This window comes from Quercus robur, chromosome 12, assembly GCF_932294415.1.
Source record: "Quercus robur chromosome 12, dhQueRobu3.1, whole genome shotgun sequence".
Taxonomy (NCBI): Eukaryota; Viridiplantae; Streptophyta; class Magnoliopsida; order Fagales; family Fagaceae; genus Quercus; species Quercus robur.
In genome coordinates, this window is record NC_065545.1 from 42,144,896 (window position 1) to 42,216,984 (window position 72,089).

At 33.3% G+C, this 72,089-nt stretch overlaps 3 protein-coding genes and 1 pseudogene across 5 annotated transcripts; 2 read left to right on the top strand and 2 right to left on the bottom strand.

The window, feature by feature from the left end:
* Positions 1-894: 894 nt before the first annotated feature.
* LOC126708532 (uncharacterized) lies at positions 895-4,932 on the top strand (annotated as a pseudogene).
* A 16,035-nt stretch (positions 4,933-20,967) lies between these two features.
* LOC126707993 (lysine-specific demethylase JMJ13) lies at positions 20,968-30,254 on the bottom strand. Of its 2 annotated transcripts, none has more exons than XM_050407781.1 (11): positions 29,764-30,254; positions 28,023-28,368; positions 26,332-26,488; positions 26,033-26,252; positions 25,319-25,372; positions 25,151-25,230; positions 24,758-25,035; positions 24,258-24,638; positions 23,423-23,844; positions 22,992-23,273; positions 20,968-21,807 (listed from the first exon to the last, which is right to left on the bottom strand). In XM_050407781.1, exons 1-11 carry the CDS (start codon positions 29,764-29,766, stop codon positions 21,433-21,435), a joined length of 2,598 nt encoding a protein of 865 aa, XP_050263738.1. In that variant the 5' UTR covers positions 29,767-30,254; the 3' UTR covers positions 20,968-21,432. The 2 variants fall into 2 exon arrangements, with proteins under 2 accessions (XP_050263738.1, XP_050263739.1); XM_050407782.1 differs by having other exon boundaries at positions 22,992-23,270; positions 29,764-30,252.
* Positions 30,255-59,692: 29,438 nt separating this feature from the next.
* Positions 59,693-60,283, top strand: LOC126708533 (uncharacterized). Its single transcript, XM_050408321.1, has one exon. The coding sequence runs from the start codon at positions 59,693-59,695 to the stop codon at positions 60,281-60,283; it is 591 nt and encodes a 196-aa protein (XP_050264278.1).
* Positions 60,284-63,639: 3,356 nt separating this feature from the next.
* On the bottom strand, positions 63,640-71,824 carry LOC126709352 (homeobox-leucine zipper protein HDG5-like). 2 transcript variants are annotated; one of them, XM_050409564.1, is made up of 12 exons: positions 71,735-71,824; positions 70,945-71,192; positions 70,664-70,824; positions 70,358-70,475; positions 69,673-69,864; positions 68,808-69,281; positions 68,407-68,508; positions 68,043-68,255; positions 67,722-67,890; positions 66,196-66,464; positions 65,982-66,077; positions 63,640-64,562 (listed from the first exon to the last, which is right to left on the bottom strand). In XM_050409564.1, the coding sequence occupies exons 2-12, from the start codon at positions 71,086-71,088 to the stop codon at positions 64,071-64,073; spliced, it is 2,430 nt and encodes an 809-aa protein (XP_050265521.1). In that variant the 5' UTR covers positions 71,089-71,192; positions 71,735-71,824; the 3' UTR covers positions 63,640-64,070. The 2 variants fall into 2 exon arrangements, with proteins under 2 accessions (XP_050265521.1, XP_050265520.1); XM_050409563.1 differs by having other exon boundaries at positions 71,622-71,786.
* Between the last annotated feature and the right edge of the window lie 265 nt (positions 71,825-72,089).

Below are 72,089 nucleotides of genomic sequence, written 5' to 3' on the forward strand. Positions count from 1 at the left end.
TGCTTCCAAAATTCCAAAACTGTCATATTCCTTCTAATTCTAATCTGAAAATTTTCATATTCCTTACGCTCAAATCTGAGATTCCTTGATTAGTTCTTGGTGAATTGTTGCTAGAAATTTTGAGTTGTTTGTTTAGTTTCAAAAGAACTGAAAGAGAATTATTGAGTGGAAAAAGGCAAGAGTGGTGAGAACATCAGAGGGTAAAAGCCATATTATTTTGAGTGAAACACGAGTGGAGAGTGATCCACATTCTTGAGTGTAAACACGTAAGGGAGTGATTCGTGAGGTTCCTTTTTTTTTCTTTCTTCTAACCTTTGTTTTGCAACAATCATGTCTCACGATAGTGGTAAGAGCATTGCCGAAGATGATACAAAATTGGCTGATCCGAAAATGTTTTTGGAGGCCATGATGAGTGAGATGAGGCGTGTGATGAAGATGGAGATGGCACAGGTTCACGAACGGATAGATCAGATGGAGAATAGACGTGAGGAGCAGCCACAAAACGGTCGTAATTTGCGTAGAAGGGAAAGAGTTCCACCGAGGGAGGAGGATGAAGAGCGTTATGGGTCTGGTTTTGATGAAGAAGAAGATCGGGATTCCATTGTTAGCAATAGGAGACCTGGAGGGAGATTTAGAGAAACTAGGAATCGCGAAGATAACAACTTGAGTGGTATTAAGATGAAGATTCCATCCTTTCAAGGTAGGTCTGATCCTGAGGCATATCTTGAGTGGGAGAAGAAGATGGAGTTCGTGTTTGATTGCCACAATTACTCCGAGACAAAGAAGGTAAAATTAGTCCTAATTGAATTTTCTGAATATGCTATTACTTGGTGGGATTAGCTTGTGATAAACAAGAGGCGGAATAGAGAACACCCAATAGACACATGGGAGGAGATGAAAGTAGTGATGAGAAAGCGATTCGTTCCAAGTTACTACTACCGAGAGTTGTACAAAAAGCTACAAGGTCTTAGACAAGGGAGTCGAAGCGTAGAGGACTATTACAAGGAGATGGAGATTGCTATGATCCGCGCTAATGTAGAGGAGGATCGGGAGGCTACAATGGCTAGATTTTTGCTTGGCTTAAACCGAGAGATCCATGATAAGGTAGAGATGCAGCATTATGTGGAATTGGAAGATATGATGCATATGGCTATCAAAGTGGAACAACAACTCAAGAGTGGGAATGGGACACGTGCAGGCCATAACTCTAGTTCTACCTCTTGGAAATCGAGTCATGCTAAGCCGCTGGACAAGTCACAAACGCCTAAACCCGAGCCCAAGTTCGCGACCACCAGCCACGTTCCTCAAGGTAAAACCGAAGTCTCTACCTCTAGGAATCGTGATATTAAATGTTTTAGATGTCAAGGCAGGGGCCACATAGCAAGTCAATGTCCAAACAAGCAAGTCATGGTGTTGCAAGCCAATGGTGAAATTGTGACCGATGATGAAGATTCCGACACCGATGACATGCCGCCATTAGAGGATGTTTTCGAAGAGGAGTATTTAGCCCCTGGCACATTGACATTGGTGGCGAGGAGAGCATTGAGCTTGCAAGTAAAAGGAGTTGATGAAATACAGCGGGAGAACATCTTTCACACTAGGTGCTACGTTAAAGACAAGGTATGTAGTGTGATTATTGATGGTGGTAGTTGTACTCATGTTGCAAGCACAGTTATGGTGGAGAAATTGGGATTGCCTATGGTAAAGCACCCTAGACCGTACAAGTTGCAATGGCTAAATGATAGTGGTGAGATTAGGGTGAACAAGCAAGTGTTAGTTGCATTTCGAATCGGTAAATATGAAGATGAAGTGTTGTGTGATGTAGTACTGATGCAAGCGGGACACTTATTGCTAGGGCGTCCATGGCAGTTCGACAGGCAAGTGAAGCATGATGGCTTTACGAACAAATACTCTTTTGTACTTAATCAACGATCAATCACTCTTGTACCATTGACACCGCAGCAAGTATACGAGGATCAAGTAAGATTACAATAGAAGAGTGATCAAAAGAAAGAGAGTGAGCAAAAGAAAAAGAGTGAAAATCAGAGAAAGGCCGAGAAAAATGAGGGAGAAAAAGAAAATCAAAGTTCGGCCCTTGAGAGAAAATAGAAGAATTTCTATGCAAAAGTGAGTGAGATCAAGCGAGCAATGTTTTCAAATAAGCCGATGATTGTACTTTTGTACAAAGAGGCACTTTTAAACACTAACGAACTTGACCTTGCTTTGCCTAGTTCTATTGTTTCTCTTTTGCAGGAGTACGAGGATGTCTTCCCCGAGGAAACACCACATGGGTTACCTCCAAACTGAGGGATTGAACATCAAATTGATTTTGTTCCCGGTGCAACCATTCCAAACCGACCAGCTTATAGGAGCAATCCTGAGGAGACAAAGGAGCTTCAACGGCAGGTAAGTGAATTGTTGGAGAAAGGGCATGTGAGGGAGAGCATGAGCCCATGTGCAGTTCCAGTCTTACTTGTACCTAAGAAGGATGGGACGTGGAGAATGTGCCTTGATTGCCGAGCCATCAACAACATAACGGTAAAGTATCGTCATCCTATCCCACGCTTAGATGATATGTTAGATGAGCTGCATGGTTCTTGCATATTTTCTAAGATTGATTTAAAAAGTGGTTATCATCAAATTAGGATAAAAGAAGGAGATGAATGGAAAATCGCCTTTAAAACAAAATATGGTTTGTATGAATGGTTAGTTATGCCTTTTGGTTTGACTAATGCTCCGAGTACCTTTATGAGACTTATGAACCATGTTTTGTGTGCATTTATAGGCAGATTTGTTGTTATCTATTTTGATGATATACTCATTTATAGTAAAAACATAGACGATCATGTAGTACATTTGAAATCCGTTTTAGATGTGCTAAGGAAAGAAAGGTTGTTTGCTAATTTAAAGAAGTGCACTTTTTTAACCGATAAGCTTGTATTTTTGGGATTTGTTGTTAGTGCACAAGGTATACAAGTTGATGAAGAGAATGTACATGCAATCCAAGATTGGCCGAGTCCCACAAGTGTAGGTAATGTTCATAGTTTTCATGGACTTGCTAGTTTCTACCGACGGTTCGTGAAGGACTTCAATAGCTTAGCCGCATCACTTACCGAAGTGATCAAGAAGAACGTTGGATTTCAGTGGGGAGAAGAACAAGATAAGGCATTTCAATTAATCAAAGAGGAGCTGACTAACACACCTTTGTTGTCTTTGCCTAACTTTTCTAAAACGTTTGAAATTGAATGTGATATTTCAAGTATTGGTATAGGAGCCGTTCTTATGCAAGAAGGACGACCAATTGCTTACTTCAGCGAGAAACTCAGCGGGGCAGCCTTAAACTACTCAACTTATGACAAGGAGTTGTATGCATTGGTTCGAGCTTTAGAGACGTGGTAGCACTACCTATGGCCTAAGGAGTTCGTGATTCACACCTATCATAAGTCCTTGAAACACTTGAAGGGCCAACACAAGCTAAACAAAAGGCATGCGCAATGGGTGGAGTTCATAGAGACGTTTCCATACGTCATTCGGTACAAGCAAGGTAAGGAGAATGTAGTCGCCGATGCACTTTCTCACAGGTATGCCTTAATCTCCACACTTGATGCAAAATTGCTTGGTTTTGAACATATTAAAGAATTATATGCTGAAGACCACGAGTTTTGTGAGGAATATCGAGCTTGTGAGAAAATCGCCTCTGGTAAGTTCTTTAAGCTTGATGGATTCCTATTTCGAGAAAATAAGCTATGCGTGCCTAATTGTTCTATGAGGGAGTTATTAGTGCAGGAATCACATGGTGGGGGATTAATGGGACATTTTGGAGTTGCAAAGACTTTAGCTATTTTGTAGGAACACTTCTATTGGCCTCACATGAAACGAGATGTCGAACGGATTTGTGGTAGATGTGTCACATGTAGGCAAGCTAAATCCAAAGTGCATACCAACGGTTTGTATACTCCTTTACCAATTCCGAGTGAGCCTTGGATTGATATTTCAATGGATTTTGTGTTAGGATTGCCTAGGACTAAACGTGGAAGAGATTCAATTTTTGTGGTCGTGGATAGATTTTCTAAAATGGCACATTTTATTCCATGTCACAAAACGGATAACGCTTCGCATGTTGCTGATTTGTTCTTTAGAGAGATTGTGAGATTACATGGCATGCCTAGGAAAATTGTTTCGGACAGAGATGCTAAGTTCTTGAGCTATTTTTGGAAGACTTTGTAGTGTAAGCTAGGTACTAAGCTATTGTTTTCCACTACTTGTCATCCACAAACTGATGGTCAAACTGAAATAGTAAATAGGACTTTGTCTACTCTATTCAAGGCAATCATTAGAAAGAACATCAAAATATGGGAAGAATGTTTACCACATGTTGAGTTTGCATATAATAGAGCTGTTCATTCTGCTACCAAATTTTCGCCATTTGAAATTGTGTATGGGTTTAATCCTTTAACTCCATTGGATTTATCTCCTTTACCTTTGACGGAGCACGTTAATTTAGATGGCAAAAAGAAAGCTGACTTTGTGTAGCAGATTCATGAGAAAGCAAGACTCAACATTGAGCGAAGAACGGAGCAATATGCCACACAAGCCAACAAGGGATGTTGCAAACTGGTTTTTGAACCCGAAGATTGGGTTTAGCTGCATATGAGAAAAGAAAGATTCCCTGCGAAAAGATGTTCCAAATTGCTCCCAAGAGGAGATGGTTCCTTCCAAGTCCTCGAGCGTATCAATGACAATGCTTACAAGCTAGATTTACCTGGTAAGTACGATGTAAGTGCCACTTTTAATGTTACCGATTTGAGTCCTTTTGATGTAGGTGATGATTTGAGGGCAAATCCTTTTCAAGAAGAGGGGAATGATGGAGATCAAGGCACCGCTTCGAAGGATCTCGTTCAAGTACCAATTGGGCCGGTTACAAGAGCATGAGCAAAGAAGTTCAAGGATGTACTCAACGGACTCATCCAAGAGTTATGGGCTAAAGCAAACTCGTGGAGGCCCATTGAGCATGATCCACGTGGGCAACAAAAAATCGTCACCTTGATTCAAGTTCTAGAAGGATCCGATCAAGGCTAAGAATTGGCATGAAATATTTTGAGTCTATGTAAAAAACGTTATTCTAGGTTTAGGTGATTTATTTCCTTGTTTTTAGGTGCATTTAATGCTTTTTAGGTCAAACTTTATTCCTAATATGGTTAGGTATCAATTAGGAGTTATTTTAGAATATATTTTCTTGTCTGTCAAGTTTTCAGGAGCCCTTAAATAGTCATCTAAGTCTGTAAATGTTTTTCAGACATTATTGATAAAACTTTTGAGGTTTATTCTCTTTGGTTCTTTGAAGAACTACTCAAACTTATCGGGAATTCCCGTGCCGTTTATCTCAACTTATCAAACGGAGTTTCCACCACCGTTTGTGGTGTCTTCCTTATACCGAGGTTCTTGTTTGTCATAAACAACGGGTTGAGGTCTCCCATTTGAATCTGTCCATAGAACGATCTTGGGTTCCCTTTCATTGTTGGGTCTCGTTATTCTTGACGGGGTTCACATCAGTTTGACACCATGTTTTAAAACATATTTCACCCTTCACAAATGGTTCTTTGTGACTTTTGGATGTTTGCCTCTTAAAATTTAATAATCAACAACATACAGAATAAGCACAATAATCTCTGTATACAATGAACAAAACTCTCTCTCTCTCTCTCTCTCTCTCTCATGAATGGAAAAATTAACTGAAATGAAATTAGAGATGCATATTTATAGACAAACTCACACCAATTCAAAAAATGTGTAATAGTGAACAAACATACTATTTTGAAATAATAATAAAAAAATGCACATGGAAAAACACTGGAATAAAAAATTATTGAATATTGGATGGATAGGGCCTAGCCCATGCTAGACTCGACTTGATGCAAATGGTGTGCGTGTGTGGTAGAAGGTCCACTTGGGTAAGACCTCCTACTAAAAGTGGGGTGCCCCTTAAGAAAAAAATATCTCATGATACAGTCTCATCAGATACTTCCTCACTCCTTAGGGCCCAACCCAATTGCAAATTACCTTGTATATAAATACATCCTAAGTCTTTATAATAATAATAATAATATAATAAAAAAACATTCAAAATCTAATTCATGTAGGATTCAATGATTTCATAACTTCGAACCATATTCAAGTGAGAACTTTAGAAGTCAATTTCTCATCCATTCCTTAATTTTTTTGGTAAGTGAACATATGACGTTAATATCCTCATGGAGGGAACACGTCCCAACTCAGGCCCGCCACAAAGAACATGTGAGTCTCACTTTAATTTTGGCTCTAATTTAAACCACCTAACCACTTGCAAAAACCCTTTTTTTTTTTCCAACAACATTTTCCATGAATAGCTTAAGCGCATGAATGGAAAATTTGAAAAAAAAAAAAAAAAAAAAAAAAAGTAGCAACCAAATTGTTATAGGTTTTGTTTGGAAGAGAGGAATAGGAATGAATGGAATGGATGTAAACTAAATTTTAAAGAATATTCTTTTCATTATTTTGTTTAGAAGTTCAATAGCAAGAAAAAAAATGGATTTTTTTTTTTTTAATAATTTGAAGTTAGGTGAGGGGAGATCTCCATTGTTAACTCAACAAGTGTTAGTTAAGATATAAAACTCTTGACTTTTTGTAAAAGGAAGTTGTATCATAGCCTTTGATTAGACTATTTTACTTCTTGCCTATGAGACTCTTTCAAAATCCCGTGGACCAATAGTTTGATGGATTGAACTTAAGACTTCTAAGTTTACATTACGTCTTAAGCCAAGAAGTCCACCACCCTAGTATATCCCGTGAGTAAAAAGAAATGAAATACTAAATATCTATTCCCTTATTTTTATTTAAGGCAAGCATAATAAAAATGTTATTAAATTGATTCATTTACATTTCTTTCCATTCAACTTGTAAGGTTACTGATTCTAAAATAAATAAATAAATAACCTGAAAGGTTACTTTCCATGCTATTACTTTCTCTTTGGACATTCAAATTAACAATAAAGACATAAATATTTAATTCATTTTTATTCTATTCGTTCCACTTCTTTATAAAATCCCGTAAGTAATCAATTGTTCCGCTCTTAAACTTAAAAGTCTAAAACAGCAATTTGTTGGACAGAAAGATCGAAACAGTAGCCAAAGATTAGTTCCATATTTTACTGTGCGAAACAAGGTTTAATTTCTTTTTCCCCCTTTTCATGAAAAAAGTAGAATCAATTATCTTGGGCATATAGAAAGATGATGCAAAGCTTTTAATACCTTTAAGGCTTTAACCTTGCCTATAAGCATCGGTAAGCGTTACCTTTGTTTTGTAACTTTGCTTTTGGTGCCTCATCTCTGAGTCACTCATCCATGACTCTTTTCTGGATAAACTGGGTCCACATTCCATTTCATTAACAGACAGTCAAAACTCTCAACCAACACCTTCATCAGTCAAGGTAGCCCAATGAGGCTGGTTACTAAGGAAGTTATGGGCCATGCACCACTATACTCTATACAGGAAGGTCTTGGGTTCTACTGCTCCAATGACTGAGATATATATAGCACTTAAGCAAAAGGTTTTGTAATGAAATCTTAGAACACACATAAATTTGGTATATATTGATTGGTTTTGGTACTCAAGACCTAACCTAAGTTCAACCCGTTAATACTTGAGCTCACATTTTTACTTGAGCTTGAAAATCGAACTTATTTGTGTTAGTGAAGTGTTCACAAAATGGCCAACCCAACTAGATTCCTAGAAGTGCTTCATGGGTCAGGATTCAGGCTCGTTTAGTAAATTACATTAGGAATTATTAAAAAAATATTGTAGAAGAATTGTAAAAGCAATATACATTATGCTATTACAAAAAAGTAATGTTATAGGCACAAATTATTTTACAATATTTTTACAAAATGTTGATGTAGCCAATTTTTTATTGATTTTCATCTAAGCCTACTATTAATATCATTTTTTCATTTATTAATAATCATTTACTACATCAGCAGTTTATAAAAATTTTGTAAAATAATTTGTATATTTCTAAGAAAAACTTTTTCAATGGTATAAGGTATGGATTTGGTCGCAAGCTACCCAGTATATTAATGCTTCATTTAAGAAAAACTTTTTCAATGGTATAAGTTATGGATTTGGTCGCAAGCTACCCAGTATATTAATGCTTCATTTAATAAGTGCAGATTAATTAGCTAGGCTGGTCAATGGCCATGCCACTAATATGGGTTTCCCTATGCCCCTATCTACTAAAAATTAGAGTCGAGTGCCCTAGAAATTTGACCTTATCTCTTGAATAAAACTAAAATTTCAACATTGAGGCCTCACATTTATATTGGCCCTAGTGAGTACATTGGAAACACCATGGGGATCTTCGTGGAAAGGACTTCTAATTTAAAACAACCCCTACCCAGAACAGACACACATTCACATGCACGCAAAACAGTTAAAAACAATTTTATTATAAAATTCAGGCTGCTCTTGGAATAATACTATGGAGCCCCATGCATCTAGCACCTCCTCTATACACTAGAACTAGATCACGAAACTACAATTTCCATTCCTTGACTTTCAATTCAAACAAAGCAATTCGGAGTAGTTCATTTTAATAAATGTATAGTATAATAGTAATAAGAAATGGAACGAATCTGTTTGGTCACATGCAGCAGTAATTTATTTTTCCTAGGGTTCCCGACAACATTGGAAGCAATTTGCTAAACATATAATAGTATGTAATTTGTATGTGTGCTTATATTCAGATGTATGTTTCTGGCATATATAAAATTGCAAAACTTTGTCGTGGCTACCAATACGGAACACAGTTGTACTAGAAGACTGACATTTTTTGTTTTCTGTACCAATTAACTTCATTACATCATTAAGGCTAGGATTATTATAAATTAAGAAATCGGATCAGTGTCAACCATTCCTTGGTAACAAAAATTAGGGTTCAGAGCATACATGTTTGAGGGTTTTTTTAAAAAGAAGATTTGTTGCGTAGAAGCATCTAAATTTGTCAGTACAAGAATATCATACCATTTTACTACTCTTGGTCTCAGTTTCCCAATGCTGTGGTTATAATGAGGAAGGTCAAGTGGAATCTTACATTAATACCCGACTTTATAAGATACTAATTTATCTCATCTTTTCCAAGAGTGCTGATTACACTATGGTGTTCTCAATATTCCTTATTAAAATATATGATTTTTTATTCTAAAATTTTTGCTTATATTAAGAGTGACTAATCAGATGCTTCAAGTGCAATCTCAAACAATCCTCCCTCCAAAAAAACAGACTAAGAAAAATAAAAAATAAAAGTCACCCTTTATGGATGATGATGCTATGATTGACATACCACGGTACCACCACATCTCGATTTGTTACATAGGTATATATCTTAAGATCTACCTAGCTTATGATCCATGGCTAATATTGACTTATGAATATGAGCTAAATTCATGTATCATATGTTTAACTATGTAGTATGTACAGAATGTGAATTGATTGCGATGTATGTGACTTTAAGATCAATTGGCTAATTTAATTATAGTGAAAATCAATCACTGATACCGACATTAAAATGTCACCATCTTATGGACATTGTTTGTCATCTTTAGTTGGATATGGGTCAGCATGTTTTCTATTTACTCTGCAATCTTTCTGAACCACACAATTATATGTAGAAATTTAACCAAATTGCAATTGAATATCGATGACCTATGTTGTCAAAATAATTGCTATGGCATGTTTCCTCAAGTTCTTAAGTTGGTTGTGTGAATCAAAAAAGAGGAATGAACCTTAAACTCATCCTAAAGAGAATTTTCTACCAAAATGTATGATTAAAATGCTTCCCTTGAAAGAAGCTGAGGTGATGAGCAGTAGGGTGGCTTGTCAAAAAAAAAAAAAAACTACATTACGGTAACTGTTTTTGTAAAGATCCTACTTGAGCTTATGCACTTGATAGGCTTCAACTATATCTTCCAAGGAATGAAACAACACAAACCCGACCTCAAATTATCATATTTCGTATTTTCTGGGGAAATCAACCAAGGGTAAGGGATAGTTGGCTCGTTGAGAAACTAAAGAGTACACGTCATGTAACTTAATTTTATTATATATGGGGGGCTCATGAAATGAAACTAGTGTTTGAACAAGACAAGCAATAGTAGCACTTGTTTTTCATTCTTGGCTGTTAGGTATCAATCTAAGCTTGACTCCGATTGTGCTTCTTTAAATGCAAGCTTTAAGTAATGTCTTGCCGACTCTTGCCACAGGCCTCCGTACAAGGTGAATGATATTGATCATATATAGGTACAATTATATATACATGGTAAATTTGTATAGAAAGGGTAATGGTAAATTTTTAAATTTTGGCAAAGAAATGAGGAGGAATAATGTTAAATTATTAATTATACAAACTTTTCTGGTGGGAGATTTAACTATGAAATAAGACTTCAAAGGCTACATATTGAACCAACAGGCTAGGCTAGCTTGACGGAAAGTGCAACAAATTAAATTTTAATTACCACTGCTCCAACCCTTCTGTACAAATTGTCCAGCACAATGCTTTATGGACACTGCATTCTCATTTATGAAAATTATTGTTATTGCCACTTGTTCGACATATTGTCTCTCCATGTTAATTTATACCCTTATACCGGTGTATAGTTTATAACGTTTTAATTATGTACTTATTAAAAAATTCTTTTGGTCTGAGGATGCGAGGTTGCAAGCTTACACACGTAATGGTTGAGAGGTTTATGTACTTATTCTTCTTTTTTTTTTGGTCTGAGCTTCTGAGAGGTTGCAACTATTACATTCAAGGCCATAATGTGCAATCTGCTTTGGACTGACGTCAGCCTGCGAGTTTATGTGCATCACTTTTCTTTTCTTTTTTGAGATAAGAGATATAAATTTTATTAAAGTAAAGAACTATAAACACATGGCATTACACAGTTTGGCCGTGAGAAACAGACCAAGAAAACAGTGCACAATCAGGCATACACAGATGACTAGAGAATGATACAAAAGCTAAAAATTATTGTGTGTAGAAAGAAATCCTACTTTGAAATTTAAATTTTAGGCAAATTACAACTTACTCACGTGTGGTTTGGTCAAAATTTAAGTTGCCTACTTGTTTTTTAAAATTTGACACTTTACCTATCTGAGATTAACTCAGTTAAGGTTCTATAACCCAACTTTGTTAAAAACATAACTAAATATGTAATTTTGCTCTACTTTTATATCTCCCTCCTCAAAAACACAAAAAGCATAAAGATTCAAGAGAAAATAAGATCAAAAGGTGGTTGGTAAAAAGTTTTATTCAATGTCTTAACATTTCAAACTTGCATTATAAATCAACAAAGAAATTCGTATACAGGAGAATACTTAGCACAAAAAGCATGAGTCAAAGGAAAAAAAACACCCAGGTACACTACCACTGGGGAAACCAAAAAAGCAAAGCAAAATTTGTACCTGGCATTCCAAATTGCCCATGCCGTGATTGACTACCTTTCTAACTCCAGCAAAGACAGCTTTTACGGTTTTACCTCATTTGTTTGAAGCTTCTTCTTTTATCTTTACTAACATCTTTTTTATCTTATTTTATCTTCTTTTTTTTTTTTATGTTTTTTGTGTTTTTGGAGGAGAGACATAAAAGTTTAGCAAAAGTACATATATATATAGTGGAGTTATTTTCTTTTTTTAATTGTTATATTCACAATATTTTTACAACAATTCTGAAGTGATAGGTTGCTATTGGCTGTTACGCATGGATAAAAAAGTTATTTAAGTTGTGGATTAAAATTAGAACCAATAACAATTTATCACTTAGGATTCGTTGTGAAATTATTGTAAAAATATTTTGGACATAGCACTTCTCAAGCAATTATCCTCCTCCACTAGATAACCACGTGTGTGGTTAAAATTCTTACTACAAAAGCAAGTGTGTAGCCGTGTAGGCTAATCCCACTTTATCATGTAATTATATTTTATTTTCATTTTGTTTGATATGACTTTTCTCTTTTTTTTTTGTTTTGGATAAATCTTTCCTCATATGTTTATTCGTTTTTCAAATATTAAAATAAATAATATATCATAACATTATAAATGTATATGATTTAAAATATATTATTTTTATCATTTAATTTATATATAAAATAATATAACATGTATTTGGTTGTAGTAATTAGATTTTTTTTTTATTGAGATTTGAATGATTGTTTATCTTTTATTAAGAAATCTTTAAATTATTAGTATTTTTTTAAAATTTTAGTCATTATATTTAATGGATGATAATTTAATTTGAAAAATCTAGGTTCATGGACAAGTTTAGGAGACGGTAATTCAAAAATAATATACCTTCGGATTCTGATTATTAAATTGTATGTACATTATTATTAGTATAGATATAATTAATATATGCACAGTGAAAAAATTAATTGTCTAATTTTATGTTTAACCACCCAAATATAAATTCTTGGCTTCACCATTGTCTCGATATAAATTAAATGGTATGAAAGATATATAATTTTATATAAATATAAAATAAAATAAGATATAAGTTTAGAATGATATTACAGGTTAGAAAAAACTAGACATAGTTATAATATAATGACAAAAAATATAAGAAATTATAAAGAATGTGTAAAGTTGTGATTTACAACTATGTTTTTATATTGGCTTTAATTTCGTGTCAAATTTAATTGTATTTCTGTTTAATCATTTCCCTATATTTTTGTGGAATTTAATGTAAGAGTTGTGTGTGAGAGATTGGTGAAGATTCTGTTAAAATGAAGAATTCACGACTAGAATGCCACGTGAGAAGCATATGCTGGAATTTGAAGAGTCTTTGCCAGGCTAGATTTCGCGACTCAGGCCAAGTCATGAGTGACCCGCGAAACTTTCTGCTTGGATGATTTTGATTGTGCATTTTCACATACCTTTACCAATAGTATATAATTAAGCCCTCATTACCCACGAAAATTGTAAGAACAAGGAGTTTTTCCAAGAAACTTTTGAGAGAGAAAACCCTAACCAAATACTTGAGAGTTAGAGATTGTATACCCACAATCATCTACACCATTTTCTCTAAAGTTTCATTTACTCCTACCTCTCCATCTACACATTCTTAAGAGGTTCTTAACTCAAACACTTACCTCACCCAATCTGTGTGTTGAGAGAAGTTTTGGTGCATATGGGAAGCATTAAAAAAAGCCATTGAGTAGCAGATGCAATTTGGAGCTAATTACGGGATCCGAACAACTAGTGAAGACATGGCTCTATGAAACCCGTTGTTAGCAGGAACTTAGAGGGTTCAAGTACATTCGGTAGATTAGGCTTGGAGGGTCTCTTCGTTATTAATGTACTCCAACTTTATTCACTAACGGATTGATTTCGGTTTGGAGGGCTACAGAGAGGTTTTTCGCCGAATACTTCGGTTTCCTCTTCGATAACACATCGCCATGTTATTTTGTATTTGCATCTCTCTTCCCTACCCTTTAAGCTTTACATTTATTGTTTATTGTACTTGCTTATGACGTAAAGTAGTGTTCCGATTTTATTGCGTATCATTTACTCTTATTCTGCACTTAATTAAGTTAGAGTAAAAGCAATTAAGCTGTAATTTAAAATTGAGGGTCTAAATTGACTATAGTGCTTCACACTATTTGAGATTTTAGAATGCAATAAAGAAGAGAGAGAGAGAGATTAATGTGTTTCTGAATTAAAGGCATACATCCATAGTAGAAAGCTCTTAACGTTTACATCTTTACTACTAAGATTCCCTCCTGCAAACTTAAACTTCAGCCCTTGCCCCCTCCCCCATACCCCACAATTATTTTGTACTTATAGAATGATCATCACGTTAAAAGTATGCAGTTGTAGAATTACATAATTAAGATTACTTCTCTTGCACTCAAATTAAGACTATGATTTACTTTTCTTATTGATGTAAGACAGAATCTAAAGTTTAATTTTTTTTTGTAATCCATTAATTTTGTAAGATTACTTCTCTTGCACTCAAATGGTCTTCATTGACTTAATATTGTTGTGACTAAATCTTTCCCTTTTTTCCCTTTAGATGGATGGTTTACTGGGGTTAAAAATATTAGGCTGAACAAATTTTTGAACATTTTTCTTCAAAAAATAAATCACTCTGAATTTTTGTGTAATTCAACCAGGTACATTTATCCTACTAAATACATTTAGGCAATTTACTGTAGTTATTTCTTAGAATGATGTGTTTGAAGTTTCAAGTAAGTTGAGGCTAGTTAGCAATTTTTGTGGACCACCTTATTGGATAAAATCTAAAGTATAATTAGTGGGAGACGTCAATAATATTCCCTAATGTGTGTACCTTAAAGGAGAAATTATGCCAGATGGCCTTTTCCTTATATGAAACAAAATATACCGAAGAAACTTGACCACAATATAAATAAATAAATAAAAGTAGATTTTTTTTTGGTAATCAAGCTTACATAACAAGACTTAAAGTAGCAATTGATCCTGTTCTTTAGCCTCAAATACAAAATAACAAAAAGATGAAACATTTTGAATCTTTGCCAACGACTTATAGCAAAGGGAAGCTTGGAGAAGTGCCCTACAAATCTATAGAAACTAGTGACTGAAAGATATATGCAAGATTTTGACAAGAACCCATTAACATAATTTTTGCTTTGTTCCTTTCTCATTCTACGTTTTCTTGCTTCACTTTCCACCATTCCATACATTTATTCTCTTCAAGTAAAGGTGGAAATGATTATTGTGAAGAACTGGTCCCACAATCCTTTAGAAACAATCAATCAAATTGGAAATTAGTGCCTTTGTCAAGCAGCCAGGTCAAGGTACAGAGGGATGTAGGTTCCCACCTAATTGGAGCACTTTGCCCCCACAGGATTTGATTTCTCATTACTAATCAAATGACTGAGCAGCAACTTGGGCTGCTTGGATTCCCTAATTCACAGCTGCGATTGAATTAAAGCAAATCATTTTTAGTTTGGTTTTTTTGGTCCAAATATATCCCAACTTAACTAAACCTATACCTGAACTTTTTTTCTAGTATAAAACCCATGCGTTGTGACATTCTAAACACTAACGATTAAACTCGGAAAAAAATCCGTCCCTTTTTCTTTTTTGGATGGTAAAACTGAAATCAATCTATTTTTCTTGATTTCTTTTCTTCATGTTCAATCATACATCTAAAAATTCTGTTTTATTACCCTCGAGGGATAGCACAATAAACTGAAAATTACACATTAGAAATTGAAGGTTGCTGGTTTAAATCTTCTCTTTCCCCTTTCATTGAGTCCAACACTCTTTTTCAAAAAACAGTAAATAAATAAAAACAAAAACAAAAGGGGTAATTGCCTAATAAAACTGTACACTTTTAAAAAACAGTTCAATTCAAAACATACACTCATTTAAAGTGGAAGTAGTCAACAAAACATGCTTTAAAAAACCATGCCATGTTAGTATGTGTATTGGGACAATTTTCAAGTAATATCTAGTGTAATTTTATATAATATTAAAGCACTTTATATCTTTTCATTTTGACAAATTATTTATTAGATAGCATTATCTTCTTATACTTTTCATAATTGCAAAATGGGATTTACTAATGTATGCCCTTGGGACATATATTAGTAAACCATTTTAGGAAATTTTTTATGGAAAAACGAAAAAGTAATTAAGGGGGTGTTTGGATGGACTGTTTCCATAACTCATAACTCAAAAATGGTGGGACCCATAGTGAGAAGTCCGTTTGGCACCACCATCACTCTGTTTCCATAACTCTATTTCCATCACTCAATTTTCTGATTTTTGAGTGATGAGTTATGAAAACTGAAAACACATTTTAGCTGTTTTCAATTTCTATAACTCATAACTCAATGACATTTTTGTAATTAAACACACATGGAAGACCCACTAGTCATAACTCAGCCGCACCTTTTGACCAATCTACTTTTTTTTTTCTTTCTTCTCTTAGGTTCGGTCTCAGGTGTCTTCTTTTTTTTCCTTTCTTCTCCTGGGTTTGGTCTCAGGTGTCTTCCTTTTTTTCCTTTCTTCTCCTGGGTTTGGTCTCGGGTTTTCTTGCTTTTTTTTTTTTTTTTCCTTTCTTCTCCTGGGTTCGGTCTTGGGTGTTCTTCCTTTTTTTTTTTTTCCTTCTACTTTCACTGGGTTCAAGTTTCTGGGTTCTTTTTTTTTTTTTTTCTTCTTCTTCTTCTTTCATTGGGTTCGGTGATCTGGGTTTTTTTTTTTTTTCTTTCTTCTTTCACTGGGTTCGAGTGATCTGGGTTTCTTTTTTTTTTTTTTTTTCCTTTCTGGTTCGAGTTTCTGGATACTAAAAAAAAAACTGCACCGAGTGACAGGTATGGGGCCCACAAATAGTGTGAAAAATATTGAGTGGTGGTAACTAAGTGATAGTGCCAAACGGGTGTGGTATTTGAAAGTGATGAATGATGAGTAATGAGTGATGAGTGACGGAAATTGAGTGATGAAAAATATGCATCCAAACATGGCCTAACTGTTTTGGCAGCTTTTTCAATTTCCCATAAAAACTTTTCCAAGTGGATGGTTAACCAAACCCTTGCAAAATATAAAAATATCAAGATGATTGAAAATTAATAACAATCTCATCATAAAATATTTAAATTTCAAGTTTTTTTTAACTTTACAGTCATACACAAAACATAAGTTTATGGATTAGATAGTAATTACATTTGGTTAACACAATTTGACATGCCGTAGTATAAGTAATGAAAATATGTCATCTAAATGTCAGAATTTTCAAAATATTAATCCTAAAAAAATTATGATTTTTTTTTTTTTTTTTTGAGGTGTCCCTCAAAGTTCAAACCCATCAAGTGAGGTTGGCTTTTCTTGCCTATTCAACTTTGGGCCTAGGATTGAAACCAACCTGACCTATCCAGCCCAAGTTGCAACCTCATTCAGAGCGTACATAATACATATGGCTATAATTTTAAATTAGATAGTGGTTTTACAAGAAAACACAAAGTAAAATTGAGGCGAAAATATCACTTCAATCCCTACGTCTTGGTGTCATTGGCAACTTGCAGTCAATTTTTGTTAGTGAGTTGACAATAAGGAATAAATTGACTGCAAGTTAAAAAAAAATAAAAAATCAAATTAACTGCTACTAAAATGTAGGTATCAGAATAGTATTTTCAACAAAAAAATAATATATTTTTGAACTCAGCAAAAAGCCAAAAGCCAAAAGCTTAGACATAATTGCAAACCAATTGAAACGAAGAGCAGTTTGTTAATGGTTAGGAGCCCAAGTGGTGAAAACTGGAAAAATAATTGGATAACAACAAGAGTTAATTAAGGTGGACACACACATACACATACAATTTACTACAAATATTGTCTAAAGTATTAAATTGTAAACGGGAGAACTTTATTCACTAAAATGATTTGGAGTTAAAATTAGCTCACATTGTTGTTGGATTCTTGATTTTCTTTTTCTTTTTCAATAGATATATTCAATTTTAAAGTAATATTTATTAAAAAAAAAGTATCTCTTATGTCCGTTTCATGAAGCGGACCTCTCATAATAAAATGGAATTTGACTCAATGATAGGAATAATATACTTTTTAGCTTTTCCACTAGGACTTTGGAAAAATGAGTAGTAAAGAAATAAAATCTACCCACATGATGCATTAAAATTCCAACGAGCATACCCCACACAATTTGTACCTTTTAAGTAACTTAGATTTGACCATATACAGCTAAGTAGTAAATACTAAAATAGGTAAGATGTGATGGTTTCTAATGGAGTGCAAGAAAGATGAATGTGTAGGTTTCATATGGGGGAGCATGATTTTGGTTAAAGGCTTAAAGCAATTATGAAAAAAGAAGAAAGTTCTGTTAACCATGTATAACTCAAAATTTTCAGTGATGGAAGGAATGTAGAAAATACAATCTTGTGCGAATTTGTGGCATAATGAGATTTTTTTTTTTTTTTTTTTTTCGTAATAATAAGAACAAACTTAATAGAAAAATATAGAAATCAAGGAAGAGGAAGGAGCGCCTTTTCCATCAGTAGGCTTCAAAACATAAGCTAGGATAGTAGAGATGGAAATCCTTTCTCTTACATTACAAAAAGAATTCCCACTAACTATAACATGGGAAGGGAATTACCCAATCTCTTAACATGCGTAACAATTTAAAAATATTTATTTTCTTTCTTATTGGTGGACATATAGTGGTGTATAAATAATTCTTTTTAGTTCCCCAAGTTTGTATGTGTGTGAATCCCAAAACTGACTGGAAACTATCAATATGGGGTCTTTTAATTTTTTTTTTTATGATGAATAATCAAATTTAAAATTGCCAAAGTTTGGCTTTAAACTAATTTAGTGCTATCTCTTCTAACCCATTACTAGGTGATTTATAAATTGTTGATTTGTATTATTTAAACAAGTTATGTGACTAAAATTATACATAGATAGTCTCTTTAATTGTCACATTATGAATTAAAATAAGATAGTTTCAAACCAGTTTGAAACCAAAATGTTTTCCTTCAAGGATTCCTCTCATAAATAGAAAAGGAGTAAATGAATCACAATTCTTTTTTTTTTTTTAATTAGACATTTGCAATTAAAAATAACTTATAAATAAAAGATACACAACATACAATATTAAATTATAATATAACGAGACTAATTAAATATTAAAGTGTAGAATAATAGAAATTAATTTATCAAAAGAACTATTGCAATTTGCAAGTTTACTGTTTACTTAATAATATATTCATTTAATAGTCTCAAGTTGCCTAAGAAAGATGGATTCAACACATAATCAATGAATGAATACTAACTAATATAAGATTAATTTTATATAGAGAATCAAATATCATGGATCATGTATAAAATTTAACAAAAACAAATTAACTTTATTATTTTCTTAAGAAATTAATTTTACTTTATTGGGTAAGGTGATATATATTGAGGAAAAGTTGAAATATAATTTCTAATTTTGATTTTGATTTTGATGTTGAGAGAGAGAGAGAGAGAGATTGTTGAGTAGAGAACTGTGTAGATAGAAGGATGAAACAAACAACCCATTTGTTTGGATCAGAACAATTGAAGAAAGAAAAGGAAGGGTGACTCGTTTCACCTAGGGGCATTGTTAAAGAACATATCAAGACATAGGGCGAGAACCTTTCGTTGGTTATGCCCTTTTAGTGTTGGTTCTTTCTTATTTAGATATGGAGATAGATCTGATAAGACTACTCAAGGATATAAATCAAGAAACAAATGTCGAGCATATAATGATGTTGCCCATGTGATCATGTGGGAAGTTTGGTGACTAATATTTACAATCTACCATATGAAAGACTAGCTTACAAAAACTGAAGTCTCAAGCCGTAAGGGGAATTTAATCGTCAATAATGATCCAACACTTCAGTTTTTTTTTTTTTTTTTTTTTTTTAATTTGTGAAATAACTTGAGATTTTAAGTAGGTTTGATTTCTATAAGTTCAAAATATTATGAGCCTTCTTCGGGGAAGAAAAAAGTGCACAACGCACTTATGTTTTTTTTTGCTTCAATGGAACCAATTATAGACCCACAATTTACCTTTTCTAATGGGCACCTTAGGAAATCGCCTAAAATTCCTAGGCCCACGGGCAGCTTTGACACGGAAAGTTTCATGACCAATACAAAATGCAAATGGTTTAGGGGGGAAGTGGGTGCACACAGCCACACACACAATTAGCTATAAATATTGCAAAAAGATGTAACCATAAACATGCAAACATTTTTTCCCCTTATTTCTAAGTTACATATGTATTTGATATGTCTTAAATGTCAACATGTCAAGAATTTTGTAATTTTGTGGCATTGCCTACTCATTTTTATGAGAAGAACCAAGATTCAAATTCCCTTCCTGTTATCATAACCATCAAATTATCAAAATAAAATAAAATAAAATTGTTGTACATATCATCCTACCTTCATCCTTATATCATATAAGGAAAAAAATTATTTAAAAAAGAAAAAAAGTAAGGCAGAGAAAAAAAAAGAAGAGAAAGTGTTCTTGCATACATTGTTCGTTAGAATGATTGTGAGTAAAGATACATTATTCGTTGGAATGATCATAAGTAAAAATCGTTAAGAGTGATTGTGAGTAAAGATACATTGTTCATTGGAAAGATAATGAGTAAAGATAACCCACAAAGTTGTTAGCAGCCTTGAATTTAGCAGTTGTCTTTGCTAGCCTATCTATAAGGCAATTATGAGATTTGCCTCCACGATGGACCATTATGCTTTTGCAATAGAATTTGCAAAGAAGAATAAGAAAACCTAACAACATGATGAATTAAAATTTCAACCAAAACATCCACACACACACTCTTATACTACTTTGTAAAATTCTCGACAATATGCAGGCAGGTAACTGCAAACTACTAAGTATTTGATGGTGTCTAATGAGGTGGAAGAAAGTTGAATACGTAGGTTTTGTGTGAACATGGTTAAAGAAAAGCAATAGTAATAATGGTACAAAGTTTTCACAACCAATTCCCTCCCATAAATGCTCTTATTTTTATTATATATGTCTACTTACCAAATAAAAATTATAGCATTTTATTGATTTTAAGGTCCCTAATAGTCTAATTTTTTTTTTTTTTTTTTTTTTGATAGGTGGTCCCTAATGGTCTAATACACAATACACATAAATAAATAAACAACTCTCCATATGATTCAAGATTAAAACAACCATGATGCCAAATTCAATCAACTTTGGGGTCACATCCGTGTCATAGCCAATGTTGCAGTTCTTGTGCCATTCTGCATACATTGTCCAAAAGCTAACTTGGTCAACATAATTAGCAGTACGATGTAGTAAACTTCCACAAGGAAAGAAACATTAAATTCAGAACCATGGACCACAAAGCGAAGAAATGAAATCATTAAGAGAGAAGGAAAAAGAAAAAAGGCATTTCACTGATTTTTATTCAAGTAGTCCGAGGTACAAGGACCATTGCTACAAAAAGAATAAAGAACCTAAAATGGGAAGCAGCAGAGCTGACCTTACATGAGAGACCAATAGGAATACCCACATTCCTAAAAACAATTAATTGAGTGATAAAAACAAATTTACATCATTCACTGTCAGATCTCTAAATTTTACCATGCAGGAAGGTTCCCCTGCCAAAGACGGAAAAACACCCCGGCCCGAGAACCCCAAGAATCACCACCAGTGCAAGCCTCAATTTGAGGCTTGCACAAAGAATATAAATTTTAATCCTAATCTTGGTTAATTTTTTACTGCTGCTCCCCCGTAATCAATCTTCAGATTATCCGTGTTGTTAGAACCCCATTAGAGAAAATGAAGTTAGCAAAGTCAGGCTCAAGATGATGCTCCTAAGGCAGGCCAACTGGAATTCTTGTCACTCTAGTGATCTAAACTTCAATCCAACCTGCTCTGTCCCTAGATATGACGATGGGCCTCTGACTTTAAGACGCTTTGGCCCAATCTCTATAGGGGGTGGTTCCCTCATGCTCTTTCCCAAATCAAGTTGGTATCTATCCCTTCTGTGTTCTTGTTGTCTACTTATTGCTTCCTCAGTGGCCATCTTCTTATACTTGATGGAAATGGGCATGGAACTTCCTCTTGCAAACCTGTCCCTCAAAGCACTGTCCGGAGCTTCTTTAGAATTATGAGGGAAAATTTTTAAATTTGATTCATCAGTTCTGCAGCAATCAGACGGCATCAATTGCCCACACCTCCCATCAGGTTGGACTTTTTTCAGCCGTTTAAGACCCTATTTAAATTAAGATACCACAGCAGTGAGCAAATTGGCATGATTAAAACAAAATATAAAGCTAGCATAAATAGACATCTGTGATTAAAAATCACAGAAAATATACAAGAATATGGACTTGTAATGGTGTGACAGGATCCAAAAGAAATAGTAACAGTCACAATGAGCAGATGAAATAGTCTTTGAGTCTACTGTTCTGTGCATTAATCAAAATCAAGTATGCAAAAGTGATTTGACACACATTGCCACTGCCCTTAGATAGATTTTAGGAGAAAAGAAACATTTGCAATCAGGCCTTGGCAGAGCCTTACAGAAAGCTAATTAAGAGTCCATGTGATCAGCAACATTACTTATAGGCAACAATGCACATTAAATTAGAAATCAAAGTTTAGAAAGTAGAAACCAAAAAGAAAGCAAATTATCCTAACTGGGGAGGGAAAAAAAAGGAACACGGGCTGTTGCTATAACTTCCTTATACAAATGACACCCAATACACAATGCAGGACATTTTCATACCTAAATGTATTTATTATGCATCTTAGTATACACAGCAAATAGTCACTGAAAGCAACAAAATGCTGTGTTATCATGACACCATAATGAGAGGAATTGGAGCCTCTGCAGTTGGGAAAAACTGGAGAGAGACAGCATTAACAACAAGGGTTTTAGAGATCCAAATAACTCTAGTCCTACCTTTAAAGAAAGAAATGGAGCATGTTTATGAATGAGAAATCCAAAAGAAGTAACAAATGTATAAAATAGGTTTTGAATCTTGGACATAGTTGTCAAAACTAATGCAATTTTGCTTTCACATTGTATTCCAATTGGGTTACTTGAGTAAAAGAGAAAAGGTATTTATATAAGATGTATTAGAAAAAGGCTTATTCCATTGAAATAGAGCTAGAGATCATTATGAGAAACAGGAACAAATACCAATGTCAATAAGCCTTGGCAAGAAGATTCAGATTTCAAAAGGCACCACCATTAAAAAAATTAAAAAAATGTCAAGCTACTTGATGCTCTTGGAAAAGTCAAACAACTAATTGTTAATAAAGCAGAATAACATATAAAAAAAAATACACAGCAACGATATAGCAGGTAAAAGTGTGATGTTACAGTACCTAATGATAAATATTATGACACCCAATGCATACAACAGAAATTAAGACATTTCTAAAACGGACCTGGTGATCAGATTGCTTTGCATGCATGGCATCATTCACATCTCTTTTTTCCACCTTGAGTGAAGAACGGCGTTTAACCCTAAATATCTCCGAATCAGAATCATCACTGTCTTGATCAACAGTAGGCTTTACCCCAAATTTATGAAGATTTCTTGGCAGTGTCAAGCATTCATCACAGGACTGGGAGGATCGAGTAGATTCATATGTGTAGCGTGTAGCTTCTTCAGAAAAATTTGTAGAGCCAGGATTCCCAGAATTAAAGTTAGCATTTCTCTTTACCTGCTTAAGAAAATAAAAATACCGAAAATGAACTTTAATTGCTTCAAAAATCAATTTTAAGTTAATTTACTGCTCACGCAGAAGAAACCACACAAATTGTTAAGCTAACACATAGGTCAGCCACACTTGGCAATCAGAGAGCTAGTTCTTACATTTTTTGGCACAGGTGAGCTCTCAAAAGGGTCTACTGAAGAAGAATTAGTTGACACAGCACCAGAAAGGGAAACTTCAGATGTTTCAGATCTAATACTTTCTTTTCCAAAACTCAACATGGGCTGGCTATCAGCAACACACTCGAGATCTTGCGAGTGATCCTGAGTTGTGACAGAAAGTTCAGGGTTCGCCTCAAACTCTATCTCACAATATGGAGAATATCCATCTTTTTCAGCTTTCTGAAACATATACGAAAGGGGGTATGAATACAAGTTATCACCGCTTCTAGCTTGCCGATGAATCTCCTCTAATATTCCCCCATCCTGCTCAAACTTCTTGGCGGCTGCTTCCATTTCTGAAATATCCTCCCTCAGAAATAAAGTATGATTGGTCCCACACGAGAAGTCAAGAGACTCAATATCTGGGATAGGCAATCAGGAAAGCAATCAGAAAGACAATTTTTTTTCTTTAAAGTCTGTCTGGATGTCTAATAAAAATTGAATTAGTTCACAGTGTTTTGCATATAACTTTTGTAGGGAAATAAAATAATAAATATAATAATAAAGCATATCCATGATAATGAATGGGAAATTCAGAGGAAACATAATAATTATATAAATCTTAAACAAAAGTATGTCATGTTTTCCAAATTTTCATCTAGCTCAATCATAAGTTTCTATCATGACCCCATTCACAAAGATGGATTTGTCCCATAAATGCTTTTAAAAAATTTAGAAGACCCATTCAAAATAAAATATGAGACAACCAGTCTCTAAACAAACATATCAACTTAAAACTGTTGGTCTATGAAGCAGTAAATCAAGAAAAGCATACCATGGCGAAGGCAGACAGGGTGCATGTAACAGTTGCAGCTGATATAAGCTACATAACAATCACGTTTGCAAATGCTGCATAGAATGGTTTCATGAGAAAATGAAGAAAGACCATTGCAAGCCCTTGATTTCATTAGAGACCAGCGGGCACAGTGCTGGAAACGCATCAAATTTACAAAACAGATCTTAATCCAATGATGAGATGAATAATCCAAATCTTCAACTTCTACACTCATAGAGACAATCATTGCTTCTTTGCACAAAAGTTCTTCGTGAGGAAGCAGAGGCACCCTGTTAAGAAGTGCATAGCGTCGGCTAGCTACAGCCCCCAAGGGAAACCAATCACCAATTGCAAAGTTCACAGCCTCACCGCAATTGAAACCTATATTTTCATAACAATATAAGTACATTTCAAAATACTGACAAAATAATCAAGAGAGGGAATCTATTATTATGCTACTTTTAATCTGTGGAATAACCAAACATTCAAAAAAATCTAACCGTGACTAAATCCAGCATGATATGCTCTTGGGAAAGTAATTACGAACTCCCCGGGCTTCTGCACAGCCTTGTAAACAGGGACACCACGTTCCAACAAAATATTTGGCGGAAACAGAGTAGTTTTCCCCAAAAGGACATCAAAAGCTCCATCCTCCCCATCAGTTGATAGAATATCATGAGTATAGACATGCTCCCTGACCACCTTTTCAAAGTCTAAAGCCGCATGACCGGGAATGCCATACCAAGTTTTTGCTGCCCCACAGTGATGATAATTTATACTGCCAAAACACAAAGACAAAGCAAATAAATGAAATATAAATATAATTATATTTCTTAGCATACAGGGCAGAGATGTTGGATCCACTGAAACTATATATATAAAGAAACTCATACCTGTACAAATAATGATCTTCCACATGCCAAGCAAACATACTAAACAGCATTCCAATGTAAAGCATGGGATCAGTTACTCCCTGCAATAAATGCAATTTACGTGGATGAATACAAATTATGTGAATAAGGCAGAATTTTCAAGAAAGTAGAAAATTGATATCTGCATACCGGAATTCCTCTATCCAGAAGACGCAAAACAGACTTGGGCAACCGTGATAGTTTCTGAAAATCACAGAAGAGATATCAATAGAAGACATTACAAAGTCGTCTTGCAAGTATTTCAGTCATCTTAGTGAGGAAAAAGTACCCACTAAAAAAAAAGACCACACTGATTAGTATTAATTCTCTCTTTTCAGTTTTCTACAAACTCCTCTGTTCTATTCTTGACATTAATTTCTCCTTAATTGGCATGAAACAACTCTAACCAGTGATTAAAAGCAATCAAAGACATCAAGTTGCTAAAAACGTACAGAAGTTTAAAAAGCTATGCTCTTCAAGTCAGTTACTAAGGCCATAAACATGTTCTCTTGCTCTTCCTTGAAGTTGTTCATCCTATGGGAATTTCAGAGTGGACTACATCGACAAACAGATTATTATGCCATATAGTCTTAATTGGAGAGGTTTGGACATTTCCTATAAAACAAAGGTCAATGCTCCTAAATATATCGCTTTGAAAAGTACATAGACTAGAAATAAAAACATGAGCACCTAATCATCATTCAAGTCAGAAAATCAGTTTACATGACAAAGGAGAGATATACTAAGCTATTCACAAACTTAGCCAGTTCTAGTTATTCTACAACAATTTCTCTCCTGCTAAAATTAAGCAAAAAAAACCTCTCTTCAAGTACAGAAAGAATAAAGTTATTAGAGAATCAAAACCTTCAAATTCCACTTGCTATTTCCAAGCTGATCAATGGGAGAAGACGAAAAGGCACTACCATCAACATCACATGCATATTCAACAGTTTCTGTCTTTCCACAAGCAATTTCTTGCCAAAATTCTTTTTCCATATATGCAGCAGGAAGACATCCCGAACTACAATATCTACGAGAAAAAACCTTGTTCGCCATTTTCTCGTAATCACGAAAAGTATAATTTCTGAAAAGTTTACACTTACTCAAAACAAGAAGAATAAGCCAGTGAAAATATTATACTCAAATATAGTAAAGGAACTCACCTTCCACTCATGAAAAAGGTGACCCTGTCATCAGAGTCCCACTCAGCAAGACGAAGAGGCTGTACTCTAGTTGTGAACTTGAATCCAGATTTCTCCTTCATCAGTACAACCCCAGCTGGAACAGAAGCACTCAATGGGGAAATAATCTTGCATATACCTGATTTCAGTCAATATAAAAAAGGTAGTGAAGTGTGTCAAAATTCCATTCACGAGAAAAATAAAACATTAAAAGCTTAATGAGAAGCAGCCAGTGCAACCAAAAGAAAAGGTTAAAAAAAAAAAACTATAATTTCCATTAGAAAACACCAGAGATGGCAGGAAAACAAATGCCAAAACATATTTGAATAATAATCTATACTTTATATCTAAGAGTTAATTCAAGAATTGTTGTTATCCCAGATATCCCTGCCTAAGTGCTAATTCTAATGAATTCTAGTATTTTGTAATCGCAACAAACAAGGCACTTTCAAAATGCAAACACAATTAGGAAAATTAAAAAGGAATGTTTGTAAACAAATTAAAAAAAAAGAGTGGGCTTGAATACCCAATTTTAAAATACAACCAAATTTTATATTGAAAAAGAAAATCACTAGTTAACCCACATCCAGAGTGTAATATAGCACTTTCGGAAAAAGGAAGATCTGGCCACTGGGTATTGCTCAAGTGGTAAAATGTGCAGTGAGTCAGGTGTTAGCTTTTTAACTTCAAAATTTAAAAATGAGGGGAAACTGAGAATTAAAATTTTTAACCTGAAATATTCAGCAGCCACTGCTCCCCTACGTGGTATTATTTATAACATTAAGGAGACTAAGAAAGTTATTGTGTCTGTATAAAACTATAATTGGGACAATTATTCAAAATTGACTGAATTGCATGGCTTCTATCCATCTGATTTTCCATATGTTTCTGTAAAACTTCCCCATGGATTCTTCATCATGAGCAGAACTTGATTAAGAGTTATAATTACTAAAACCCATGCTCTCAACATAGAATTCGCTAACAATTTTCAAAAGGTTCCCATCCAAAGATGGAACCAATCTCTTGCATAGTAATGTGAACAAGGTGATAAGTTTCCGGCAATCAGCAAGCATTGAAAAATGAGTAAAGCCAATCATACCAATACTCTGAAAGCTCAAGGCCTTCAGAGTGGATGCCCATGTACATACTTAAGCTGCAGAGTAAAGTTCAATATAGGCAGATAATTAAGTACATACTAAGTTGAGTTTTAACTCCAAAAGACCCTATAAAAACTAAACCAGCTAACCTCCACATCCTGCATGCTACAACCTAATCAATTTGGAAATTACAAGTGGGAGACCAAAACTCATTCTAGAAAACTTTAAACTCACTCTGGAATAGGTTACTTTACCAATGAAATAATATATGAAAAAGAAAAAATATTTACTTTAAATTACTACTGAATCAAAATAATACATCTCAAGGCCTAAATATGATATATTTTGGGTTAACATGACCACATATAGCATTGTTTATTACACAGAGCTCTTCCAAAAACATAAAGCACCACTGTAAATGGAGCATCTGTCGGTTTGCATTTGAGTCTATGACCACATGTGGTGTATCAAACTCAAAAAGCTCAATTTATGGCAATAGTAATTTCAAAATATTAAAACAAAATCCGCACAACAAGCTTGATTCAATACAGAACAAATAATTAAAGGGAAAGTTACCATGTTTTGAAGCTTCTGGAGCTATCTTCTGCAAAAATACAAAAGGATCCTCAAACTCCTCCTTTGTAGGAGTATATACAGGACACTCTGGAATTTTCTCAGTCCATTCTAGATCACTTGTATCAAATTTGTCCACCTTGCGCTTTGAAAAGACATCTGCATTACCATGTAGCCTCACACCACATGATGAGGAAGCTCTCAAAGCATCTCCACCACTCCTAGTCATCGTGTTCATGACGCTCACAGTCTCAGCGACAGATTCTGATTTCATTCGCTGAAGCCTTTTACGCTTCAGAAATTCCAACCCATTTTGTGCCTCTTTTGACAAACGAACCCTTCCTTCTACCTGTCAGAAGTAAAAATAAAGTAAAGCACTCAAATCAGGAATGACCTAACAAAGATCAGGTCCTAATTAACCAATAACCCATAAATGTTATTAGCATTCAAATATGCACTAATTGCACTTAAATTACATGATGAAGACGAAATATACTGTTATTGTTGTTCAAAAAACTACAACCATAGCAAGGGCTAACCCTGTCGCTAATAGCCAGTGGATCAGCACACTCAAATTGAATTCTGGGTAGAAAATCTTTCCTCCGAGCAAAAATAGGTAGGTTGTGGAATTCAAATAAAGCATTCATAGATTGCACCCAAAACAAAATGTGACAAGAGTATCCACATTTATCTTTATCAACCAAAATGTGGAAACTGCTTCAAGAATATACACTAAGCTTTCATCAAATTAGTCCCCAGGTAATGAATCTAACTAAGACCCCAAACTAAAATATAATCTCTAATCCATCAATTCATATCATCATCAAAAAATTATCAAACTTCCGCTGCAAAATATGCTTTTTCATTCAAAAATCTACGAACCAGAAGGAAGTAGACACTCATATATGGGTCTTTGATGGCGATCAAAATGGAATCAATAAAATATTCAGGACGTATTAATCATATTCACACTTGCATTCAATCAAAAACTAGAAGTATTAGAGAGTCAAAGATTCACACGAACTAATCAATGCGCAGCCAGAATCAAAAAATTAGTACACCAATCCCTCTAGGAATTAGCAAATTGACCTATAAAGACTCCTTCCAGTCCAAACATTTTTCAACGGCAACTATCAATCTTATCCATACATAGTCAAATATTCAGCAGTCTCGTTTGAAACCATCAACACGTCTCTTTTAGCTTTGTGATTACATGAAATATGAAGCCCCAAAAAATTTCTTTTTTTTAAAAAAAAAAATTTTAATCCTATAAAAATGACACCCCAATAAAACATAATTAGAAAAAGAAAATTTGAAAACTAATTTTTTTAAAATAATAAAATAAAAATAGTAAAACCAATTTAGAAACCGTTTACTTCCCAAAAAATCATAAATAGAAATAAATTTCAGTATTTACACTTTATTACTAAAATTGTATAAATAGAAAGAAAATCTAGAGGGAGAAATTTTTAACTCATATTTTTCCCAAAAAAAAAAAAAAAAAACTTCTCAGAAATGCATCATATAAGCTTGATTCATAGCAAAAACAAATCCAATAAAAATTGTAAAATGATAATTATAAAAGGAAAATTATGAAAGTGTTTCAGAACAAACAATGTCCAAGATCTAAACCATGAAAAAGAAGAAAACGAATTCACAAAAAGTTTGAACCGGAAATTCAGAAAATGAAAATTATATATGAGAGAGGAGAAAAAAAAAAAACAAAAAAACACGAAGCACGTACCATCTCATTCCGAAATCCTTCTCTATAGTCCTCCGTCTCGGTTAGCTTCACCGAACAACAACAGAAACGCGAAAACAGCCTCAAAACCGAATCCAAATCCCGAAAACAAACCCTAGATCACGATCCTTGCCTTTGAAAAATCAACACGAAGCCTTCCACGCCAACCAGGGCCGCCACATTCTCACGAAACGCCACGAGCGAGGCCGGACCGAGTCAAACTCGGAGATCCGAAGCGTTCTGGGCTTCGATTCGCGGGAAACTGAAAAGGAAATCCGAAGAGGTCAATGAGAGAGAGGCGTGCGGTTTTCCGGCTAGACGGAGACTTTTTCTCGCCGGTGAATGAGCGGTTTTCCGGCGAGGGAACGAGGTTTTCCGGAGCCGGTGAGAGAGAGAGAAAGAGGGAAAAAGAGAGAGAGAGAGTTGAGAAAACCGAAAAAGAGGTAGGAGAGGATAATTGAAAGCTTTATACTCCAAAATATTGACGCTTTAATGTGGCAAAAACAAATTTTTTTTGTGTTTTAAAAGTATTTAAATAAAAAAAGAGTTATTATTGATATTAATAAATTAAAAGGTAAAGAAGTGTGAAGAAAAGTGGTGGTTGTTAGGTGGTTCAACCAAACGCTATGCCGTCCAAAACGCGTTTTTATATCTACTCACGAACGTTTCGCTGGTTTTGGAAGCTGTCATTCTTTATTTTTTACTTTACCATATTACCCCCGTAATAATTAAATATTTTCTAGCCCAAATGCAAAAAATAAACCCATGGTTTTGGTAAGTTGCAACCCAATTAATGTGGTGTCATATTTGTATTTATCTTTTTGACATAAAATTTTATATTTATTTTTAAAAATCATCAATTAGTTGAATTACAATACTCTTAACATAAATTAGTGAAGTTTAATCCGTCCTAATTTTATTAATTATTTTTTACATGAAATGGTCATGTAATGTGTATGTGCTCATTCTGTAAAAAAAAAAAAAAATCACAAAAACGTGACAATCTTTTTTCTATTATAATAGTTACATAATAGGTGACTAATTTCGGTCAATTAATGAAATTGAGATAGAAGGATTAGTGTCCATTTAAGAATTTTAAAAACTAAAAGTTAGATTATTTATTAACAAAAAAAAACTTTAAAAAAAGTAATAAACTCACAAACAATACAAAAATAAAAAAATAAAAAAGGTAACTGTGGGAGGACTTTCGTCTCGGCCCCCAATCAAGTATTGTTCGCTTCGGGAAGGGTAAGGATCGACCTACGTCCCACCCGCAAAAATTTGCTCAATTCCACACTGAGGAGAGACGTCTTCCACCCTTACCTTATAAGTCTTTGGCTTAAGGAAGGATGTACCGTAGTGTGTGTCAGCGAACAATACTTAATTGGGGGCCGAGACGAAAGTCTTCTCACAAAAAGTCACACACACTACGATACACACTTCCTTAGGCCAAAGGCTTTATAAGGTAAGGTGGGAGGCGTCGCTCCCCGAAGTGGAATTGAGCAAATTCGTGCAATGTCTAGTGGTTAGTTGCAAACTAATTTATACAAGTTAAATTTTTTATTTTTAGTAATTTGTGAGGTTTAATATTTGTCCAAAATAAACTGTACATCTTAATTTTGTTGATTATTTTTTTACATATCACTTACAATATTCTATCAATTATAATTAAGGAATTTTAGATGAAAAGACCAATTTTGACAAGTCCTCATGGGTTAATAAAACAAAATTAATAAAAATGATCAATTTGCAACTTATCTTGTTTTCAATATTTTCTCAAAAGATAAATGGTTTTAATTGATTTACTGAGGGTATAAGCGTCAATAAATTTGACGGTATTCCCGATGAGTTCTGGAGCTTCTTGGTTTCTATTGTGGTCAGAGAGAGGGAAAGTGGCAGGAAAGACGGAAGTATCACGTGTGGTAAATAGAGAGTAACCTTGTACAGAACAAGAAGATCTGACCGTTGATTTTTTCCATCAGTGACTTTGAACGGTCAAAAGCAGACTAACCTAGTTGATCCCAAATCTATATGCGCTTGTACTTTACCCGTTGAAACTGCCGATCTGTACAGGATTTGTTTCACCTACCTTCCAGTTAGTTAGTCTTGGGTAGACGAAAAGACAAGTTTGTCCTAGTCAGTTTGTTACTTTACGCTAAAAACCAAGGGGCATTGTAGACTTTGCGACAAGGAAGGAAGGCACCGAAGAATTCAGTTTCGTAATGTGAGTGAACTACTACTAGACTACACCATTTTATGCGTGTGCGAGATAGAGAGAGAACATGAACTCGACACGTGGCGAGAACTCTGCAAAGAAAGTACACGTGTCAGGCGAATAAAGCTACCGAGGGGTTTCAGGAGCTTTTTCTATGTTACTGTGGGTGCGGCGTGTTGTGCCAGAACGGAAATAGCTGGCGGTTACAGCAGGTTTCACGCTCCCATATGACCAGCCTTTCCCATTCACGAGAACCACCACCACCACCCCTCCCCCCTACGCTATTTCCTAAACAATATTACTCAAAATTATGGTTTTTCCATTTATTTATGGGTGTAGAATTAGGTTCAATGTTCGGTAATACTAGACTCGTTGAAATGATGATATATATTTATTTTTAGATACGTGTCACCTTCTAACTGAGTCTAATACACTAGATGAATTTAGTGATTTTAGGTCAATTGGGTTTATTTTCTTTATTTGAGTATGACTTATTTTTTAGATTATTTTTTAAAAATTTATTTTCATTAGCTTTTTGCAAAAATATAAAATAAAAAGCCAAAAATTAGCTAATTTTTAAATTTTATATTATTTGAAATAAAATTAAGACAAAAAATAATGCAACTTGTGCTTATAACAACATCATGATCATATTCCTTTAAGAATCTAATAGTGTAATTACTTAGTATAGATGAGAAGGTAAACTCTAGATAATAGATAGATAAATGTTCATGAATCTAATAATTTAATTACTTAGTATGTATGAGACAGTGAACTCTAGAGAATAAATACATAAATAACAAAATTTAGATACAATACTTTAGATACGTTGTTTCTTAAAATTTTTCTTTAAAATTTAGCTACATGATTTTTTTTCATAAAATTGAAGTATATTTTTGGTCAAGTAACTGACTAACGGCATGGTTGAATTAAAAAAAAAAAAAAAATGAATCTAAGAAATAGCATTCAGTTGCTGTACATCAATTTTGTCATAAATGTCCATGAAAAGAGAGAATAGACACAAATATTAAAAAAAGTAATTTCTCAACAACAAAAAAAGTATTAAAAAAAAGTACAAAACCACCGGCGGTCACCGGTTGCCTGTTTAGATTAGGGTTTCTCACTCCTAATCCTATTGGCTGGTTGCACTTTTTAGCTTTTGCAGTTAGCTACGCGGAAGTTGGGCTAATGATTAGTTTTCCACAGTCAGCGAAAGCGAAAACGGAAGGGCTTTGAATCTTAAGAAAAGTATGCGTGTAAATAGGAGGATTTACATTTACATAGGACTCTTTGGCGGCTTGGCTCTTTAAAGCTAAGTCAACCTTCCAAACTGTTCTCCAAGCTTCGCTTCACAACTCGGCTCCACTTTAGCCAGCTTCCCCTTCTTTCTATTTTTCAGGAAAACAAATTCAATTCACAACTTGCTATCTAGTATCTATTGTGATTTGTGCCTGACAAAAAAAAAAAAAAAACTAATGGGTGTGGTGTGGATCACTCACAATTAATTGACTTTAACAAATTGTAAAATATTTAATTTCATATTCAACTAATATTTCAAATTTTTTTAATGTAAATCATTTTTTTCTTTTGAGATAATTTTTTTATGTAAACAATATTAATATATCAAGTTGTGACTAAATTGGATTTTTTATTTAATAGTTGTGGATGATGAAATTTAAACTTTAAATGTTTCTTTTGAAAATAATCATTAACAAATTGAATTGTAAAATTGAGTATCTTTAATGGTTAAATTTCGAAATAGGGTACGAAAATAAGGGTTTACTTTTTCAGTTTTTTTTTGGTGGCAGGAAGTGACAAAACATCCCTTTTTATTTTTTAATATTTGAAGTAAATGTTGCGTGTGGCAATAAAAATGAGCCACTGACCCTTTCCTTTGCTAAAAAGAGAAAGGGTTGTGTTAATTGGTAGAAACTATTTTGACTTTTTTTTTTGGACAGTTTTTTGCCTTTTTTGTAGTTTTATGTCAATTTTTTTTCAGTTTTATAAACTATGGGGTCGGCTTCATAGAAAGAAAAAAATATATTAAAATAGACTGTGAGATTATTTTTATGTCTTTTTTTTAGAGGCATCAAATTTTTATTAATGTAAGCCTACAAAATCAACTTGTAAAGCAAAATGCAATTGTGGTGAAACTTCTTCCATCTACACTAAAAAATCTAGAATGCCAATAACATATTAGTCAAATTATGAGCTACAGAGTTACCTTATCTCTTTGTATAAGAGAAAGCAATTGATCAAAATGTTGAGACAAAACCTTCACATCCTTGACTAACAAACCAAATGGAGCCAAAGAACAGTCATCATCCACCAGAGCTTTAAAAACAACCAACGAGTCTCCCTCTAAGATAGCTCGCCAAATGCTAATTTATGAGGCAAAAGAGAGGGCCATTGCAGCTATCATATCTAATTTTTGTATTAAATGAGATTCATATTAATCCAACCTTAATGAGCATCACATGATTATCATTTTCAAAAAATTAAAAAAATAATAATAAATAAAATATTAAAAAATATTTATTAAAAAAAAAAAAAAGAATCAAGAAGACAATAACCCTTTTCCTTACTTTGCGTGTACTTTTATAAGGATGGGATACTCGCTTTAGAAGGGGGGCACTTTGGGGTGTACAGTACAGGCTATATTAGTATGCAGTATTTATCAAGCAAGAGAGTAGAGGGGGATTAATGAAGGTTCTGTTTTTGGAAAGTTCTCGAATTGACCAAAATGCCTGATGAACAGTGCGTATTCACTTCAATACCCTTTCCCTTTTGGTGTATATGCTACATGTTTGGAATTCGGATTACAGCAAAAAAAAATTAATAATAATAACAAAAGTCCTTTTCTTTGGACCACTTGGGAAGGGAAAACCAGCTTTTTTTAGTTAGTTGTAAAAAGTAAAAACTAGGAAAAGAGATCCAATGCTTTGATTCTGCATGCTTGGCTCATTTTTAATCACTAATGCCTTTTACTTTTACAGAATAAATTCCCTCTTCTTGTGGCCTCAAATATAAAGAAACTAATTAATAATTTCAATTTTTTTATATATAATAATCAATTAACAGTTTTATAACTTTTTTTCTTTTTTCTTTTTGATAGGAACATTTTAATAACTTTGATTGCCTCTAATGTTTGTTTATCATTTTATAGCTCCTAAAACATTGACTTCTTTTTTTTCAATGTTGACTTTCTTCCTAATTATATAATGTGGGTTATATATTGACTATTGTTTTTTAAATTATATGTTGGAGAGTGAGAGTTTTTTTTTTGGAAGGCGTTGGAGAGAGAGTTAGATGTGTTTCTTTTATTTTATTTTAGGGAGATGACATGAAGGATAAACTCTAATTGAGTAGTAAATATAGATATACAACTTTATCCAAAATGTTAAAACTATGAGTTTTTATCAAATTATGTTATACTAGACTCATCAAACACGTTTTGTGCGTGCAATAATGCTCTTTTTTATTTATTTATTTTTTTGGTTTAGTGTTATAATACTTAAAAGTAATAGATAAATAAGCATGTGTGTTTATTATTATTTTTTAAAGATGAAGGTAAGGTAACGTGAAATAATTTATAAAAATGAAATAGAGAACTGTAAAAAGTTGAAACCCAATTGGACATCTGAATTTATTGATTGGTATAAGAATTGTGATAAGTAAAATTTTTTGAAATTTGAACAAAAGAAAGATGATATACGTTAGTGTAAATGGATGAAGATTTGTGATAACTATATAAAATTTAGATAACAAAAATTTTGAAATGTAATAAAGAATTTAAAAAAAAAAAAAAAAAAACCCATAGAAATATCGGGATAAGAATAAGTAGCTTTTACTTTCTACGTGAGGTAGTTTTTTTTTTTTTTTTTTTGAAGCAGTAATTTTGTATTTTTTTCATGAAGATAATTGAAGTATTTGAATTCATATAGATAACAAATATAGATAGGAATCAAACATTGAATACAAATTGATGATGAGAATAACGGTTTTTATTTTTTTCCTTTTGTATGTAAGATAGTATTATTGTTTTTAGCATTTTTTGCTTTTTTGTAGAAAAAAAATTAAACTAAAGGGTATGTTATTTCAGAATTTGTATGAGGATATTTTGATACGCCAAAAATTGAAGATGAAACAAGAGAATCATCTTATTAATAATATAGATAGATAAATTACTCATTCACTTTTTTCATTACTAACTTGTGTAATTTCACTTACACCTGTATATTTATCAATTTTCCCTTCATGTGTGAATCTTATATATATATTTATATCAAGAAGTGTTACAAGACTTTTAAGGATATGAAAAACCTTTAAAACAATTAAACACACTAAAATATAATTCTTACCAAACTTTTTCAATGATATAATTAATAGTATTGCAGATTTGCATATTTGGGTTGCACGTTTCCGAATAACTCTCGAATTATTTAATATAAAATTTTGGTGGGATTCCTTTATAAAGAAAGATTTCTCTTCCGTTATATCCCCTTCTTTTTTGAATTGATTACTAATATTCTATATTTGATATTTTTTATTTAAAATAATGCTAGAGATACAAACTATTTTACAAATTTTTTTACAAAATGCTGATGTGTTGAGTGATTATTGATAAATAAAAAAGTAATATTAATAGTGGGACCGGATGAAAACGAATAATAAGTTGGCCATATCAATATTTTGTAAAAATATTGTAAAATAGTTTGTATCTGTAATATTACTCTTTTATTTGTATTACGGAAAATGCATGCCCGCATACCTTGCAACTTAATTATAATTTCCTAATTCTCTCTCCTTTTTTTTTCTTTCTTTTTAGCGAGATTTCTCTCTAATATTCTATAGGGTAAAATACTATTTTAGTCTCTAAACTTTTCCCAAAAAAATTTGTTCATTCATAAACTTTAAAAAGTTTTTTTTAATAGTTTAAAGGGAAAATGTATGGATGAAAATATAATTTTTTCAATAACATTTAAGAATGAAAAAATATATTTTTCTTTTTAAGTTTAGGACAGAAAGTGAAACATTTTTCATTAGTTTAGAAATGAAAGACAAATTTTTCAATAGTTTAGGAATGAAAAAATAACTTTTTTAAAATTTAAAAACAAAAAATAAACTTTTTGTAAAATTTTGGACCAAGAAAAATATTATTGGCAATTTGGCACTCGTAAAAATGCTCATGGATTAATGGCCAGAACCAATTTTTAGCTAAATGCAAAATCAATGTATTATAGATTTATAGAGCACAAAAATGAAATTGATATGTTATGTCAATCACCCATTTACCACCAGGGCTAGCACAAGTTGCAGAAAAAAATTGACTCTAAACATGTTTGGAGTTATCTTTCTCTAGTTTATTATGTGGTAATTAAAAATAATATTCCTATGTTTTGAAAGATAGCTCCAATCATGTTTGAAGCCAAACTTTGTTTTACATAATATTAGTATTATTCTCATGCAATGCACAGTTTGATGAAAATTCATATGTAAGCTAAATTTTTTTTAAAATAATTAAAACAAAATTATTAAATAAATAGTAATAATAAATTATAAAATAAGTAAATAATTTTATAAAAAATAATTGTTTTAATTTCTAATTGTTTAGAATTTGGACTTTATCAGTGTTTATCTATTTTTATGTTTGAAAATTCTCTTTGTGCTTTATGTTAATTTTTTAATATGAGATATGTAATGAGTTTAATCATTCCTATTTGAGTTTATGTTTAATATATGCTCTAACCAGCACAAACAATAATAAACAAAATAGTTCCTTAATACAAAATTTTAGTGATAGTCTAATTAAAAAAATCAACACTCACAAATTAAACATAAGAGAATAAAAAAATTAAAAACTTAAATTGATGTCCATTGTTTTGCTTTTTTATAGTAAGCTTCCTTTATCATAATGTCCTACACGCAAATTCAAAAACAAAAAGTAATAAGTAAAATGAATTTATTAGATTAAAACATAAGCGTAAGTTGCATCTTGAAAAAAAAAATGTGAAAAAAATGCAACAACGTGAAATGTATTGTGTGGGATTTAATTATATGGATACCTTTATCAGTTAAGAGAGATTATATCTAAAAGTCATTGCTTAATACACACACACACACACACATATATATATATATATATATATGAAAATTTTGATAATAGACTATTAGTTGGAATAGAAATTAAATTTCCAATACTTATATGATAAAATTTTATCTAAATTAAATTATTGTGAAATTTTATCCCTTAGTCAAGAGTCTTTTAGCTTAATATCCTAATAAAATACTAATTTAATAAGATGCAAATTGATTAAAAAAAAAACATTAGTTGTGTGGGATTTAAGTTTATAAAATTTTGATGATAGACTTTTAGTTTTATTTAAATTAAATATTTGTTAAATGTTATCCCTTAATTTGAGAAAATATTAATCATAACAAATAATATAAAGATAATTTATTAATTAGTTGTTCTTAAAACGTTGATAATAGATTTTTAGTAGGAATAGAAGTCAAAAGATTTTTTTTTTTTTTTTTTGTGAGGAAAAAAACATGGGTTGTTATCTAGGATTTAAATTTAGAATTTTTTATAATAGACTTTTAGTTTGAATAGAATTTAAATTTTTTGAAATATTTAAGTTTTGAAATTTTTTATAATAAACTTTTAATTTGAATAGAATTTAAATTTGTTGAAGTTTAAATGTATAAAATTAATTTACTAATTAGTTGTTCTCAAAATATTGATGTGGGGGCCCAAGAATCTACGGGCCCGGCTCGCTCACTTATAGGGAATCCACAGGCCCCCAAACTAAAGGAGGCCAGGTCCCAAGCCCGAAAGTAGTGAGCTCGATATGGCTCAAAGACACGTCCGAGGACCACTCCGTCCTCGGAAAGCCCAGGACCCCACTGACGAAAATGGGATACAGGCGAGCTTGAGAGGTCAGAAAATATCTCATGGAAATAGTCCTTAATACCCTTCCTTGACATAACACTGCCCCTAACAGAGCCGGGATCTTAGGCTTTATGGATCATCTACAGCAAATTTGGGACTAGACTGATGGGACAGATATCTGTTCCGGAAAGATCGACCCTACACGTGGACGAAGGACAACTAACGTAGGCTAGTATAAAAGAGAATGTTATGTGACCAAAGGGGGGGCTCCCATCTGGCTTCTGGAGAAAGACTTGATGAAAGTGAGTGTCTGGATAAGACACGCCGGACATCACCTAAAATCCCACCGATGGGTGACCGGGAACAGCGCCCTCACGCCTCGGATCATATCCGAGGAGCCAAATCCTCCTAGATACAAGATTGAAGGGCCTGAATATCCAGCCCGAAGCTCTTCCTCATGTCGGTATGCCTGTAGTCCGGCCCGAGATGCCGCCCCGCGACCCAACGCTGGCCTTTTTTAAGCCCACTCTCTACAAATATCATTGTGAGGGATTTTCCTTGCGCGAGCCCAACAACGTTGATGGGCCGCTGAAGATTTTGTGTCCCTACAATTGATTATAGACTTTTAGTTGGAGTAGAAGTCAAAACATGGTTTTTTTTTTTTTAGAAAGAAAACGTCAGTTGTTGTTTGAGATTTGAGTTTAGAATTTTTTATAATGGACTTTTAGTTTGAATAGAATTCAAATTTGTTGAAATTTAAATGATAAAATTTACCTAAATTAAACAATTGTTAAATATTATCCCTTAATTTGAGGAAATATATCATAACAAATAATATAAAATTAATTTACTAATTAGTGAAGGTAACCACTTGGCACAACCGCAGCTTCCAAGCCCAATTTTTATTATATAATATATTAACCACTAACTCGTGCAATGCACAGGAACCTACCTATTTAGTAATAGACTAAAATAATTTTATAAAATCTTAAATTGATTATGAAATTATACCATTGCATGAATTGCTTTTGTCTTTTGAGTTACAATTTGATAAATAAGTCATTGTTTGAATGTGCATTGGCTTGCAAAAAATTTGGCAAACAATTTTAGATATTGCAAAAAAATGAACCCAAATTATTTTCCTTTCTTATGAAAATAAATTAAAAGAATATATATAAGCAGTCTTCTACTCTATAAACTTCCCTCCCCAAGTGTCAATATATTAAATAGAAACTTTAGTTTAGTAAAAATTCAAACTATTTATCTCTTTACTAACCAAACAATAGTTTTTTTTTAGTCAAAAGTAAATCCAACACAGTAATATCGTGTTCCAAGTGTATTGTGGTATTTCCATCCAAAAAAAAAAAAAGGTGTGTGGGAAGTATTCTATTGTAATCATAATGATAGTAAAAATAGTCGGATTCTTGTGTTAGACGGCTTATTCAACTCCATCTTCAACAAAAATGATGTAAAATCTCATTGGACCTGGAAGAAAAGACAGCCGCAAGATCACCTCCAACGGACTCAACTGAGAAGGGTTAAGGAAAAACAAAAGCGAAAAAAATACTTATTCACAAAAAAGAGAAAGAGCAAAAGCAAGTGTACCAAAGAAGTTGAAGCTTAAGGTTCCCTCTTAGTAAAGATAAATAGAGGAGGTTGTTTTAGGGTTTGGAGAAAGCAAAGAAGCGTACATGAAATACGGGTGGTTTTGAAAGACTTGGCATGGTTTTTAGTTAAAATAAATTATTTTTTAAAATCAGAATGATGTGTAAAATTGTGGACCTTCCAAAGTTTATGTAGCATGATATGAAGCAATATAAAAAAGTCAACAAAAAGTTAACATGCTTCAATTTTATAGTATATATAGATGATGATATGATATATTCAACCTTTAAATAAATTTTTGTATGCTCATTTATGAAAAATTTAAAAGAAAATTGGATCAATTTTTAATTAAAAAAATGTAAGGATATATTAAATTAATAATTATAATGAAATTCAAATTATCATTTTTATAAATGTCATCTCAAGACAAAAAGAAAGAAAAAAAACACTCTCTCTTTCATTTTTCAAAGATAGATCCATTGATGAAATTTTATATATTTTGAATAAATTAGGTAAAGTTTGTGTGATCAACAAAGATGCATATACTTTTTTCAAAGTTAGATTCAATTTTTGCATTGCTGTGTGTGAAAGATAGATTCAATTTTTGCATTGCGCAGAGAGAGAGAGAGAGAGTTGCTGTTGCTGTTTATGTGAGTAATTTTTTTATGAAGGGTACCATTGGTATTTTGCTAGACTTTTTTTTTTTTTTTTTTGTAGATCTAGACACAATTTTCAACAAAAACAAAAATTGAATTTAACAAAATATAGTAATGAATGATAAGGGTAATTTGCATATTATCAATTAATCAGAGGAACATTACTCAATTTATAAATAAGTTAAATGGAAATTTATTGATCCTTTTAGGGGGACAAACTAGTTCAAGAACCCCTTATTAATATTTTTAATTAACGAGTGTGCAAGCTAGCAATAGTGAAAGCTAGCAATCTTGATTCTTGAATTGGGTTAACATCAAACCCTTCTAAAAGGGGTGCGAATTTCCAAAAGCGCCAATAAGGTTGGAAGTTTTGAATGAAAAAAATACGAGAATTTTAAGTACCCATTCAGTAAAAACTAAAAAGGCGAGGTTTCCACATTAAGCAAGTCCGCCCACATTGTATAAATTATAAAGGTCAGTTTATAATTATATAAATATGAATGATACAAAAGGGCAGTTAAAAGATGTGTATATTTAATTATAGATTTTCAAGGGCCAAGAGACAATATCAATAGTCACGTGTTTGTTCTTGTTTCACCCAAAATTCTATTCTAGAGGTGTGGATTAGACAGCTAACTTAATTGGTAAAGATTTTTATTGTTGAATAAAGAGACTTGAAATTTGAATCCTTCTTACACTAAAATACAATTATTGTCTTGACTTTTTTGAGAGAGTTTCAACCTATTGCGTTCGTTCTTGATAATAACTCTTTATTATCAGACCAATACACTAATCCATTTTTGGCGTAGGTGGAGATTAAATCTCAAATCTCTTATCCAATCGTAAAAAATTTTACCGATTGAGTTAACTGAAACCCATTATCTTTACTTAATAATAAAGAACAATCGTCATAAAATGTGCGATTGTAAGTTGAAATAAATTCTATAGTATCTTAAAAAAAAAGAAAAAAAAAACCATTCCAAATAAGTTAGTTGCAGGATGAAAGGGGCAGACTCCAATTGGCACATGGATGGTTGACCTGTCTTGTATCATTCATATTCCCCCTTTTTTTGGAAAATTGGAACGAAGTCTCGTATCGTTTTTCTGGCTCCATGCTATGTAGGTAGGTTAATATACCTATCAACAATCATTATCGGCTTAACTATTTACATTGCTTTTTTGTTTTTTTTTGTTATTGTTGTTGTTTTTGTTTTATTGGCTAATTGAGCCAGTTGGAGTTTTGAAGATTCGAATGTTTATAATGATTATAAAATGGGTGGAAAATTTAGGTCCACGACTTAAAAAAAGAAATGGCGAAAAAAATTGTATTATTAATATGCCAATGAAATGCGTGTTGTGACTTTCGAGAACGTGCTTTGGAACCTCTTGCTTTTAATATGTAATAATTCCAAATATTTGCATTTTATTCACAAATAGTTTTGATTCTTCATATATTTTCTCTTTTGCTCTTTAATTATTTCCAAGCAATAAATTTAATAACTTTGTGGGTTTTGTTTTAATTGGATAAACAATTAAAACAAGGGAGTAACATATTAGATTTCATCCTATATATGTTTCCAAAATAAAAAAAGATTTCATCCTATATAAAACAGCAAACATGAAACTATATTTGGAGGGCTCAATTGAAAATATGATTTATTTTTTTTCTTCACATATATACTATATATAATGCTATAATATAGTAGTATAAAAGATTATTTTTATAGATATGGTAGCTTTAAACCTACATTGTCTAGCCTATGATGATTGTTTATTTTTTACTCATTAGCGAAGTCATAAATTTGTTTAAGGGCAAGCCAAAGTAAATTATATATATATATATATATATAATACAAAAATTATAAGAGTAGGATGAATTTTTTTAAATCTAGGGTCCCTCCCCCCACCCCTTATTTGTTATTGGTCCAAAATCATGACATTAATTATTATTATTTTATGCGGGATTTGAACTCAAATCTTATTCAAGGAAAATGAGTTCACCAATTGAGCTATTTGTAGCCCATATTAGTATACAAAAAATTATAAACATAGTTGAAGATACTAATAAATTATTTCATAAACCAATTGATATATAACAACAAAATGTCCATCAAATTTAATAAATGTGTAATAAGATTAACAAAATTTTTACACTTTTACTGATCTAAAACCATATTAAGTATAAAATTTGAACCAAAATTCTCAACAATTTCCCTTTTAATATAGAAAACAAAATTATTTGAAAAAAGAAAAAAGAAAAGAAAAAAGAACTGTTCCTAAAGATTTTTAGGCTCTATAGGAATTCAAGTTTCAATAGTAGAATAAAAGAGTGTTATTTTTATAAATTGTCAAACATCTTTTCATTTTAACAATATACCTATAGTTATTAACTTAGGGACACTTAATTTTAAATTTTAAATTACAATAAGGATTGATAGTAAACTATTCTAGTTATTGGTAATGTTAGTTAGACTTAATAAATTTAAGTATAACAAATCATCAATTTAGCTCAACATATTGAATTAATAACAATTTGTATGAAATCGCCAATGCGGTAGTGGTATAGTAGCTAGGCCTTAGGCCAACAAGTTTTTGGTCTTGGGTTTGGGTTTGAATCCTCTTGATACCTACTAGAGAGCAAATCGGTGTTCATCTCCCTTTGTATTGCCCTAGTCGTGTATGGGTTGCCACACTCCCCTCTTCCACTTTTTCATTCACAAAAAATAAAAATATTGGGATGGAGTAATAACATTAATTTGAATCAAATTAAATATGATGCGAAATAAAAATTATATTTTCTTGTCTTAAATAAAAGAAATCAATCAAACATTTAGCCAAAGAACATTGAAATATTTTAGTGAAAAGAGATCGAGAAATGGAGAAGAAAATTGCATATTTTTATGGACAAAACTTAGGTACAGTACTTAGGTGTTGTTCCTTAAGTTCTCCCTCTTAAGATTTAGCCTTATGACTTTTTTTTTTTTTTTTTTTAATTTTTATTTTTTATCAAAAGATAGAAAGAAGTGTATTTTTAATTAAGTATAATCACGTGGTTGAATTTTAAGAAGGTAACCTAAGGAACAACACTTAAGTATTGTATTTAAGTTTTGTCATATTTTTATTATAGATTACATGGGAGATTAGTAATGTAGCATGCAAAATGTGCAACGGCTCCTCCATCAGTCACAAGGTGTAAAAGTGAAGCGTAAGGAACAACACTTAAATATTGTACTTAAGTTTTGTCCTATTTTTATTATAGATTACATGGGAGATTAGTAATGTAGCATGCAAAATCTGCAATGGGCTCCTCCATCAATCACAAGGTGTAAAAGTGAAGGTAAAAGAAAAATGAACTTTGTCTCCCAATAAAGTGTAAAAGAAAATGGTGGATTTCATTTATTTTCTTGTTGAGGTGTAATGAGAAAATTCATAAAAGCAACCTATATTAGCCTTTTTAATTATTATTTAACATTTTAATTGAATAAAGAGTTATGTATTGGAATAAGATTTTGGGACACTGTGAGTTCCAAATGTATATAAAAAAAAAAAAAAGCCTTTGGGTGGCCATGGATGACCTCCTTGGCCCTTTAGAGCATCTCCAACAGTCAATGCATAGCCACAATATAGAGAATATTTTACACTATTCATGCTCTATATGCTACTGTTCATGCTCCAACAACTTAGCTATATCCGGAAATTTTTTTTGCTAATGAACAGTAGCTCATCAGATCTGATGAGCTACTGTACATTAACAATTGAATTTCTTGCATTAAAATATTATACCAACTCCTTATTTTATCAATTCTTTCTCTCTCATCCAGATTTCTTTTTTTCTCTCATTCTCTTAGTTGCTTCCTTTTTTTTTTCCCCCCCTCTCATTCTCTCATTCTCTCCGTTGCCGTTGCTTTTTTTTTTTTTCCTCATAAACCAAATGAAATCAGAAAAAATAAAAGAAAAAAGAGAAAAGAGAGAGACTTGTTCCTGAGCAAAAGACTAATCCAAACACAAAACACAAACCACAAAAAAAAAATCCAATTCTTAAAATAAATTTGAATCAGAACAAGCAAGTATGAAAAAAAAAAAAAAAAAAAAAAAACAAGCCGATCTGACCTAGCCTGGCGGTGGAGATGCTGGAGCGGCGGTGGAGATGCTAGAGCGGCGGTGGAGATGCATGCGGTGGAGGCCAAGCCGATCTCTCCCAGTCTTTCTCCTCTCTCTCTATCTCTGTCTCTCTCTTTTCTCCGATGAGAAGAGCAAATTTTTTTTTTTTTTTTTTTGAGGAACAGAGGAGCAAATGAGATGTTGTTGGAAGGTTCTGGAGGAGAAAAGGAGAAAAAGAAATAAAAGAAGGGGGATAGAGGACACGTGTGTGGAGGAGAATGAAATGAAAGAATAAAAAATAATATAAATAATAAAAAATCCTAATTGATAAATTTTATCACAATATTTTCATAATATTTTCACAATAAATTTTAAGTAACAAATTGTTATTAGTTAATATTGGCGAGAAAAAAAAATAATTTCAGTGGTGAGTTCAAATTAGAATTAGTAACAACTTTCCACATAAATTTTATTATGAAAGTATTGCAAAAAATGTTGTAAATATAACATTTTTCATTAAAAAATATAATTTTTGGGAATAAATATAGGAAAAATAAATGATGATAAAGAATGAATAAAGAATAAATGAAGAAATAATATTTAAATGAGATAGAGAATAAGATAGAGAATAAGATAGAGAATCTGTTGGAAGTGTATTTGAAAAAGTGAGTATGTAAAAGCTAAATGTCATTGTTCATTTCTCCAAACAGTACAAAAATTCGCTGAAACTGTTGGAGATGCTCTTAGTACCTTTCACAGGGTGGAAAAATGCATATTTCTTTTTCAACAATTAAATTCTAATTTTTTTAGTCAATTTTCTTTGGTAACTACAAAGGTAATCATACTAAACATGAGTAATTATAATAAAAAATGTGGGAGTACAATAATGGTGTACTCCCTCCCTTCTCTTACGTATATAATAGATCTCATTAATTAAATTTACAATAAGATTCCCAGTTCACCATTCATGTGTGAAAATGGAGCATGATTATATTCTTGGAGTGTTTGCATAATTTTTCACAAAAAACATTAGCTGTAATCTAAGTTTGTGTTTGTTTTGACATAAAATAATTTTCTTTTGTAAAATATTTTTAGGGGGAAAATTTTCCAGAAAACAAAATATTTTTAAGTGTTTGATTTTGTTCCTGAAAATGTTTTGGAAAATATTTTTAGACATTTGGTTAATATGAAAAAAAAAAACCTACAACCTTTACTCCAACATCAAACCAAACTCATGAAATCATAGAAAATAGTAACTCAAATCTAGTGATCAACCCCAACCTAAGAAATCACGAAATTAACTCAAATCAAACTCAAGAAACAACCAAATTGATTCTCATAAAAATGTAGATATGATCTTCATATATGGTGGCCGAGTCACCTACAAGGCTACAACACCTTAAAACTTCCACAATGCTGTCGTGAGCACCCTAGAACTGTTGTCATTTAGAGAGAGAGAGAGAGAGAGAGAGAGATGGGTATAGATAGTTGAGCACACAAAAGTTGATTGATGATGTAGACAATGGTGTTTGATTGATGACATCAGTGGTGGTTGATTAATGGCTAGGTTGTGGTGGTAGATTGGTGAGGTTAGGGTTTTATTGTAAAGTGAAGGTAAACATGAGTTTTACGCTTCAAAAGGGGTATCTTTTAGTCAACTTAAAAATATTTTTAAATTGATCAATAATTGAAAATGTACTAAATATTAAAAAATGAGAAAACATTATATATAGTGGAAACAAAGTAGGGTTAAAAGTTTCTATTAAAATGCAAAAATAAAATCCATTTTATAAAGATCCACTACTCCATGCATATCAATAATTAGAATTTGCCGTGTGACATATGGACTAATTGCATTCTGCCCCTTATTTTTGTAGGGTTAGAACCGAGATTCGTACCTTCCACCACTCGCTTAGAAAGAAAACAAAAAACTCACACTTAGAATTAAATTATTTGATGTCTCTCTTGCGTGAGTGTATGTATATGTCATATTATGTCTGGATGATTCCATTAAAGCATCTTATTTTATTCAAATAAATAATTCAATTTCATTAAACCAAAACATAAGGGAAAGTAATTTTTATATTCAATCATGCAGCCTTATCATGTACTAAATACTAATTAATACTATTCTGTCCAAATAAATAAAAAAATATAAGCATTATCCAATAAGCAACCACACCAACAACAATGACACTAAACAATTTGGAATCTTCTTGAAAGTAGGTATCCTATAAATAAAATTCAACGCCCTTTTACATGCTTTAATAACTAAAAATCTTTATTGTATCAAGGTGGCCCAACAACAACTCACCAATAAGGATGTAAAGAAATGAAAGGTGAATAATTTAAGAAAAGTTGGTGATCCAAAACCTGTTGCATCAAGAGAGGCTAGGGTTATAAGTGTAGTCTTAATCATCACTTTTGCTTTGCTTTATGTCTGTAGTGGTCCTCTTGATCCTTCTAACTAATAAAACGCTACCATTTATACAAATATTACATTACCTAATAATTTTTTATTTTTAATTCTTGTGCTGATTAGGAATTTGACTCACACATTTGTACAAATAACATTATTTCATTAGTTGGGAGGACCACTTTAATAGTCTTCCCGGTGGACTTAGTAATTTCTCCGATTCTTAGATGAAGTGGCACGTGTTGTCATCACAATGATAGAGAATAACTTTTGCCTTTTTTTTTTTGGGCGTTATAATAGCAATGATATTATTATGGGAACAATAGAAAGATAGAAATTGAAAATGAAAGTTTAGGGCTACCGGCTGAAGTAGACTTAAACTTAATGCACAAGGAAAATAAATTATGCTAACTTTTCAAATGACACCTCATGGATTAATTGTGTGGTTGAAAAACAAACCTTAAGAAAGAGGGGATCCTAATTAGGGGAAGATATTTTGGGACACTTCTTTCTCCAAATTTATTATCTTACCTTCTTCAAATCGGTCTAGCTAAACTTATTACTTTACCTACTAAGTTGTATTGTTCATTGGGTTCTTTCTAACCTCTTTTTTGTTTTCTTGTTTTTTTTTTTTTTTTTTTTTTTTTTGGCATTTTATAACCCAAAAAAAAAAAAAAAAAAACATCTTTTAATAACAGGGTACTTAATCATTGGCCTGAATAGCAAAGTTAAGTTGCTGCCTCCTCATCATTTGGTCAAAGGCGATGATGTTAATTAAGACCAACAAAAGATACTACAAACAAAGTACATTCTGATGAAAAAAAGGGTCAAGAACGAAATCCTTTTTGAAGATGGCAAGTAGAATCCAAAGAGTTTGATGTTCGAACTAGCTTGGCTTCAAAAGTCAGCAGATTTGCTTAATTAATTATTCAATCGTAGTGGTTTATATTAATCATATATATATGCAAATGGGTCTTGACCAAGTCCTTATGCTGTATTATGTAGATGGTTTATATTGATAAGTACGCTTGAATGAAAATGAGGAATTATGGTGACACTAAGACTTATCAAATGCAAACTTGAGGATAAATGTGATAGCACAAAATCATTTATTATTATGTGGTGACATTATGTTAGATGGCATGTAGTCAATTGAAAAAGTTTCTTGATTTTGTATAAAAGGTTTGGGATTAAATCATGCCCACATTTGAGAAGAATAGCTAGGCACACAAAGAAAAGCCTATGAGAAGAATGGCATGATGTGAATGTTCTTGATGGCTATATATTCTATTAAACTCATTTTGTTACAATGAACACAATGTATGGTTAACATACTAGAGAATACTTGACTAATTTTAGGCTAACCACAAACTAACCCAACGTTAAGTTGCTTGTTCTACAACTACAAGTACATGTGCCTACAATTAGTTTGGGTAATTTGGATCATAATATGTCTAATACCCTTCTCAAGCTAAGGTGGAAACTTGAGTTTGGAAGGTCTTGAATGTGTAATTTGACATGTTGAGGTAGCAAACGACCTCACATGATGATGATGGCTACCAACAAGAGTTGGAAGTTAAGGCAACACAAGGAAGTATCGTGTGACTAGCATTGCTAAAAACACGTGTGACATGTTGCATAAGGTTGACAAAGCAGCTGATGTGGAACCTATATATGTTGTTTGATTAATGTGACAAGATCTTATGTCTCTGACATGACATTGATAATAGAGCTAACGTTTAGCTAGCATGGTAGAATTGCTAAGACAGACATAATCCTATGTTAATACCTTGCATTGAATTATATCACTTGACATGTCATGCTATGTGGCTAGGCCTGACATGGCAGCACCTTGTGATACCCCACATAGCTCTTTTTTTTTTAAGGCCCAAACTTGAATGTTTAGCTTGGTGTGATGGAACAAAACAGACAAAAGAAATTTGTGAGAGGTCAAAATCATTGGCTCTGATATCATGTTAAAGTTGTTATGTAATTGTGTGTGATGATTGAATGAAGAGTGGGAGCATGAAAGAGAGAGAGTACACACATGAAGATTTATTTGGTTCAGCCTGACAATTTACATTCACAATGTGAAAGCCCTTAACTGTTACATATTCTATTAAGATTTTTTTTTTTTAGCTCAATGTAGGGTTTATATACTAGATAATACTTGACTAACCTTAAACTAACTATAGATTAACCCAAAATTAAGTTGCTTGGTTTACAAGTACATGAGCCTACAACTTGTTTGAATCACTACTTAAGCCATAATATGTCCAAGTTGAATGTCTATTCATTGTTAATCTCTCTTCTAAAAATCAAGGAGATCAACAATTATGGGACACTCTTTGTATTTGACATAACTGAGTGCGAAATCATCTACAATAGAAATAAATAGGATTTTCATCCCTTTTTTTAACACCAGTATCTTTTATATTACACAAATTAAGGAGAGTAGTACAGTTTATTTATTTATTTTTGTAAAATAGAATTAGATGTGAATATATCTATTGCTCAATTTTAAAATATATAATGTGGCGGGATATTATTGGTGGGTGTAAACTGTAAACATATGATTTTGATAGTCAGAACTTAAACTCAATTCATTTTCATTCAACTCCCAAAAAAAAAATATTTTCCATTCATTTTGTTTTTCATTTCAAATATCCCAACAAGAACAAGAGTGAAATAATTATTTTATTCATTTTCATTCCTTCCATTCATTTCTATTCAATCCATTTCATTAATTTCTAAACTCTCCAAAAAAAAAAAAAATGTTAGTATTTAGTGAAATATACCGTGTTTTTGGTCTGAATGACTATTTCATTTCATTCATTGTTATAGTATTTCATTTTAGTCATTTCTGAACTCTCAAACAAATTCTTAGTATAAACATTCAAGCAATCGACAATAATTCTCCTGAATTAAATAAATAAATTATAAAACAAAAAGCAAAACAAAAAAACTCTCCTAAATAGCTGTAAAGCATGGTTGGAACAATGATAGAAGATTATTTGACTAACCTTTAGCTGGGTCTCTCAATTGGGTAATGGTCAACCACCTAAATTGTCTTGTTGCATAAAGAATGTGCCAAATTCCGAGATTGATAAGTTTTAAGTTTGAGCAAGAGGTAATTGCAATTGTCTTTTCTTCCCTTTAGCAAGATTATTATGATTACCTGGTAACTTCATGGAACCCACAAAGAATAATATAATGTGAGATTTTATAGAATTCGATCTTTTGGCAATAATGTTAAATGATTCCATTGGGAAACAGCTCCGAAATGATAACAAATTAATTAATGTAAATTCATTCATTCTCTCTCTCTCTCTCTCTCTCTCTCTCTCTCTCTCTCTCTCTCTCTCTCTCTCTCTCTCTCTCTCTCTCTCTCTCTCTCTTTTTAATAAGAATAAAAAAAAAAAAAGACTCTAAAAGGTAATTCCATAGCCCTCTCTTATACTTTTGTCGACGAGTAATTTTTAAATATTCTCAAAACACGAAAAGTAGTATTTTTTCATCTCGTAGTTATAGCGGGGTTTATTAATTAAATTTATAATAAAATTTATTATAAATATGAAAAAAAGAAATACCATTTTTTTTCATATTCTAAAAATATCTAAGAATTTTACCTCACATGTGTTAATTGGTTTTGGTAAGACGGGGCTGATTAATAAATAGGGTTGAGGGTTTTTCAAATCAAATGTGCGGAAATTTCAATTTTAATTTCACTTGTACTTTTCTTATCAAAAAAAAAAAAAAAATCACTTGTACTTATACCGTACTATTTATATCGGTGTGAGTGCAGCTTGACCAACTTGATTTCTTACCAACTTAAAGTCATTTAATTCCAGATTTTATGAAAATTCCACTTGCCCAGAAATGAAAAAGAAGAAGAAGAGAAAATTAAACATAATGCTCTGATGACTATAAATAAATAGAACCCTCACAAATTTCATTTTCACTGTGGACACGGAAATCCTAACTAGTCAAGAAGATATACGGTATAAAATAATAATAATATTATTATTATTATTATTATTAGGATTTTACTAAGATGTGTTTTAAAGGACATATAATAGTAGATCAATTTTAGAAATTTATTTTCAATTTTTAATAAAAATTTTTTTAAAATAAATTTATTAATATGTACCTTAAAGAGAGACATTAATCAGATTTTTATTATTATTCATTAAAACAGACAGACATGCACAAGGTCCAGAAACTAACAAGGAGGTAATAGGTATTGACCGATTACGTGGGGTTTAAGGATACTCCCAAGTCCCAACAATAATTAATAGTATTTGACTCAAACTCAAAGCAAAAACAGCCGACACGTAGAAAAGCTCTAAACCCCAAATTGCATGTCGTCTACTCTGTGACCCAAACTCACGGCCAGTTTACCATTTCACATTGGTAACAATGACTCGTTGGAAAGAGTCTCCATAAACTTTCGGCTACATTTGGTTTGATTGAGCCCACTGACCAAATCTTTGAATTCCTTTTTCCACCACTTTTATTTTGTCCTAAAATTAATATTGATCATGACCTTTTTTTGATCGTATCTATAATTCTATATCTCTACCGTCAAACTTTTGTTTATTTTTCTTTAGTTTTCATCTCATGGGTCAATGTTTTCTCCTCCTACGTAACAATAGTCTAGAGCTAGTTTGAAAAGGTATAAATATCCATTTTTCATGTGCTTTAATTGTAATTTTATATTGAATTTAGATATTTTATATTATATTATGCACTCGGAAATTGGAATTCATCATCACTAAGTGAATCGCATACAGATTTTATAGTAAACAACTAACCATGTACGTTGAACATCTTTTTGTGGGTTAAAAGCTATGCAATTAGCCACACATCACTTTCAAGAGTTAATTTTAGTCGATACTTTGAATGAAAGGCTTGGCTCTCTTCCCAATTCTGTTAGAATTGCGGCCATGCAAATAGATCGCCATATTGAACTGCATTTTTTTTTTTAATGCAACTGGATTTATAAAATGATAAGATAGAAACGTTACATATAGTTGTTGATTGACATTTATACAATGTCACAATTGATGATTTTGATCCACACAAAAAAAAAGAGTCATAATTGTTGCTTTATATGTTGTGATTAGTACACAATAAAAATAAATTAGTCATGGACTTATATGAAAGTGATCTTACTCTATTTTAATAAACTATTTTAAGAAAATTCTGATACTATATTTATGAGAAATAGAAAAAACTGTTAAAACTTAAAAAAATCAGTTTTTTTTTTTTTTTTTTTTTTTCATAAAAACTTTTTAAAAATGGTTCACTAACAAATGCTATTACAGTATATCAATCATGAACCCATGTTAAAGTGATCTTGCTCTAATTAAAAAAAAAAAAAAGTGTTTCCTAAGTCCTAAAAACAGTTATAAAAAAAATATCATGAAAAATAATGAATCCCTATCAACCACATACGTTTCAGTGCGACATCTAGAAAGTTTTAACAACCCGCAGTTTTCAATTTCAACGGACCTCTTTTTGTGATGGTGGCCCAAAATTAGAGGCCCATTTGGGTGTGCCAAAATACAACATCAACATGCAGATTCCTCATTTGTAACTTTGTCGGTTGTACCTTTTAATCTAATTTCCACGTTCATTACTTACATATATATAATATGATCATGCACTATAAAATTCTATGACACTTCATTATGTCTTCTGGGCCTTTTGTTCCCTCAAACACATTTCTTTCTCTTTGGTTTTTTTGTTTTGTTTTTTTGTTTTTGTTTTTGTTTTTTGTTTTTTTGTTTTGTTATATTTGTTTATTTACGGAATCAAAACCAACCAATGCATGGTTGTATACCCAAGTTGGGACATGGAAATGCCATCAACGAGTTTGGACTTTGGATTAGAAAAGATGACTTTATAAAATACTTAAAAGTCTCCCATCGATGATTCATATTAAAAAAAATTCATCTTCTTACTTTAATATATGATTTCATTTTTGTAAATATTTATTTTCCCCTTCCACATAACGCATTAATAACAATTAATGTTACTACCAGACTTGCATAATAAAGTAATTAATAATGAGCTCATTTTATTTATTTATTTATTTTGAGAAGGAATAATTGGAATTTTCATTAAAAATTAGCCGAAATTAGTACAGAGAAAAGGTGTGGAGGAACATCCTCCATCCACACTGAAAAACCTCTAACATGTTTAGCATGTTTCGCTAGGTTGTGGGTAACAGAATTACCAAGCCTACAAAAGTGAGAGAAAGAAATGTAGCAGCTGGACTTTATTTTTTCTTTAGCCTAGTCTAGAATGTGGCCAAAAGGGGAGAGAAAAGCATCATCGCTCTTAAGGCTCCTAATCACTACCTCAGAATCGCCTTCAAGGATAAAGGGGAGAGAAAAGCATCATCGCTCGTGCCGCTGCCAAAGCTTCGACAATGTCCGATGTGTGTGGGAGAGGAACTTTGATAATGAGCTCATTTGGGGGAAAAGCATGTTCATCGCATTCGCATATGCCTTTAAAATGTGCTTTGGTAAAAAAAAGAAAAAGCCAACCTTGCGTGTGGTACCAATGTTAATCCACCTGAGCTCTATGGTTTTAGCCTTTTAGGCTTTTGAGTTGTCAACGCTTGTCAATAACATAAATTGAACTTTTTTTTTTTTTTTTTTTTTTTGAGAAGAATAAATTGAACTTAAAAGAAGAAGAAAGGTTCTTGAAATAGCACGTGGGGTCACTAAATTTGTTAACCCACCAGTACCACTAAGCAAATTAAGATTATTAGCATGATTGAAAGTACAACATTAATTGACAAATAAGGTAAAGATTCGGTGCAAATTAATTAAGTTCTAGAAGTGTTGTTTTGATATTGGACTGATTCAATTAACCCCAATATGAGGTTCAATTTGGTTTCTGCCTAACAGCATCACTATCATATCATATTGAATTCTAGTCAAAGCCGAAGAAGGGTCAGCATTTTAGACCGTCCCTTCTCGTCCTATTACACCTTAATTTGAATTAATCCACTCCTGGTGGTCCAATATAATTTGGGGCCTAAGGTGAAATATTTATGCAGGCTTTTAATATGTAAATATTAATTAAACAAAATTATTTAATATTAATTAAATTAAGGTTAATTTGATACATTATATATATAATTTGATGAATAATGCCAACTAAACTAATGTTAAAATTCATCAATTTAATTAATGAATGTTTAAATCACTTTTTTGTGATTAGTAACATGGAAATCTGTAAGCTAATAGTAAAATTTATAGTATCCTTAACATCACTAATAAAAAAATGCACAATTTTTAAAATATATATAATTTTATAAAAAATTGGATCTTTAATCAGGGGATGTGGGGCTTTTTCTCTAAGGTGATTTTTTTTTTTTTTTTGGATGGGGCCTTAGGCCTAGGCCTAACTTGCCTAGGCCTTGGGCCGGCCTTGATCCACTCACTCTTTAACTTTTTATTGGAACCCAACCAATATTTTTTTTGACATTCAGAAGTTTAAACAAAATAAGAAGCAGAACCTTAAGTGGCAGTCATTAATTAACGAGTCATACTTAAAAAAAAAATTAAGTTGTTAGGGCTTCTACTAAATCGGTTCTTTAATTAGAAAACATATACACTTAACATTAAAAAAATAACAAAAACAAAAAACTATAGATATCCCAGGTTAAATGGATTGACTTATAGCGGATTTGGGTTTAGGGATGACAATATGTACAGTGACTTATAGCAGATTTGGTTCATTGTGATGTTATATTATACTGTAATTTTACATTAATATAATCTCAATACAAGAGTACGACATTACATTGTTTAGGAAGGTGATGAAATTAAGGTTATGTGATATATTTTGTAATTTTAGATTATGATGGTAATTTTAGAAAAAATAAAATAAACCAAAACTCTTAATGTCATCTTATCGTAATGTGCATCATATCAAAAGTACAATACAATGAACCAAAAGCTGGCCCCTTAATTCAATACAAGGACGATGGAGGGAAAATTAGTTACTATCACATGCACATTATAGATTTTAGGAAGTAATTAGAAGTAGAAGTCATATACTTTATTATATTTGCATGTGATTAATATGTTATAATTGTACGTAATTGGCATGTGATAAATATCCACTTTGAGATTGAGAGTTAGTTATGGATGATGATACCAAAAATGGTGCAAACAAATCTAAATCTAAAGCGAGCAGTAATGGAAGTAAATTGAAGGCAAAGTTGCGTAGAAGCTCAAGAAAAATCAACAACTCTTCAAGAGTAATCTCTTGAAAGATAGCATTTTAGGCTAAATCTGTATCAGCATATTCCCGAAACTCAGTAAAATTAATGGTACATCTAAGATTCTAAGGCTATATATACTTGCCTTGCTCTTGCACTAACTTGTAACTGTTACAAAAAGCCCTAGCTAATTTTAGCTATTACAAAAGGAACTAATTGTTACTAAATTTGAATTACAACACAAATCTCTACTTCCAGCTCCTGCCTCAATAAATTGCACCTGGCCGTTTTACACTAATGTTGCGTTTAGGATTTGAGAAAATGTTAGCTTATTTTACTTTTTTGCTTAGTTTTGCTCTTAAAGTGGGTCCTATTACTTCAAAAGTCAGTTTTTAGTTTTCTTTTTGCATATTTTTAGCAAATAGTTTTCAGTTTCAACAAAATGAGCAATTTTTAAATGGACCCTAAGTCTATAAGCTGCTGCTGTTACTTGTCTTAATTTTTGGGAGATTTTTTTTTTTTTTTAAAAAATTTTTTAATTTAAAATTTTAGGGCGGGTAGTAGAGAAAGGATGGAGGATGGCACGACAATGCTATTCAATAGGATTTTAGATGCGGAAAAGGGTTTTTCGACTTTCAAGAAAAGTTGAATGTTAAGATCTCGACAATGTTGGAGACTTGTGATTGTGGACAACCAAATCAAGCTTTTTTTACACCTCGAAGTGGACAATACTAATCTCCCTGGCTTATATTTGTGTGTGTATATATATAATTTTAGGTTAGCATGACTTTCAAAATATATATGGATGAGAGTTTGGGATGGAGTTTTTTAAAAAATTGGTAGGGATTGGTATGTATGTAATATGTTAAGAGGGCTTCAGTTTGGAAAATATTTTTTAGTACCAAACTCATTTTCAAAGTCCAAAACCAATAGTCAAGCTCTCCCTTATTAGGAAGATCAAAATTTCATTGACCTATCCAGCATTGTTGTAACTATGAAAAAAAAAGGGTCCAAAACCTCCCAGGCCACCTCTCAAGTCACAAACATATTACCGTTTGGGGAACTATCATATTGACACTTAGATTGAAATTTTAAAGCATCTCTATTAGAATTATTATTGCCATGATGTTTTATGACAGTATGACACGTTATTTAGAAAGCTAATGACGCTTTGAGTGCATTTTTATTTCTTAATTTGGCTAACATTTGACCTAAAATACAGTTAAGCTATACCAAAATTCCCAGAACCAAAGAACAAATAGATTAACCTATTATTTCAAATCTATAATCACAATGTGTGGACTTTGTGGTTAGTAGTTAGACTATTCATTTCAATTTTGAGTTGAAATGGTCCCGACCCAAAACAAGAATATTCGATAAGGTGTCTAATTCAACCAATGGATAGAACTTAATGTACTGATTTTATAGTCTCTCCTTTTATTGGATATTTCAACTTTAATTTTTTTTTTTTATGTTTTAGTGAAGCATAACTAATTAGTATAATCAATTTGGCATATTGGGGTCCTGTTAAATTAAGCTCCCCATCGCACCAACCCAAAAAAATAAAAGAAAAAGCAAAGAAGAACTAGACACATGGATCATGGATGTATGCCATTTGATAATTTAATTTTGATGCAAAGTTTAGCAATTTTTTAATCACGACCTGATAACATGACGCCTACTAATTAAGATTGGTCCTAGAAAACATGAACTCTGCTATAGCGCTAGATAGGCCGTGTCTATCAATTTCTTTTTGTACCTAAACTCTAATAAATCACAAATAACATTCGCATGCAGCACACATAGGTACCTTTTAAGTATTGTCATTTGTCGAAGCATCAAGAAAGTCTAAGAATTAAGGGTTTGCAACTTTGCATGGGTCCGGTTGGAGGGGTTTTTTAACCCAACCCAACCTAATTCACGTGGGTCGAGTTGGGTTGAGTTGGTGAGTTATGCCTGCATGTTTTATGCCTTGTAAAATTTTGGATTTCAACAATTATTTAAACTTTTTCTAATAAATTATTACAATTATATAATATGTTTAAATTATATTCTAAATTCAAAATTTATTAAAAGTAATTCTTAAAATACCAAAATCAATCAAATTTTAAAAAATAAAATAAAATAAATTGATGCTTCGTCTGTTTAACTGTAAAATGGACATGGTGAGGTTTATGCTCAATCAATCATGCTTACTTGAATTTCTAGCTGAGGCCAGGATTTGAAACTGCAACACACATTCTTTAATCAAGTGTCAAGCAAGTCGATGCCTAAGATCCTTTTGAGCTTTGGTCTGGAAGGGGGCCTAGATTGTGTTGAGTCCCAAATAATATTATCACAAATATTAACAATCTAAAATAGCAATCACACATAAGAACACAAATATTTACGTAGAAAACCTTTCTCTTTGAAGGGAAAAACCACAGGATAAATTCCGAATAATTTTCACTATTATCAAATCTGATGATGCTGAAAATATCACCAGTAAGCCACACGGTCCTCGCGCGCTCCAAACAGCACCTGCACAGCAAAAAGAAAGGACCTAGTAGAGAGCACCGGTGTGGTGCCGGCCAAATACCCTCCGAAGGTTAAGTCAGAACTATTCTCACAACTCTAGAGTGCTAGAGAGGGTAAATTATGCGTACCTTGGTTATCTGCTAGGGGTAATCGCCTACCACTACGGACAATGTGATAGCGCCCAGGGGGAATACCCGGATCCCTCCAAAACCTACGAGCGGGGCATTTGTCGGAATCAATCGCTTCCTGTCGATCCTTATCTACTAGAACGCCGGGTAGTATAGAATATCTACTGAACTGTCGTTGTCGACCAACACCCGGTGCATGTTGTAGTCTTCTACCCGTAAGCTGACAACGAGCGCATCGTCATATGGATGGTGAAGGCGTCGCGCATCCTTTTTTGAGAACCCGATAATGGGGCCTTCTCTTCGCGCTATCTTTGGCACGGCTCCCGTCAGCTGAACATTTTGTACCATTCGAAGGTAGGTTTTGCGGGCCTTTTTGGATGACCCGGCGGCAGCTGTTCCTCCTACGATCATCCTTATGTCCCCTATCGGGGGTCTCGGCCGCTCATTATCCCGTCGGGGGTGTTGGTCTTGTGGGGGTAGATCTGTTTTCTCCTTGCTAACGAATTTCTGTAGTTTTCCTTGTCTAATAAGGGCCTCGATTTGCTGCTTCAGGTCATAGCAATCGGCTATATCATGACCATGGTCACGGTGGAAGCGGCAATACTTATCCTTCTTGATCTGCTCCTTGGTTGTCCGGTGCTGCGTTTTTCTGGCGCATCTGTTCTTCCAGGTCACGATTTTTCCTGGTGAGGCGTTCCACGGCAGCAGCGAGAGTTTTAACTTGCTTCTTGAGGGCGGTCGTGGGTGGTTCCTCTTCTTGAATGTCGTTAGCGGTTGCCATTGAGCGGGTGAGCACCATGCAACTTTTGTCCGGGAAGCGGTAATATGACTTTACACTACACGTTCCCCACAGACGGCGCCAGAATGTGAGCCTCCCTTCCCTCGTAGATACGGGTCCGCCACCTATTATCGCAGAGATGCAGACGATGAAGGAACAAATGGAAGTTATGATGAACGCTCTCAAGAGACGAGTGTCCAGCGATCTTGACGACCTCGTTAACCGAACTGACTCACTGTTCACTGCGCCCATCAACTCCTTCCCTCTGCCAAGTAAGTTCCACATGCCACAGATAGATAGTTATGACGGAGTTAGGGATCCTCTAGACCACCTAGAAACCTTTAAAACCCTGATGCATCTTCAAGGAGTAGCATACGCGATCATGTGTAGGGCCTTCCCCATGACGCTGAAGGGTGCGGCAAGAATTTGGTTCAGCCGGTTGACACGCAACTCCATTAGCACCTTCAAGGAGTTAAGCGCTCAATTTACTGCACACTTTATCGGAGGACATCGGTACAAAAAGTCTACGGCTTGCTTGATGAGTATCAAGCAGCGAGAGGAGGAAACGTTAAGGGCTTACATATCCCGCTTCAATAAGGAGGTACTTTCGATCGACGAAGCCGACGATAAGATACTTGTCGCATCATTCACGAATGGGCTGAAGAAAGGTAAGTTTTTGTTCTTCTTGTACAAAAACGACTTGAAGACCATGTTGGAAGTGTTTTATAAGGCCACCAAGTATATGAACACCGAGGACGCGCTGTTGGCCCGAGAAGAGAGGCCCAAGAAAAGAGAAAGGCAAGAAAACACTCGGCAGGACCAAGGCCGGAAGAAGGCAAGGACGGGAGACCGAAGGGATGAGAGACACCCTAAGCCCCTAGGGGGAAGATTCACAAGCTTCACTCCGTTGACCGCCCCGATAGATCAAGTTCTAATGCAAATCAAGGACGAGGAGGCTCTGACGTTCCCTTGAAAGCTGAAGAGTGATCCCAACAAACGTTCTAGGGATAAGTATTGCCCCTTCCACTGTGACCATGGTCACGATATGGCCGATTGCTATGACCTGAAGCAGCAGATCGAGGCCCCTTATCAGACAAGGAAAACTGCAGAAGTTCGTTAGCAAGGAGAAAACAGATCCACCCCCACAAGACCAACACCCCCGACGGGATAATGAGCGGCCGAGACCCCCGATAGGGGACATAAGAATGACCGTAGGAGGAATAGCTGCCGTCGGGTCATCTAAAAAGGCCTGCAAAACCTACATTCGGATGGCATAAAATGTTCAGCTGACGGGAGCCGTGCCAAAGATAGTGCGAAGAGAAGGCCCCATTATCGGGTTCTCAGAAGGGGATGCGCGACACCTTCACCATCCACATGACGATGTGCTCGTCGTCAGCTTACGGGTAGAAGACTACAACATGCACCTGGTGTTGGTCGACAACGGCAGTTTAGCAGATATTCTATACTACCCGGCGTTCCAGTAGATGAGGATCGACAGGGAACGATTGATTCCGACAAATGCCCCGCTTGTGGGTTTTGGAGGGAGCCGGGTATTCCCCCTGGGCACGGTCACATTGTCCGTAGTGGTAGACGATTACCCCCAGCAGATAACCAAGGTACGCATAATTTACCCTCTCTAGCACTCTAGAGTTGTGAGAATAGTTCTGACTTGACCTTCGGAGGGTATTTGACTGGTACCACACCGGTGCTCTCTGCTAGGTCCTTTCATTTTGCTGTGCAGGTGCTGTTTGGAGCGCGCGAGGACCGTGTGGCTTACTCGTGATATTTTCGGCATCATCAAAATCAATTATAATAATTCTTATATATACCTTACAGTTAAAGAAAAAAAAATCTCTCTTATTTTTCTTTGCTCTCACACATACAAATCATCTTTCTCAAAAGTAGCAATCCTTTTTCTCTATTCTTTTTCTTTTTCACTGTGCGGCACTTTTCTCTTTTCTTTTCTTCTTTTCACTATGCGGCATACCAATTCAGCACAAACAATATTTATATATAACCTAGCCTCACATCACAATCCCAAATCCCAATACCAATACGAGTCAAATAAGGAGTCTTTCAACCAATAGCCACGGACTCTTATTTCAAACAGGATTAGTTCTTTTGCTTTCCTAGGAGTTCACTGACTCCTAATTCTACTTGAAGTAGAATTCTTGATACAAACCCATTGAATGGGCTATCACGTGGGCTGGACCCACAACAGATTGCACCATTTTGAAGTAAGGCCTTATAATCCACAATTAAGGAAACCTGACCCTAAGACTCTGAATGGATATTTTGTAGGCTATTGCATTGCTTCAAGGGCATCTAGATTCTATCGACCTTTCATCTAAATAGATTTGGGTTGCCTCTCTCTCTCTCTCTCTCTTGCTTTTAAAAAAAAGTTTGACATCATTTTTAATAAGAATATATAAGTAAATTTATACAAACTTTATTTTTTATCTTCCGATTTTTATCTCAAGCAAATAAAAACGTTTTCTATCTTTTAACTTTTCTACCTTACCAACTAAATAGAAACAAGGAAAATTAAAACCTCTTCTATCCTCTTTCCATTTTCTATTCTCCCAACTAAATGGACCTTAAGGGCCTCAACCTTTAAGGCCTATAGTGATTGACAATCTCTTGCCCCCTTTTTGTCCAAGGCTAATAGGCCCTAATTGAGTTATGCCTCAAGAATCTCCGTCTGGATGCAAGAAGGGAATTAGAAAGATTGGGAAATTAAGAAGATCTAAACTAAGCAGGAGAGATGTGTTAAGTGACATATCTGGGGAAAGAAAATAGGACTAGGCCAATTTCCTACCCCTAGGATCGGCGGGAATAACTAGTGATCCCCCCTCCCCCATGTTCTCCCTTCCTTGGGATTTCACTCTATTCCCCTATAAATACTACTCTCAAAATGGGAAGAGGGGTGTGTGAAACTAGAGAGAGAGAGAGCTTTGCTTGGTTCTAATTTCTGCCCACCACATGCAATTTCCATAGGACTCACCACATTTCTGCCATTGATCATGATCTTCAATATTAATTCAAGCTTGCGAGTCCTGCTCCTTCCCCCTAAAATAGTTTACTCCAGTCAAGGTTTGGCTTATTTTTGGGCTGGGCCTGAGAAGATAATAGCCCGAGTCCAATAGCTCCTACCTAACTTGTGGGCCATTCCTCATCAAAACTTCTATAGTCCCCTACTGCATTTTGACTCACAAATCACATCCTTTTGATCCTTCAACGTTACCCTAAGCAGTCACATGAACCTAGGCCTTTAAGGATGAAATAATCTAGAGGCCGAGAGAGGTAAATTGAAAACTAGCAAACTACATCCAAAAAAAAAAAAGCAGCTCTGGCTTTTGAAACAAATCCTTTAGTAATTCTAACACTAAAATCCTAGAAAAATGAGGAAATTCTTGAGAAATCACAAAGAAATGCCTAAGAATCGCAAGAACTCCCGTGGTGCACAAATGCCCATAACGTTGGTTCAACCGAAACTCCATTTTTGTGAATAAATAAACTCCAAACTTTGTAGGAAAATTCTAAAGATAATGTACAGATTTTATTCTATATAGAAATTACAAATTAATGAGGTAATGAATATAATGGTTGAATTTCAATAACATCTTTAAATTACTTTTTTTGTGATTGGTAAGTGGTAACACATCAATTAGTAGAGGTTAGATAGTGAAATCAATAACATCTTTAACATCACTCAACTTTATTTAAATTACTTTTTTTTAATTGGTAAGTGGTAACACATCAATTAGTAGAGGTTAGATAGTAAAATCTATAACATCTTTAACATCACTCAACTTTGTATCATGTCTTGAAAAAGAAGATAAAAACTAAAAGTTAACTTATTTTTTAAAAAGTGAAAGTTACAGAGTATTTGAAAATGTACAGCAAATAGCAATAGCAATTAACGAGTCATGCTTATGCAAGCTCTCGTACGTGCCTTTAATAAATACTCCACAGACACTACCAATCACAAGAGCATAACATCACTCAACTTTGTATCATGTCTTGAAAAAGAAGATAAAAACTAAAAGTTAACTTATTTTTTAAACAGTGAAAGTTAAAGAGTATTTGAAAATGTACAGCAAATAGCAATAGCAATTAACGAGTCATGCTTATGCAAGCTCTCGTACGTGCCTTTATTAAATACTCCACAGACACTACCAATCACAAGAGCAAGCAAAAAATCGTACCCAGGTGACCAAAAATGAAAGCATTTCAAAAAATTGTCAGGAAAGGGAGTAACATCAATTCAAACACACGAGTGACAGAGAGAGAGAGAGAGAGAGAGAGGGAGAGAGAAATAACAAACAATTAATGAGTAAAACAATTGAAAAAGATAGCATTGAATTCATCAAAAACAAAAAAGGCCTACAGACAAGAAGAAGTCAATACCCGAACCACCACCCTTGCTGACTGGTGAGGACCATCTTGTATTTTTTTTAAGCCCTAACCAGAAATCAAGGGTTATAGCTGGTGCGCTCTTGACTCCCCCTCTGGCCTTTACCATCAACACATATAGTTTTTGACTTTTTTTTCCCACTCCCACATTGATTAATGTTGCACTACAGATCTCTCTTATCATCATAACTCCCAACTCCCCCCCACCCCACCTAACAATTAAGTCCAAAACCTACTTCACCTATTTTTATTTCACATTTCTACCCCTTGCGTTCCCACTGAATTATCCAAAAAAGATAGATGAATAGTTGAGTACCCTTGGGAACTTAAGAGCTATTGAGATGCTATTGCTTGGGTGATGGAGCAATTGCAGTCTCAGTGCAAGAGCCTACAACACTAACATTGTCAGGGCAGCTTGTGGTGGTACTACTACTAAGAGCAGCATTAATTTGATGCACCGTGTTACACAAGTGGTTGTTGATGGCGGTCACGCTAGAGAGGTTGAGCTTTGCTGATGGGATTGTGCTTGCAACAACTTGGAGTACCACTGTGAGTAGACAGCCTGCAGGAGAAGAAGTAGTAGATGCATTCCCTTCTTCGGATGATGGCATTGGGTTGCCATCACCAGAAGCGGTATTAGTGATGTCAGTGGTGGGCTCAAATGGAATTATGACGAACCCAATTGGTAGGAGCGGAATGCAGGAGGGGTCCTCGCTACTCATTGCGAGCTGGATGGAGTCCACGTCGACAGTCGTGTACACAACAAGGCTGCCGGACTGGTCAGTGCAGCTCTCTTGCAGCATTAGCTCTACATGCTGGGATGAGTTGCTGGCTACCTGCATGCATGCAGATAAAGATTCGCAGCTTAATACCTTAAATCATTTTCGGTATTACGGAGATGGGGCAAAAAGAAAAACAAAAATGAAAGCATGTAGTATGAATCAATAATGTGACATATATTTTGCAACAATAGTGAAATCCTTACACCTATAGGCACCTAATCGTTGAATTTCCATCTTGGAAAATTGGAATAGGGGAAGTTGATTGCAGCAGCATTGATGTAATTTGGTTGTATTTAGTTTAAAATGCAACGAATTTCCTAAATTGATTTAGTTGGAGTTCCCTTGACTTACATTTTATGTGTTCTTAAAGCTTCAAGCACTATGGTAATGAGGTTTGATTCTCTCCTCTAGAGGAGAGAATCAAACCTCATTACCATAGTCAAATCCAAATGCAAACTGAAATAATTTTGTTGGAAATAGTTGAAGAAAAATAATCAGTTACCAAATATACTTTGGTGGCTAAATTATGTCACATACAAATTAATAATGTTGATAAATAGGAGGATAATATAAAACAAGAAGCTTATGCACAGAATTCATTTTGACAGACATAATTAGTTTTAAAAAATATTGCTTTTTGTTTTTATTTTTTATTTTTTATCTTAGTTTGTTTGTAAATAATTTAATTTTTAGTTTATTTTTTGAGAATAAACTAGTTTTTAACTTTTTGTTACATATTTAATATAAAATTTTCAAAAAAATTATATCTTTTGATAAACACTATGCAAATAAGTTACTAAAAATAAGCAAAATCTAAACAAACTAATAATTTTGATATTTTAGATTATGAATCTAAATCAAATGTTTATTTAGAAAGGCATATTTTCACTATAACAGTATAATTATATAGGTATAAAGACACCACATTAAAGCTTTTTTAGGGTTTTGCATTTTAATTTTCTCAAAACATTTTGCAATTCAATTTGACTATTTTACTTAGACTTGACTAGAGTTACTTATTTTGAGTTTTGAAGTTTTGGCCATTTGTCTAAACTTGAAATACAGCTCAAATGGAGTATGAGGGCTTGGGTTTAGGATAAGTTTGGTAGTACGGAAAATGAGAATGAAAACCCAATAAAATCGAGAAAAAAAAAAAAAAAAAAAGGAGATAGAGGCATCTTGTGACTTGTTAGGGTTTGGGTTTGGGTTTTGGTTTTTCTGGTTTTTTTTTTTTTAATAACTTTTAATAGGTGAAAAAAAATAAATAAAGATGCTACCCATTAATACTTATTTAATTGGTTACCAATTTAACTCTTTACCTATTTAACCCAAATCTTAGTAAAAATTCACTTAAAATAAGTCGGTCATGGGCGGATTAATGAGTTTTGGGTAAAACTTGCCACTTTCATTTGTAGCTTGTAAGCGTGATAGAACAATAATCATAGTTATAAGAAGAAAAAAAAAAATGCTTACATTGATGCGAAGAAGAGAAATGCAATTTCCTGGATGAGAGCCGTTTGCAATGTGAGCCACCTCATGTAACGAATTCCCATTAGAGAGTACCTCAAGCTGCATAATACAGTGAATAATTCATCTTCCAGAACAAGCTAGTTTGAATTTATATTGGTGTATAAAACAATAAAAGAGTTGCAGTTTGTAAGGCTTGTTGTTGTTGTAAAGATATAACCTGAGATCTACGGCGTTCATCTCTCAAGAGATCAAAGACATGGCCATGAGGGTATGGCAGCCAAGTAGTGGACACAGCACAGAGTATGAGACCACTTGGTTGGCCAGGCTCTGAGATTTTCCTTGTAGTAATTCTAACAGTGTCATCAGGGGAATCTGATAAAGCCGTCCACATCAGACCACTGGAGCTGCTGATGTTAACGCAGAATGTTCTTATCATTCTTTGGGCCAATCTCATCAAGTTCCTTCGTGCTTCTGGAGAGGGTAGAACTGCACGTAGATTGAACCATAAAATACGTTGAATTAGATAATCAAAAGTTAGAAGAGTGAATAAGATTCTAAAATAATAGATCAAAAGTTAAAAGAATTATTATCAGACACATTGCACACATACGGAGACAAATAGAAAAAAAAAATTAACCTTTGTATAATCTTATGGACAATGATACTAATGTGGAGATTTATGTAGATATTTTTGTATCAATTATGAATACTGATGTATAACCGTGGATATAAACAAGTGTAAAAATTATTTCTGCCTTGTAAGATCCTGTATGTAAGGATGAAAAATGCATGGTTCTAATGATTGAAATGACACATCCATTTTGTTTTTGTCAACTCATTCTATTCACCTGTATGAACATATGTTCAAGTTGCATTGATTATTTGAATAAGTTGATTAAAAAAAGGACGCAATTGTGGAATATAATAACATTCACGTATGCAGGCGAATAAAATGTCATACCTGCACACATAAATCATTGAAGCGGAAGCATTATTAGAAGAGTAAGACTATACGTGTGTTTAGCATAAGCTTATTTTAACTTTTTGCTGATTGCTTTTTGTTAAAGTGTGTTAAAATATAATTGTATTTTGAAATATAAAAAATGTGAGGTTTAAAAAATTTGTACATAAAAGCATAAAGCTAAAAATTAACCAAATAAGTAAAAAACAAACAAACAATATATGACAAATTTTACTTCATTAATTAGTTTTACAAACTTTTTTTTAATATAGGTACATCAGCCTACAAACTTGTTACTAATTACTTAAAAAGTTATTCAAATATTTATTTATTATTGAATCAAATTTGTCATTTCAATTTATAAATCTTTTGTAGTAAAATTAGTAATTCTTTTTAGCATATTTCATTTAAAAAAACAGCATAAGCCATCTATTTTCAGTTTCTTTTTTTTCTTTTTTTTTGCATGCAAACCTACCGTATGCTTTTTTTGTAGTGTTTTTAAACTTTAACAAAATCACATTACTTAAGAAAAATTCATTATTGCAATAACATGTTATGATTGTCCTAATAAAAGTATTGAATAAAATTGTGACGTTGATTCAATCACATCTTGTTATGTCAACAATTGTGAAATATGTTATTCCTAACATTACTTTGTTATATTTATATGATTATAACATACTTGCTTTCTTGATGCACCTGGAGAGAGAAAGAGAATGTAAGTGTAAACTCAAAAAGTAAAAACAGAAGGAAAGAGGAAAATAAATAAATAAATAAAGAACCTCCAAGGTCCGATATATTTCTTGCCATGAGGCTTGCAACTCTCTCGCACTGTCGCTGCAAGACAGCTAACCAGCGCTGTGCTCCAAATGCCATACCATTACAGACATAGTCACTAAATATCTGATGGACTGGTTTCTCCTCTACCTCTGCATGTTCTACCCATGTAACCTGCATAGAAAGCCTTCCGGTCTTAGATTTCATGACATATTGCTCTAAGTAGAACTAGGAAGGTGTAATATATGATATACCTACACAAGAAATTTAGTAGAAAATTTAGCAATGAGAAATTAGATTTTACATAATTATAAAGTTGAACACACCCTTGAGTAGCCATTTGGCATGTCTTGAATAAGACATCCAGAGGGCCATCTCTTGTATCTGGGAAAGGAAGGCTGAAGGTTGTCATGGAAGCTATCAATCGGAAAATCAACAATAGCCCATGTCCCCTCCTCGGCATTCTGCTGGCAATAACGAAGGAAATGAACCTCTCGAGTTGGTACCAATGGAGAAAGAACTTGCAATTCTGCATACATCTGCCCAAACAAGTAGCCAACATATAAATATCACCCTATGATGGAAACCATTAAGGCCTATGAAATTTTGTAGCCCTACATAAATTCAAAACATAAGGTACAATAACAAATGTAAAAGATAAAAGAAGTTCTAGAACTTTATAATGCATACCAATTGAAAAGAACCACTTGCTTGACCAGAATCGCCTGGTGATATAACTTGAACAGTTTTTGCTCTGGAAACAATCGAAGGAAACAATTCCACCCACTTGTTCTGAAATTGAAGAGAAAACAAATTCATTTTAAATGAGATTGAGATTAACTGGCATAATAAGTTAGAAGACTTCTAAATAAGAGTCCAAATTATGCATTCTAATATATACTTCTTTTTTTGATATATTTTAAATGGGACATGGTAATTTCAATTTTAAACATCTTCATTGAAAATATTAAAAAGTATTAGGTGATCAAAAAGTTATTGACATTATAATTTGCTTCTTCAGAAGTTGTGAATATATCCATCTTTTGTTAAAAAAAAAAAAAAAAAAGAAAAAGAAAAGAAAGGGAACTTACAGCATCAAGGAAGGCATCGACCAAGTTGATGCTATTCATTATAACTACAGCACAATCACGGCTGGCTTCTGTCCTGAACTCACTGGAATTTTGCTTGAGGTTCATTGGCCATGGAAACATCCTTGCATGCTCTTCAAGATTAAGCACCTCTCTTCCATTTTCATTGTTTCGGATCCAAAGAGGCTCAGTTCCTTGACACATCTTCACAAGTTCATTTATGGACGAAGCAGCAAGCTCCAATGCAATTGACTTCTCCTCTTCCAACAACAGACCACCTTCAGGGAAGTGGGAAGTTTCTGGAGGCAACATAGGAACAGGAATCATTTCTGTGCAAGAAGCCATGGGGTCTGGGAAATGCCTTGAATACATATTCATATCCAAATCCAATGACGGAGGCATAAGATGAGGAGCTGGTGACATTAATTCGATTGGCCGGCCAGCATATCGTGAGGCGATACAACAAACACGTTCTAGCTGTAAAAAATTTCAATTAATCTTTAAATTCTACTTTAATCTTCAACTTATTCATAGCACCAAACTTGCGTTTAGACAGCAAACAAGTGAAGTTAATCCTGTAAGTGAGTTTGGTATACTAAAAAGATTAATCAGCTTATTTTAATTAGTCTATATAAAAAAAAAAAAAAAAAAAAAAAAAAAAAAACCTGGATTTAAGCAAAAATCATGATTCATTTCTGAACATTAAAGGACTGTAAATCTTTTATAGTGACCAAATTTTCGTGAACATGATGTTAGTTTCGAACACATTGCTGAATAAAATTTGGGTTCATAAAAATAAAATAAAAGAATAACCAAATTTTCTTGTGCATTTAGAGGTGCCTAACAAAACAACATACGTATACTATACCTCATCTCTCAGCCTGGCATTTTCAAGGTGAATTTGCTGTTCATCCAAGCCCATCCCCCCTCCTATCACACACGGACCTCCACAATTAGGGCAGACAACATTGCGTAACGCAGTTTGTAGCCGGTAATTCTCATTCCTTAGATTATCATTCTCTGCCTTAAGTATAGCGTTATCCGACCGATCTTGTTGTGCCTACCAATAAGTCATAAATCAAGAAAAAGTAAAGATTGAAATAAAAGCCATTTTGATAGATACCCTTTTTGCACAATAATGTTGTTATCTTATCCCTTGCAAAGTGCAAACACTAATGACTGAACCTTGAGGTAGAGAATGAGCTAAGTTCCCCTACAAAGGCTACAATAAAGTCTAAACTTTGAATGGCATAGCATTTATTCTTTTGCATTTTTTGGGAAGCACATATGCAGGTAGATATTAATGGTGTACATTAATGGGAAACAGATTGTACAAAAAAACTAGAAGCAAAAAAGTGTGCTAGAGTAAATGAGATTCTTCTTTTAGCCGTTTAGGGCTTCAAATGTAGCATGATACGGATAATGGAACGCGTTTTCCTTGAGAAGCGTGAGTGTGAGGCTGAAGTAAATTCATTAAGGATTCGTACATGTTAGGGTTTCCATTGAAAATGAAAGCTTAAATTTGAGATTTTGAGGACTGCTACAATTAATACCTTCATCTGGGTTCGTCGGTTTTGGAACCAAAACTTGACCTGGCGTGGTTTGAGGCCAAGTTCTTGGCTCAGTTTTTGCCTTTGCTTGTCATCTGGGTGTGGACATTCCTTAAACAAACTGTCCAATAAACATGAATATTGTGAGAAGGTTATGAATGAAAATTATACCACTTTTCTATAGGAAATATTTTGTGCTAATGGCTTCTTTTTTTTCTTTTTTTTTTTTAAATTCAATACTTAATAAAGAGAGAGATTTGGAGTCAAAGCATCTCAGTTAGAATACAGAGAGGTCAATATTGTACGTACGCTTCCATTTCTTGGATCTGGCGAGCGGTGTGCCTGTGATAGCGTTTCTTTTTGGGAGGTTGTTCACTCTCTTGCTCAGTCGCTGACTTTTCTTCAACTTGTTCACTCCCAGACCCACTCTCCATCTCATCCTTTCCTCTAAGGAACCCATTTTCTTCTTTCTGAAACAAAATTTGCACCAAACTCATATAAGAGAAATGCAAAGAAGATACACACACACACACACACATATATATATATATATATATATATATGTATATAGTTAAGATGAGAAAACTTACAGCAATCATGGAAGGGAAAGGCTGGAAAGGCATGCTAGACATGAAGTTGTAGTTAGAGTTTTGGATCGGTGGCGACGAAAAGAGGGTTTCTGAGGAAACTACGTTCCCTCCCATGGTTGGCATTACTTGACAATCCCCATACATTGTCGCTCACTTCTCAAATATTTTATATACTAGTACTTAGAAGGTACTATAAAATATTTGTCACAAACCTTTTTGGCTAGTCTTTTTACTACTCCAAAGCCGACCTATTTTGTCACCAAAAAATAAAAAATAAACACCGAAAAATTTTCAAGATCAGAATTTTGGTGGAAATTACACCAGAAATTCGAGACACAAGATATTACACAAAGTGCTAAAAATAAATTAACCCTAAGCAAATATTAGCATGCAGTTTATGAACAGGAAAACCCCTAGTAAAACAAGACCAAAACCTAGTGAAAAGGGCTCTAGATTTTGAAAGATAAAGCTTCAAAATTTGTGAATAGAAGAACAAAAAGATAGAAGCAGTGCTCGTAGGTCAAAAGAAAATGTATCAACACAAAATAAAAATCAGGGAAATTTTGTTTTGAGTTCCAAAACCGCCTTGAAATATTAAAAAATATCAAAAAAAAAAAAAGAAATGAAACTTGAGAAAATTAGAGAAGAAGAAGAAGAAAAAGGTTAAGAGTGAATACCACAACCACAACCACACCCACCAGTGTCGGTGGTTTTTGGAGCACAAGAAACTTTGTAGAGAAAGAAAGAAAGAAAGAAAGAAAAACCCTGTAATAATAATAATGAATTTAACCTCTTGATCTTTCTCTTCTTTCTCTTTCAGACAGCCCAACCCAGCCAAGCAGTACACACATAACACTCTCTCTCTCTCTCTCTCTCTCTAGAATTGCACACAAAATTTATTGTTTTACTGTGCGTGGTAAATGCAAATTGACAAAAAACCGACCAAACGCCTCTTACTCACTTTAGGTTTAGGCTGTTTTCTCTAACACGTGCCCGTTTCTCTATGGAAATAAGCGTTTCTTTTTTAGCCCACACCCAAAGTCAAACATTTACTTCACCATGTTCACGCTCTTCATCTATCCGTCAACTACACGCTGTTCTTTAACTCGTTAGTGCGCTCCACTCGCTGTTGCTTTCTGTGTATG

Excerpts from the sequence above, each read along its gene's own strand:
- LOC126707993 (XM_050407781.1), bottom strand. Across the intron at positions 26,489-28,022 it reads TCCAGAAGCTTCAAAACATG|GTATATGCAAGATTATTTCC; the intron begins GTAACTTTCCCT and ends GACTGAAATCAG. Across the intron at positions 23,274-23,422 it reads GCTCACCTGTGCCAAAAAAT|CAGGTAAAGAGAAATGCTAA; the intron begins GTAAGAACTAGC and ends TATTTTCTTAAG.
- LOC126708533 (XM_050408321.1), top strand. The coding sequence starts at position 59,693 with ATGTGTAGGGCCTTCCCCATGACGCTGAAGGGTGCGGCAAGAATTTGG.
- LOC126709352 (XM_050409564.1), bottom strand. The coding sequence starts at position 71,088 with ATGTATGGGGATTGTCAAGTAATGCCAACCATGGGAGGGAACGTAGTT. Across the intron at positions 69,865-70,357 it reads ACCGACGAACCCAGATGAAG|GCACAACAAGATCGGTCGGA; the intron begins GTATTAATTGTA and ends ACTTATTGGTAG. Across the intron at positions 67,891-68,042 it reads TGCCAAATGGCTACTCAAGG|GTTACATGGGTAGAACATGC; the intron begins GTGTGTTCAACT and ends CTTTCTATGCAG.